The sequence below is a fragment of the Salvia splendens genome, chromosome 5 (assembly GCF_004379255.2).
Source record: "Salvia splendens isolate huo1 chromosome 5, SspV2, whole genome shotgun sequence".
In the NCBI taxonomy this organism is placed as follows: Eukaryota; Viridiplantae; Streptophyta; class Magnoliopsida; order Lamiales; family Lamiaceae; genus Salvia; species Salvia splendens.
In genome coordinates, this window is record NC_056036.1 from 19,478,443 (window position 1) to 19,550,531 (window position 72,089).

General features: G+C 40.7%; 3 protein-coding genes and 2 long non-coding RNA genes across 5 annotated transcripts; 1 reads left to right on the forward strand and 4 right to left on the reverse strand.

Moving 5' to 3' along the window:
• Window positions 1–8,841: 8,841 nt before the first annotated feature.
• On the reverse strand, window positions 8,842–12,805 carry LOC121802688 (probable folate-biopterin transporter 3). Its single transcript, XM_042202363.1, has 6 exons — window positions 12,289–12,805; window positions 10,692–10,951; window positions 10,465–10,560; window positions 10,210–10,380; window positions 9,473–10,082; window positions 8,842–9,123 (listed from the first exon to the last, which is right to left on the reverse strand). Coding segments are annotated over exons 1-6 (1,497 nt in total). The 5' UTR covers window positions 12,647–12,805; the 3' UTR covers window positions 8,842–9,121.
• Window positions 12,806–15,085: 2,280 nt separating this feature from the next.
• LOC121802990 lies at window positions 15,086–16,639 on the reverse strand. The gene is made up of 2 exons (XR_006050884.1): window positions 16,410–16,639; window positions 15,086–15,558 (listed from the first exon to the last, which is right to left on the reverse strand). It is a non-coding gene; the product is annotated as an uncharacterized LOC121802990 (long non-coding RNA).
• Window positions 16,640–18,252: 1,613 nt separating this feature from the next.
• Window positions 18,253–22,317, reverse strand: LOC121802646 (ubiquitin receptor RAD23b-like). The gene is made up of 13 exons (XM_042202325.1): window positions 22,122–22,317; window positions 21,289–21,450; window positions 21,089–21,127; window positions 20,893–20,999; window positions 20,754–20,798; window positions 20,484–20,661; window positions 20,280–20,402; window positions 20,157–20,207; window positions 20,032–20,079; window positions 19,846–19,955; window positions 19,014–19,092; window positions 18,795–18,923; window positions 18,253–18,537 (listed from the first exon to the last, which is right to left on the reverse strand). Exons 1-12 carry the CDS (start codon window positions 22,185–22,187, stop codon window positions 18,807–18,809), a joined length of 1,125 nt encoding a protein of 374 aa, XP_042058259.1. The 5' UTR covers window positions 22,188–22,317; the 3' UTR covers window positions 18,253–18,537; window positions 18,795–18,806.
• Window positions 22,318–29,097: 6,780 nt separating this feature from the next.
• On the reverse strand, window positions 29,098–29,708 carry LOC121803415 (serine/threonine-protein phosphatase 7 long form homolog). The gene is made up of 2 exons (XM_042203080.1): window positions 29,326–29,708; window positions 29,098–29,257 (listed from the first exon to the last, which is right to left on the reverse strand). The coding sequence occupies exons 1-2, from the start codon at window positions 29,697–29,699 to the stop codon at window positions 29,149–29,151; spliced, it is 483 nt and encodes a 160-aa protein (XP_042059014.1). The 5' UTR covers window positions 29,700–29,708; the 3' UTR covers window positions 29,098–29,148.
• Window positions 29,709–61,431: 31,723 nt separating this feature from the next.
• LOC121805380 lies at window positions 61,432–65,319 on the forward strand. Its single transcript, XR_006051465.1, has 4 exons — window positions 61,432–63,325; window positions 63,851–64,381; window positions 64,471–64,633; window positions 64,714–65,319. It is a non-coding gene; the product is annotated as an uncharacterized LOC121805380 (long non-coding RNA).
• The last annotated feature ends 6,770 nt before the right edge of the window (window positions 65,320–72,089 follow it).

Consider the following 72,089-nt stretch of genomic DNA (forward strand, 5'->3'; position numbering starts at 1 on the left):
GACTTATTCTTGGCTATGTCTTCTGTCTTCTACTGTTGTCGTTTCTACCTACGAACACAAGTGAGTCGGTCCATTGAAAAATCAAACTGATCAACTCGACTTTATCCAACTTGAGTGAGAAACAGAGAGACTCAAGAGTGTTTCAAAACCTTAACCCACAATACTATTAACTAGTATAGGGAAGTAAGGATCGATCCCACAGAGACGATGCGTTTTACATTTGTTGCGGACACGAATGGGAATGGCTGCGGCCACGCTTTCCAGTGGATTAAGTTAAACTACTTGACTTGAGAGACTAAACTAACTAAACTGATCCACTTACTAAACGGAACTAAATTCTACTTTATCAACTCATCATGCAATTTCCAGAAATAGACAAACAAAATAAAAGTGGACGACTGTCAGTTTACTGCAAAACGTACAATAAAGTAAAACTTTTCTAACAACTTCATCTTCTTCACGAAATCAACATGAAAAACAGAGTAAAATCAGATATGAACAGTTACAAACAATGAACCATCATAACAACTTGTAAATTTAAATCTACTCCTAAAAAACTAAGTTACACCTACGTAAATAAGAAACTAAACCATGATCATGCAGATAACACAAATCAGCTACTAGATCCAGACATCCTAAAACAGCTTATCCATAATTTTCTTCACAACTAGACAAAAACATAAGTCGAAAGCTCAGATCCAACCAAATCAAACTGTAACAAAACATTTGAGCTAAGATATGCATCATAAACCGGAAATCACAAGTAGATCGGAAAATTCATGCATGGTAAACAGAACATTACAACTAGAATCGAGAGCATAACACTACTGAATCAAAACATCAAGAGTTGCAACATCAAGCGTAAACTGAAAATAGACAAAACAAAACAGAAATTGTTTCATCGCACCTTCAAAAGGCGGAATCACATAACCAAACGATTAAAATGATAAAAACCACCAACAAACCACTAACAGACTAAACTAGAATATGAACTAAGTGTGTATGCTACGGGAATCAGAAGTTTGGAGTGTTGAGAGCCCCCTTCTCTATTTCCATTTATAGGAAGGTGTAAGGTATTGATCCCTAGGGCATCTGTTCTCTGAAAAGTCCTCTTTACCCTTTGCCCTTGGGGATTTTTCTTGTGTGACGCTCAATCTTCTAATCGGGTGCTCCTGTTGCATGTCATTTGATCTAACTTGAGCCGTTTGCGCAGCAATTAGACTTCTTCTCTTGATCCGTTCGTTCGCCTAGTTGATCAGTTCATTCTTTGAATATGGCGAACTTTCATACACACCTGGCTCAAAATTAGACGTTAAATTACAGATTTTAGTGTAGTTTTATCCCAGAACACATGCATGAAACGAGCCTCAGGTACCTTGGTTGGTCTTAATAGGCACCCGCACGTTGATGTACATTCCATCTAATGCTCCTACGACACCCTACACACAAAATGATTTCGTATTATTTAAATCAGCATATTCAGTTGGTGGTGAACGTAGCAGTATAAATAACAAGTACACAACTGTGAATTCCTCAACAACACATGAGTCAAACTTAATTGGAGGAAAACACAAACACAAAATCACTTACTCGTAGCAATATAAACTTAAATGCAGATCGAATAAGGTGGGAGATGAACGACTTAGTTACGGCATTAAGGACACTATCCTTAAATCACCTCCAATGATGGTCGGTGCAGTTATCCAGGACAGGTTCAGGCTACACATATAACATCTCATGGAGCAGTAGTACACCACCTAGAACATTATGCATACAACGAGACACCATATGTGAGGATCTTATGAAATCAGACCCAATAACTTTAGTTTTCTTGTAAATGGATAAGATGCATAAGAACATGGCCACTTGTTCCTCAACTTTTATGTACATGGAGTCGGTCAGGCCGTTGTATTGTCGGAGAACTCAGCACAAGCGACCGAATGTATTGGCCCGAAACTCGTGTAAGCCTATCCATGTGCTTGATTTGAGCTGGAATTCTCGCAACAATAGAATATCTCACCTCAAGGGTAGAATGAAGAGGGACACAACCAAACTCAGTAGGAGCATGTTCATCTGATGTCATTGCATGATTTCCACTAAAACGAAAAATAACTCAGTACATGCTATGCGGGCAGCTGCAAACATGATAATCGAAATTCAGTAATCTATAGAATCACAAGTTGGGAGCAAAAGCAGATCAAGTTTTTTTTAACTAATTTACAAAAAATATTCACCTCTTTGTCAACATTGTAGAATGCTCCATGATGAATCCGCGAATTTTTGATGTTTGTAAATGCAGGTAGAGAATAAAGATCACGACACAATGAATTTACGTGGTTCGATTTACTGAGGTAAATCTACGTCCACGGGAAGAAAAGAGGGCAGAGTTGTATTGCTTGATCTGTTTTCTACAGCTTACAATACAGACTTGCTATTTGATATTTTATCTCTAGAGAGCGAGAGAGTCTAACCCTATCTATCTGATCTAGGTTCTATTTATACAAAGGACCAAGATCGTGGCATGCAGCACCATTTACTAGGTAGTGGATGTCGTGGAGATCGTGGCGATCTTGCATGGGTCCACTATCCTGCATGAGTTAATGACTGCTTGACACCACTAAATAGATCGTGGGTGTAGTGGAGGTGGAAATCCTGCATGAGTCCACTATCTCCTAGTTCGGTCGAATACTGAGACCGAACTGCTGAATTATTGCCGAGCAGCTTTTGCCGATCTGAGAGTAGAGCTTGATGCCGACCTGAGAGCAGAGTTTGATTGGTTGGCTTTTACCGAGCTGTAGGCTGGGGCCGAACTCTTTGGTCGTGCCGAACTGAACTCTGATACTCTTTAGTCATGCCGAACTGATACTCTTTCTTGGGCTTTAGGCTGATGGGCTTTACTGCTGTTGGGCTTGTTTAGTACGTACTCCATCACTACCCCCCCCGAAAAGCGAAGTGAATCACTTCGGCATTCTGAATAAAGGTACGGGGTAAGTTGATGTTTGTCCTCGGTCTGATGAAGTGAACTCTTCTTTGACCGGACTTGGTTTGTGTCCTAATTTGGCGAGTTTTATCGCTCGGATCGGACTTTCCGTTGTCCTAATTTGGGGATCGGACTTTCCCTTGTCCTAATTCGGCGAGTTTTATCGCGTGGATCGGACTTTCCCTTGTCCTAATTCAGGCAAGTTTTATCGCGTGAATCGGACTTTTGTTGCAGTTCGTTTCAGACGAAGTGCTTGATTTTTAAGCCGAATTGTGGTCTTGTATCCTCTTTAGAAGCTTGGACTTCACAATCGTTGGCTTATTGCAGTTCGTTTCAGACGAAGTGCTTGTTTAAGCTGAATTGTGGTCTTGTATCCTCTTTAGAAGCTTTGACTCACAATCGTTGGCTTATTGCAGCTCGTTTTAGACGAACTGCTTGTTTAAGCTGAATTGTGGTCTTGTATCCTCTTTAGAAGCTTGGACTTCACAATCGTTGGCTTATTGCAGCTCGTTTCAGACGAACTGCTTATTTAAGCTGAATTGTGGTCTTGTATCCTCTTTAGAAGCTTTGACTCACAATCGTTGGCTTGTATATGTTCTAAGAAGGGGATCAGCCTTCGAAGAACAAGATACCTCAGTAACATTTGTAAGAGACGACACGCACATAGACAGACAAAACACACATAGACAAAACGCACATAGACAAACAAAGACCAAGCAAACCAAAGAAAGCACATTGACCGAACAGGACTCAAGACTGACTGACCGGACTGTCTCTTACAAATGGAACTTCTTGAGGTTGGAAATGTGCCATGTTCGGGGTACCTGTTCTCCTGACATGTGAGCCAATCTGTAAGACCCTTTGTCGAGGACTTCTGACACCCGATACGGACCTTCCCATGTGGGTTCGAGCTTGCCCAGCTTTTCTGCTCGGCTTACTTCGTTGTTTCTCAAGACGAGATCTCCCACTTGAAATTGCAGCTTCTTCACCCTTTGGTTGTAATACCGGGCTACTTGCTCCTTGTACTTGGCTGCTTTTATGCATGCCAATTCTCTTCTTTCTTCGGCAAGATCTAGCTCGGCTCTCAGTCCGTCGTCATTCATTTCTGCTGAGAAATTTAGAGTTCGGGGACTGGGTATGCCGATCTCCACCGGAATCACGGCTTCAGTGCCGTACACAAGACTGTACGGAGTTTCACCGTTGGAGGTTGTGGGTGTAGTTCGGTAGGACCATAGGACTTGAGGGAGATTTTCTACCCATTGTCCTTTGGCTTGTTCTAACCGAGCTTTTAACCCTTTCACCAGGATACGATTTGTTACATCCGTTTGTCCGTTTGCTTGTGGATGAGAGACCGAAGTGAACCGCTGTTGAATATTCAGCTCTTGGCATCAATTCTTGAACGTCTTGTCGGTGAACTGAGTCCCGTTATCCGAAATGAGGATGTGGGGTATGCCAAATCGGCACACTATGTTCTTCCAGACGAAGTCCAATGCCTTTGAGCTCGTTATCGTAGCTAATGGTTCAGCCTCCACCCACTTCGTGAAGTAGTCCACGGCAACGATAAGGAATTTCATTTGCCGAGGAGCTTGAGGAAGTGGTCCCACTATGTCTATGCCCCATTGCATGAAAGGCCAAGGACTTTGCATAGTGTATAGATCGGTCTGCGGCATCCTTGGGACATTTGCATGAATTTGGCACTTCGTACACTTCTTGACGAGCTGCACTGCCTCTTGTACCATGGTTGGCCAATAATATCCCCATCTCAGAACTTTTTTAGCTAAAGCTCTGGCTCCGATGTGGCTACCGCACGATCCTTCATGAACTTCTCTGAGGATGTAGTCCGTCTCTTCTGGTCCTACGCACCGCAATAACGGCTGGAGGTAAGACTTTCTAAAGAGGACTCCTTCATGAAGTTCGTACCGAAGTGCTCGGCACGTGATCTTCCGAGCTTCTCTCTTATCCTCGGGCAATTGTCCTTGATCCAGATACTGCAAGATCGGCGTCATCCAGTTCGGCGAGCTGGATACTGAATGTACCTCGGCTTCATCAATGCTTCGATGCATTAATTCTTCCGCCTTTGAGCTCGGATCTGAGGCCAACTTACTTAAGGTATCTGCTCGGCTATTTTCCGCTCTGGGAATGCGGATTATCCGAAAATAGGAGAAACTTCGGCTGATGCTTTGCGCTTTGTCCAAATACTTCTTCATTCTCTCGTCACGAGCTTCACTTGTACCCAACATGTGATTTACTATGACTTGTGAATCACAATGGACTTTGAGAGATTTGACGAGCAGACTTTGCGCTAACTGGAGTCCGGCCAGGAGGGCTTCGTACTCGGCTTCATTATTAGTAGTGGGGAATAGGAACCGAAGTGAGTAGGTTACCTCGTGTCCGTCGGGAGCGACAAGTAAAATACCAGCTCCACTTCCCATCTTGTTTGAAGCTCCATCTACGAATCCGCTCCAGCAGTCCGGCGGCTCTACTTCGGATTCCAAGGGCTGTGCTAGTTCGGCATTGGCAGAATTCTTATGTTCGGCAATAACAGGAATTGCTTGATCGAACTTTGCTTCTGCAAGAAAATCTGCCAAGGCTTGTCCCTTGATGGCTTTCCGAGGTAGATATTCAATTGTGTGTTCTCCCAGCTCTATGGCCCATTTGGCGATTCTGCCTGACGCTTCTGGCTTGGTCAAAACTTGCCGAAGAGGCAGATCGGTTAAAACGCATACCTTGTGAGCATAGAAGTATGGCCGCAGTCTCCTTGCTGCATTTACTAACGCCAGAGCAATTTTTTCCAGAGGTTGATACCTTGTTTCTGGACCTCTTAATGCTCGGCTTGTAAAGTAGATGGGAAACTACTTTAGGCCTTCTTCTCGTACAAGCACCGCGCTAATGGTTTGATCGGATGCCGCTAAGTATAAGAAAATCACTTCGGCATCTGTTGGAGCAGAGAGAATTGGAAGCTCGGCTAAATAACTTTTGAGCTCGTCAAAAGCCTTTTTCTGCTCTATGACTTCAGAGACGATTTAGTCTTCTCGGCAGGGAGAGCGTCAATAGTTAGGATTACTCCATCATATTGCGGCTCGTTATCGTCTTCGGGATCCCGTTGCCTTTTCGGATCCTGAGGAGCGCAGTTCGCACCTCCCTGCTTTTTGTTCCTTTTCGGCTGCTTGCTTTGGTATTTTTTTAACGTCCCTGCTTTCACAAGGGCATCAATACCTGCAGCCAAATGTCGGCACTCCTCGGTATCGTGACCGTAGTCTTGATGGAAGGAGCAATATTGATCCTGAGGTCGGCGCGCGGCCGATTTCGTCATCCGCCTTGGCTTTTCGAACATATCGGAATGCAGTTCGAAAATTTCCGCTCTTGACTTGTTTAAGGGTACGAACTGAGCGGGCGGCTTCTCAGGATTGAGACGTGGCCCCAATCTGCCTTGTACCGGTGCCCTTTGAATTCTTTCAAAAGGAGTTCGGCGAGGAAGCCTCTGATCGCTATGATCGGGCTTCTTTTCGTCTCCTCTAGATGAGCTGTCTAAAGACCGTTTTCGACGGTCTGCCTCATCGGCACGGGAGAACTGGTCCGCAATGTCCCACATCTCTTGAGCTGTTTGCGGACTGCACTCAACGAGCTTCCTGTAGAGAGCTCCGGGCAGGATTCCATTTTGGAATGCCGAGATGACAAGCAGATCGTTGAGATCGTCTACTTGCAGGCATTCCTTGTGGAATCTTGTCATAAAGTCGCTGATTTTTTCGTCGCGACCTTGACGAATGGAAAGCAGCTGAGCCGAAGTGATTCGGACTTCCGCTTTCTGAAAGAACCTCCTATGGAATGCATCCATTAGATCTCGGTAAGATCTAATGCTGCCTTGGGGGAGGCTATCGAACCATCTTCTTGCGTTCCCGATGAGCAGCTCGGGAAACAGCTTGCACATGTGGACCTCGTTGAGACCCTGGTTCGCCATGTTATATTGATAGCGTCCCAAGAAATCATGAGGATCCACGTGTCCGTCATAGGTTATCGACGGAGTTCGGTAGTTCCGCGGCAAAGGAGTTCGGGTGATATCGTCCGAGAACGGAGTCTTTAATGCTCCGTACATGGCGAACCCGACATCTCTTCGGTACGGAGGAGATGGAGTTCTCCTGTGGTTCCGGTACCGAGGAGGAACAGGAGCATGTCGGGGTTGAGGATTCTTTCTCCTGGAAGACACGTCACTACTGCGGTAGTGACTTTCATGTCTGGATGAGGAGGGAGAATCCGCCGTTGTCTTCTCCGGCTGTTGGCTCTTCTGCAGGAAGGTTAAGAACTCCTCCTGCTTCTCGGCCAAGAACAGCTTGACAGCTTCATTTAAATCGGGCTGCTGGGAAGACTCGGTGCGATCTCTCCTGGAGTGGCTTGTTCCTTTTTCGTGAGAACCGGAGGTAGATGTCTCCCGAGGCCGTTTTTCAGACCTGCGAGCTGGACTAGCTTCCTCACGGTTTTCATGAACGGTATTACGGGTAGTGTGTGATCTGGTATGCATTTTTTTTGGGGTGGAAAAAAGGTCAAAAATTCGCTTTATCACAAATTTGGTTCTCTGTTTCCCACAGACGGCGCCAGTGATGAATCCGCGAATTTTTGATGTTTGTAAATGCAGGTAGAGAATAAAGATCACGACACAATGAATTTACGTGGTTCGATTTACTGAGGTAAATCTACGTCCACGGGAAGAAAAGAGGGCAGAGTTGTATTGCTTGATCTGTTTTCTACAGCTTACAATACAGACTTGCTATTTGATATTTTATCTCTAGAGAGCGAGAGAGTCTAACCCTATCTATCTGATCTAGGTTCTATTTATACAAAGGACCAAGATCGTGGCATGCAGCACCATTTACTAGGTAGTGGATGTCGTGGAGATCGTGGCGATCTTGCATGGGTCCACTATCCTGCATGAGTTAATGACTGCTTGACACCACTAAATAGATCGTGGGTGTAGTGGAGGTGGAAATCCTGCATGAGTCCACTATCTCCTAGTTCGGTCGAATACTGAGACCGAACTGCTGAATTATTGCCGAGCAGCTTTTGCCGATCTGAGAGTAGAGCTTGATGCCGACCTGAGAGCAGAGTTTGATTGGTTGGCTTTTACCGAGCTGTAGGCTGGGGCCGAACTCTTTGGTCGTGCCGAACTGAACTCTGATACTCTTTAGTCATGCCGAACTGATACTCTTTCTTGGGCTTTAGGCTGATGGGCTTTACTGCTGTTGGGCTTGTTTAGTACGTACTCCATCACTCCAATCTCTTAATAATGACACACCTCAACATTTGAAATCATTATGCGGGATTTATGTTATTCTCAATTGTGGATCCTGAATCCATGATACAAATAAGAGTCGCAAGGATTTTACGAGTCTGTGTTCCAATTTCGGCTTGTAAACGAGCACAAATATAAGCATGGATAAGGGGACATATGCACACACGCCCCCCTAGAGGTAAATATAATAACATCCTACTTGCGACTGTGCGACATAATATTGACTTCTAGAATTATTACTTTATTATTTTAAAAAATATACAAATAACTCACGCACTCATTCATCTAGATAACTTACCAACTATATAGTGATTCGTTGTGTTAAGTTAATTTCATTTATTTTTTCATATTGATAATTAAAAATCTAACTTGTTATAAAATATTTTACCAAAATAGAAAAATTACCCGTTAAGAGTGAATATTAAATGTTTAGCTTTTGAATAAATGTATGTCATTTTATTTTAATCGATTTTGAAAAGAATCCCGCTGGTAAATAGTACTCCATCAAAGAAACTAAGGCAAAACATATGCAGTTGGGATATTCTCAGACTTTGATCTTTCATTTAGACCACAGAAATGGACAAAGATAGTTATAAATTAATCATAGAAGTACATTAACATCAGTTACAGACAAACAAAATGACAAGAGCGAATTGTTTCTGCATATTCACCACAAATGATGTTATATTTTTCAAGAGGAATCTCTGAATTTCCTATGCCTGTAAAGCATGTCTCGATGTTAGAGGCGTCTGGCGTTATCCGACGAAATTGACAGACGGTGAAGGTTTAAGGAGGTGAAGCCACCGTTCTCCAGCTGCTGTATCGATCCTCTTCGCTAGCCGTGGTTGTCGTATTTCTTCTGCAATACAAACAGTATGAAGACATACAAGTGATAAACAAGGGAGAATGGAGATCGAAAAGGTCAAATCATCTATGATTGAGTTACGAAAACTTCTGGATATGTATCCTACATCTCTAGCAAATTCTTTCTGGTTAACAATTAGGAGATTCTCTAGAAGAAATATGGGCTTCTGGCGGCAACATGCTTGGTCCCGCTTATGGGGTCAAATCACTACGTTCTAAGAAGAAATATTTGAGTATCAATCTCATCGATATCATCGATCTCATACCAAATCCCATCAATCGAATCACTTTTTCGAGAAATACGAGACATCTAAGTAACACAAAGTCTTAGCTTCAATACTTACATGAGTGTTGTGAGCTATGACCAGTCCTGCTGATGAGAGATTCCATTTCCGTGTTAGCCGGTTCGGATAAGCCCTCACCTCTCTTTGACATCAACATGTCAGCTGGAAGAATAGCCACGTTGGGGTCCGTACTGGGGATCAAGAAAAGAATCCCTATGGGGAGTAGTCGACAAAGGCTCCTTATCAATATGGCCAACCAGAGATTATCAAACGTCGTCCTGGTTACGTTTAGAGTGTGAAGCAAGAGGCCTCCACACCAAGATGCCGTAAATGAGCCTACATGATCGATTGACATGAGCAAGGCAAAGAACGTGCCTTCTATCCCAGAGGGACAGAGCTTCGAACTCAGCACAAGAAGAGGCATCCATTTAAGACGGCCAATCATGTGAGTGACGGCTGCATCAAATACAACGACTACATAATCCGGAACCCCAACTATCAAGTTTATACGCAAAACCAGCATCAAGTCGATCATTCCTGATGCACCATACAGCAACTGTGCCAGCAGAAGCACTCGGCGGAAAGGTTGCATCCTAAAAGCATTTTGATAGAGCAGAACACCTAAAAGAGAGCCAACCGCACCAACAGCTGATATTGATCCAACCGCCTCCTGTATTATAGTCCAATCACATAAACGATAGTGCTTTTGAGTACTTTGGGGATGAGTAGTAAGTGTTCAATTTGAGAATTTTGCAGATCTCGTTACTCCAGATTAAAAGGTTGAAGAAGTAAAGTACCTGTGAGAAAGAAGGACCATTTGGCGCATCGGTATACCAATAAAACATTCCTTCGTGTATGTGGAGGCTGACAGCTAGTGACAGGTACATGTATAAACAAGGCCTCCAAACAACAGGTGATCTGAGAGCTATCCACATGGCTCGACCAGCATCCTGAAACTTTTGACTAACCTATTCAGAAAAAAAAAACGCATTTTCTAGGTCAGCTCCTCGCAAGCAATAAACCTAAATGACCACTGGCTAACATTTTCTTACTCGCTTATAAGAAACATTTCTGATCACCGGCTCCTGTATAATGATTCCCACCACAATCACGAGTGTAGCTGGTATGCTGAGGACTCCTAACGCACCCTGCGAGGCAAGAATCGTTGTAAATATTCAACATATAACCAAGTCAACATAAAGAGTTAGGCAAATGAGCAATAGCTCGGAGCTAGTTTTCAAAATCACAACATGGTTATAGTGCTATTGTAATAAGAAACCTTGGATCCAATTAGATGAACTAAAAAGCCACTACTTATGAATCCAATTAACTGCCCCATTGACGAGCACAACCCGCACAAGCTCTGCATCTCTCCGGCAAGAGAAGGATGGGCAATACTGTTTTCAGTAACACAGGCATCGATAGTAACATCTCCAATTGCAGCACCAGCACTCCCACATATTAGGAGCAGCAAAGCCAATCCAAGGTACATGTCCTTTTTGAGGGATAAAATAATCATGGAAACGACGCTTACTGCACCTGTAATCATGAGAAGCTCAGTTATAACCCTAATTATTGCCATTAGTCCATTACAAAGTGTGCCTACAACACATTAAATCTCACAAATAGAATGCTCTTCCCAGGAAAGCCAGGCAGCTATTCAGAATTTTGAGTTGGGTGCTTCTATATAGTATATACATCTCCAGATATCTCAGTACACTGGAATTGATCTCAAAAATGGGGAAACATGTATTAGGACAAATGGGGTGCATTGAGAAATGTCGGGAAGACTAAATGTATCTTGGGGTTTAGGATCTAAAGTCTCAGGCTCCTCCTTTTGAATATCTCATTTTAGGTGCTCATGAAAAAGGCTTTCACTTATACAATATCTTCAACAAGATTGATGACAGAAAAACCTGTGAACTGTCGGTATCTTGATTGTTAAGGCACAAAAATCCATTTGGATTTTAATAAAGAGTATATCCTCCAATTATTACTCTGCCAGAAGCCCTTAATAGTGATAGACTGGGTCACTTGCACATGGCATAACGTGTTGTCTAGCTCAAAGGTGTTCACTAACCAACTACATGCAGTGAACTAGCATACTTAAGCCTAATCAGCCAAGAGGTTCATCACAAGTTACATGCTCGATGCTTCGACTAAAAACTATGAAACAAACTAGTTGTCCACAACATGATATGTAGGCAGCCACTTGAGAAATATCCCTCTTTGTCCTCGAGCATAACACAGATTCACTACGAAGAGACCTTACTAATATTTCAAGAAAATATCTTATTCAATAGAAAAAACTAGGGGCTATCTCCTTTTTCACACTTCTAATGGTGCTTATTATGCGATTATACTCCCTCCGTCCCTTTGTAGCTGAGTCGTATTCATTTTTCGGTTGTCCCACTGTACCTGAGTCATTTACTTTTTTGGCAAAAGCAACGACATTTCTTCTCTCTTACTTTACTCTTTCTTACAGTATTCTCTCTTCATCCCTCGGCCTTTTCCCTTTCCTACTTTATTATCCATTTACTTCTTAACTCACTTCACACCATTTTTCTTAAATCTCGTACCGAAAAGAAACGCCCCTACTACATAGAGACAAAGGGAGTACAATAGTGCTAGCACAAAATGTACCCCACCCAATCTCCACTACACATGTAACAACTAACTAAAAACTTCTTTTTGCACTACAATGTCCCCTAATAAGCTCAAATTTCCAAGTTCAATAAGAAACCACCAAGCAAGCAACATCATAAAATCAAGAAAACAACTAAGCAAGAGCACCCATTCTTTCATGCCAATGCATCAATTTCACTGAAGAAGATAAATTAAAGACAAATTAAGATAAAAATAACATCTCTCTCTACCAGCAAATACGAAATAAGGGCGGCGCCTTCGCCCCGCAATGGGAACAATATCGGTGAGAAGGCCCCACAGAGGCTTGACAATCCAAGGCATCATAATCATGGCGTGGTAGACCTGAGCTTCAGAGGGCTGCAATTTCTGCTCATCTTTCATGTAATACTGCGTCCCCACTCGGCTCAGCGCTAACCCAATCCCTTGATTGATTCCGTACACGATCACCACCCCCAAAACGAAGCTCCAGTGCAGCTCATCGCTCAGCCTCTTCAGCCAGCTGAAAGGGCTGAGAATTTGGCCAAACATTCCAATTTTGGCGACTTTTTCTTTCTGGGCTTGGAGGGGGAGTCCGTCTTCGTCGTCCATTCTTGAAATCGAGTTCCAGCGCTTGCTTGTGAGTCGCGCAATTTAGCAAGATTGAATTTTTATGGAATCTTGGTTCAAGATTTTGGCTCGTTGAAATGGGGTTTATGCAATTGTCGAGGTAGGTGGGGGAGTGGTCTCTGAGTATAGAGAATTGTTTTTGTTGGGAGACACGACATTGGTAAATAAAAACAACTCACTTAGGCTATTTTTTCATCAAGTAAATCTGTAAATGCCATTAATCAAAGTATATACTCTTTCCAATTTGAATCTGAATGGTTTTTTTCCAGCAATACATTTGATATTTACTATTATCACATAGATTAATAGTATTTTTTATTAAAATTTTATAGTAATTGATATTTTTTTGTTGCGATCAAAAATTTATGTTGCAACTTTAATTTAAGGTAAACGGAATAATTTGTATGGTTAATTCAAAAAATATAGTTCTAAAAAGAAATAGATTAAACAGTAAATATTGAATCTCCAATTTTTAGATAGGATTCTAGCTACTTTAGTACTGTTAGTAAATAATAATGATGAATTTGGCCTACTTCCCCTCCCCTACTTGAATAAACAAATACTACTACAATAAAAATTATAATTTAATTCACTATAAAATCACAATAAATGTTATCATAATTTTATTGGAGTATGTAACAATTATGAAGGAAAATAAAATTATGTATGAAAAAAACAATAAGTCTAAAATATAAACATCCACTTTATGTAACATTAAACATATGTGTGAATTTAAAGATATAGCATAAATATATTAACTAAGTAGACATTGATAATTGACATAATAATAACATCATGTTAACATTGATAATCAATATGTATAATTGATAAGTCAGCAGAATTAGTAATTCCACGTTCCATAATTCCATTAACATTGCTCAAAGTTTTAAATTAGATTAGTGAGGACACGGGGATTCGAAAATTATTAGTATTTGATAGCTCAATTTGAGTTGTATATGTGTTATACTACTAACTTTGACTATTCCATCGGGGATTTGAAAATTATTAATTTGAAAACTCAATTTGAGTTGTACATGTGTTATACTAATCCCACTTTGACAATTCCTTGAATCTCGACATTCCTTTGCGAACTCTTCAACTCAATAAAAATACCCTCTTATACAGATTGGATTTGATTTGATTTCAACTAAGATGCATATTTCTTTTACGTAAAATATCTTAATCAATATCTTACTTTTATTTCTCTCTCTCTATTTTTTACATAAGCGGGATACACCCGAGGAAGAAAGAAAACTAACGAAAATAAGAAACACATATTCTATCATGAAGCAACCAACTACTCAAATCTCTCGGTGAAGCCTCTAGAACATGGACTCCACTTGGAAAACTATAAGCAAAATGCGACAAAAAAGCAGCAGCAGAATTTCCTTCTCTATGCACATATGGAATCACAACAAAATCAAAATCTTTAAGCATTTCGCGCACCTTCCGGACTAAAGACACTTCAACTATTTTACGTTCTCCTACTTTATTGATTTACATATTATATATATCCAACATGGTGATACATGGTGGCATAAAAATACCTACACATCAATCCAGGTTATGCACCTACACAACATTACCAACTTGTCAGCTCCACACTTTCAACAAAGCAACAACACCTCCATATCAATCCAAACTTTAAAAAACATGTGTGTATTTTAAGGTATAATATATATGACGACGGATTCAACACAAACAAGCAAGAATTATCTTAATAGTACTCTTTAGAGGTAGAGCATCCACGATGGGGCGCTCTATAATCCGCCCTATAACCTGCTCTATACTCCGCCACATCAGCATTTTATCCTCCGCCTCATCCATGTGCAATGGGACGCCCTATAGCCCGCCCTATAGTTATAAATACTATTTTGTATTTATTTTTTATGTTTGCAAATATGTCAATTATTAGCAAAATAAATATAAAAACACTACAAATTAAAAGAAAATCCTACATTTACTTAATTAAAAAAAATACAACGATAGGAAGGGTGGGAACTGAGATGAGGAAGAGAGTGGAGTGAAAGGTGTGATGTGAAGTAAAAATGTAGGGATATATAGAAGAAATTTTAAAAACAAAAAAAAAGAAAATGTATTGCATCATCGAGACCTATCCTCTGGACCCCCACAATGGAGCGAAGGATAGGCCGGAGGATGCAAAAAATGGTTCATCATCCACGGAAGATGCATAGAGCGGGCTATCCTTCGCCCCATGGTGGATGCTCTTAGTTACAAGAGAAAAATGACCGAAGCAATAGTTAAGGATCGAACCCAATGTTAATTCAGTTATTTTTTTATTTTGAGAAATTCCAAAATATTTGAGTTATTTCTATTTTTGAATTAAAAAGTTCACTCCAAAAAGGTTCATGAGCTTGCCAAACAGAATGCGTTGTGAATGAATGTTAAGATACAAAGAGATTAAGGAATACAAATTTCACAAGTACGGAGTATAAGTTACATAGAAACTTTTGCAAAGCAGATTGCTTTGTGAATATACAGCAACAATAAGCCTAGGGTGTTTAAAACAATCTACACAGACAGGGCAAAGAATGAACTCATTTTACTAAAGGAATTTTAGTTTTCCCTTGGCTGCAGACAACTGAAGACGACACGACACCTTTTCAGCTCCCGCCAAGCCGGAGCATTCATCTGCTGACCCAAGAGTCACGGCAAAGTAAAGATAAATAGTGCAGAGAGCTACGAGGAGGGAAAGAGCAGTCAGGAGGAATTGATGTCTCTGAACAAGGGTTTGCCAGCTTCCCAATTCTGCGTCTCGCCAGTGTTGCTTCCTAGAACGAGGAGAGAATGCAGACTGTGTCTGCTGCGACCTTCGATGAGGAGAAGTTATTATGCTGTCGAGAGCCATGTTTTAGAATCGCAAGAATCAATTCCTGCACGTATTTTATCCCGTGAAATATAATAATATGAACACTCAAGATCATCTCAAAAACCAAAAAGGGCTTCAAACACTAATCAATAATACGTCATGCGTCCCTTAAAAATAGACCACATTTGTCATTTTGAGATGTTCCTTAAAAATGGACCAATTTTATTTAAGGAAACTTTTTTATCTCTATTGAGTCAGGTCCCATACTGGACGAACAATACTACAGTCACTTTTTCTTTCTATCTCTCTTACTTTACCAATTATACATTAAAGCTTGTAACGTTTTAAATATTGTCTATTTTTTAGGGACGGATGGAGTATGAGCCAAACTTTAACACAAACAAAGAGGCATTGCTATTTGCCAAGCATTCTTCTTTTTTTATACGCAAATGAATAGAAATTTAAAGGCCGCGTCAACGTTGAACATGCTTTGTTGATTCAATATAATTATCTTAAATGTCAAAAGCTACATAGAAAAATTCAATCTTGTCTAATACGATGAAAATGTGTTCATATCTATTTATGGAATAACATTTTAATACTATTATACCAACATATTTTGTCCAACATTTATTAAACAACATAAAACCCTCATTACGATTCCAAATTTGATCATTTAATTGAATAATCTCCTACACAACATTCTTCCCTTTTTTTCCCAATCAAATTTTCAGATCAACCCGATCCGAAGCCCTAATCATCAAATCATATCATAAACAATAAAGCCAAATGAACTCCAAATTAATACGAAATTAATCAATAATACGATTAGCACAATTCTCTGAAACCAAAATCAGAAAAATCGCGCAAACAAAGAGCGAAAAATTGGCAGATCTATATGGATTAAGAACATACCTGCGGACGCGAGGAGAAAAGAGAAGCTTTAACAAAAAGATACTTCAAACCCAAAAATGATTGAAGTATCTAATATCATTTAACGATTTTTTTCTGTGAATTTATAATGCATTTCTCCCTCGCTTGTTTATCGGCATGATTTAAGGATAATGTTAGGAGCAAACGTGACAGAAAGAACAACAAGAATTGATGGTGAAACGAAAACGAGTTACAAACTCATAGTACTACTATTTCTCTTTTTCCTGTTTAATGCTTTTTTTTTAATAATGAATCTCATCCATAATTTGATAGGGAAATTAATAGAGATGTCCAAGGTTTATAGTTTGGGCGGTTAATTGGGAAATTGTAACCGGCGGTTACGGTTTCGAATCGGAACCATGAGATATAAATGGAACCAAAACTACATTTAGAACCGTGGGTTAGTTCAGGTTCCAAAATTTCAGAATTGAAACTGCACCGAAACCACAAAAAACTGTAGGAAAACCGTAAAATCGAACCGGAACCGCAAAAAACCTGTAAACCAGCGGTTTAAAACCAAACCGAACGCGAAACTTGAAAAAGTGCCGGTTCGGAACCTAAACCATATCTGGCGGTTTTTGAACCGTAACCATGAAATACGCTCAATGTTCGGTTCTGGAACCTTGGGCATGTCTCCAAAAATAGGTCGTCCACAACTCATCACAAAACACAGTAAAATTCATTTATTTACCACTCTTTCGTCATACCACACTTTCTTTTTAGATTTGTCTTAGAGCATCCGCATATCATAGTAGTATCCTATAAATTCACACATCCTCATTTTGCTTGCCACATCAACATATTACCATCCAGCCCAAGCATGTGCAATAGGGCCATAAATTCTTCCCTTAAAATTCGTTTATCCCCATTTTCACAACTATTTTTATTTTTATGTAAAAAAATAAATTAAAATAACAAAATAACATAAATTAAAGGTAATACCAAAACTTATATACTTATTTTAAAAAAGGTTACAAAGCAAAAAAAAAGAGAAATTAAAAAACTAGTAGAATAAAGGAATAAACCAGATCAATTGAATCTCAATTGATCTGGTTAGGTTGTTGATGATTTGATGGAAGACTTTTCTCTCTTCATCCCCTTGGATCACCAAGAGTGACCCGGCGATGTCCAACAACGTCCCCTGCAACGATGCCTAGACCAAGCCATCGAGGGTCGGGTCTTTGGGCAGCAGCACTAAGGATTGTGGATCGGTCGCTTTTGCCTTCTCTTGCTTCTCATTTAGGTGTAGCCACACTACATCTACTCATTTCATTAGACGTAGCTCATATTTTGTCTTTTCATAAAGCAAGATAACAATGTTGGCTTTTTAGGTATGAAGATTATATGATCAGATGCAATAGTCAGTTTAAATCATATGAAACATATGATTCTTTTTTTTAGGAAAAGTTTCACCATCACTCAATGAACCTGTCCGGCATTGTTATGCTTCCTTCTTTAGGAAAATATCAAATATGCCACAGAAAGAGAAGTCGAAGCCTGTCTCGTACTCGTATTCATTTTCCCACTTGGTCAACATCTGCTGGAGAGAGCGGGAAGTTGGTTGATGTAGGCTGGCCATCTGTCTGTGATCGTATTTTAATGGGTTGGGTTACTGCTGCCTTGTTCATATGGTCTCTCGTCGCACCAGTCCTCTTCCCTGTCAGAGAATTCTGATGAACCAAAGCAATCCAGGGTCGGATGTAAGGCTGTAAGTAGGGAGCTGATTAGCTCAAATTGCACGACCGAGTGTGTGTGCACTCGATATACAATTCAGTTTGGGTGTGTTGCTTCAGATTTTTATTTTGTTGTAAATAAGTAACAAGTATTTAACAAAATCCAAAATGAATGCAAGTATTAGAAAGTCTGGTAGGTTTCTCTGGCGCCAAATTCAAATAAAACAGCATTCCTATGATCAGCAATCCTAATTTCATAAAATAATGATTACTACTAATTTACTACACATTGATGTCTTCAGCCCTTCATTGTTACAAACATATTCGACTCTCAAAATGCATAAACTAATTAGACAATAATAAAATTTGTGTAGAATTTGTTGATCACAATAAAAGAGTGCATCGCCAATGATCTTTATACGGCTACCATCGGAGCACTGCATGTTTTGAACAACACGCGATGTCATTTCTTTTGGTTTTCCGTTCTCAAACATAGTAACATACTCAGCCAACTAAGGCAGAAACAATCAATCAAGCTTTAGTTGAACATCATTAACAAATCATCAATCCACACCCTCAACCAACAACAAACATACTATATATATGGAGTATTATCTTTCAAAATGTTGCAGGTATTGCAAGGAAAATTTTGTTCAACCTTGTATTTAACTTTAAAAAAGTGGTCAATCTAAACCTGTAAGCGTCTTCAATCTTCAAAATCTCCAGCGTTTTCCAGCAAGTAGTTCAGTGCTAGTTCTTCATTGCGATCGCAAGCTAAAAATGCCTCGATCACAAGAGCTCTATCAAATCCCATTGCTTCCATCTAGAAAATAACGATGTTAGTTTATTGACATGATTGGCAAATACAAGTATATGCAAGAACCAAGGTATTTGATATGTTTCATTTTCATACTCTTTCAATTGCCTCCTGTTCTGCAGGTGTGACACTGACAGCGTGGGGCATGTCCTGCTCAGCCTGATCAAAGATATCCCTAATAACATTTGAAAGCTACTCAGGTCCACATGAATATATATCAGGAAAATTAGTCCAAACAAGTAGAAGACATGAACACTCAGACGCAAAGTAATCTTGCTACAAAATTGAACTCAACGCATGGTTTTGGAACAATTAAAAAACTCCTTTCACAATGCCAGAGGAAAAAGTGAAGCTGATCAATGCAACTACCTCACAGCATTACCAGATTTTACAGAAAGCATAGGTCAAGGAAAATTTAGGAGGAAATGTTTAAGACTAAGAAAACACACTCACGTAAAGTGGAAGCAGTAAATGCAATTCCTCACAGTAGTACCAGATTTCACAGGTCAAGCAGAGGTTTTAATAATACTCCCTCTGTTCCACTTTGGCAGTCCCAATTGAGTTGTGCACGGCTTTTAAAAAATGTAAAGGAAAGTCGGTGGAAAAAGATAGTGGAATGTGGGCCCCATTTTTATGTATTAGTTTTATAATAAAATGTGAGTGGAATGAAGTTAGTGGAATGTGAGACCTATTACCATTTATGGAAGATTCTATCTGGGACTCCTAATGCAGGACAGACTAAAATGGAAAACCAGGACTCCTAATGCAAGACAGACTAAAATGGAAAACCAGGACTGCTAAAGTGGGACGGAGGGAGTAATAAAGAAGGGGTGTGATAGTAATAAGAATTCATAGTAATATAATTTACATGAATCTTACATGAACAAAATGCCGTGTGCTGATATATAAGCAATATCTTAATACTCACCCTTCAGAACCATCAACAGGTTCGTTAATTAATTGGAGGAACTCCTGATGGTTTTCTTGTATAAGTCTCAGGAGTGAAGGATTTTGCTTTCCAAGCTCCTGAAGCATGGGCTGTAAAAGGAATAAATTTAGCTCCAGGAAAAAGAAACCATTATCGCAGATGAATATTCAGCCACACGAAGGCAACCTGCAGAATTTGCGGATTAGCTTGAACCAGCGAACGCAGGGCTTGAAACTGGAACCAATCAGAGAAAATTTAGTTATATAGCTCGTATAAGAGGAATAGAAAATGATGGGAAAAATTTCATTCACCTGTTGGTTGTTCCTGAGGAAACCGAGGGATCCAGCACCAGAAATAGTCTCCTGTATTCCAAAGAAAAGTGAGAAACGCAAGAAAAACAAGACATATGAAGCAACGCCAGGATGATGAAGAACCTGAGGAAACAAATTCAAAGGGGATGAGTTCGGTCCTCCTAAAGCTGGTGAACCAGTTCCAACCATGGAATCAACGAGAGGTTGAGCCAATGGTACATCCACTTCTGCGGTCTCAGGGATTCCCTGATAAAGGAAAATAGAAATTAGGTATCCATTATAACCACCACGGATAAAAGTAAGGCATGAAGATAAATGAAACCATACTGAATACAAGTAGTCAACGGCTCGTTCTGCATTATTGTATGCAGCTCGAAGAGCACGTCTCACTGTCTCTTTGTCCCAACTACCACCACCCATATCAATCAGTTGCTGAATAGTCTGGTCAAGATTATCGGAAGCAACTAAACTGGAAGCAGCTTCGTCATATGATCCAGATTGGTCGCTGTAGCAATAATATAAACATTACTGTCAAATCTCACGAGAACTTACACAAGCATGTGCAATTAGTTAATTACAAAGGAAAAGGTTCCATACTTCGCTAATGGAGCAACAGAAGCTGGTCCGGTACTCTTAGGAGCCCTATATGATGATAGTAACATCGTAAATAGGAATATATATATCTATATATAACCATCAGCAATGTAGCATATTCTGATGTTTTACTAAAACTCACGGTACAGATGCTCGAGCTTCAGCCGCAGGAGCAGGAATACTAGCCGGTGGAGCTGGATTACTAGTCGCTGCAGCTATTTTACTAGCTGGTGCAGCAGTAGAAGCAGGCTACAGAAATAATTAAGCGTTAATTGTCTCAAAATATAATGAACACGAAAATAAAGCGAGAAGAAAGAGGCGCATTCCAAGGTTCGCACCTGAGAAGATGTTGATGCACTTGAGCTCAAGCTTTTGCTCTATATATGGCAGAAAAAAAGAAAGAAAAAGAAACGAGGTGTTTAACAAGGCTCTTTCATCATTTTTTTCAAGAATCACATGTCGGCTGCACAACCAGCACGACACTAGTGCAGTACATTACAATCCGTAAATAGCATAAAACCTAGGGCAAAGTGGTTACCTTGCTTAGCATGACAACAAGAAAGCCATCTTCGGAGACCTTGTTATCAGCTAAGGTACTTTCATCTTTCAAAACTTTCCCATTATAAATCAATAACTGCTGACCACATGGATAATTATCTTTGCCTTGCACATCTTCAATGCATTTCTTAACAGCCATTATCTAGACGAGAAAAGTATCCAGATCTAGATCAGTCGACAATAACAGCGCAGATGCTAACAGAACACCCTTCCTAACATTGAACTATTCTTAGAAATGTTTTAGCACGGTATTACGGTAATCAAATAGAAATAACAGATCCATCAAAGCAAAGTAAGCAAAAAACATTAGACATCCACAACAATTCTCACTGACAACCTCGTTATTCCAAATCCCGGAAACATATTCCCCAAAAAGTTGACAACTTTACAGAATTTTGGCTTGCACACACTTCCCCAAAATGTACCAAGATGATAACTTTTCTTTCTACAGACAAGGGACAACCCAAAAATATTCACTATACAAAATCCCTTAGAAAATACCCAAAATTCCAATTCCTTGAACAAAATTTCAACTTTTATGATATGTTATCATATCAATTGACATCATCTATGACCACTAATTAATTTTCCTTGAATTGCTTTAGTCATTAACAAAAAAAGGGGCATCAACTACCCCACATTGCCCAATATAATTTCAAAAATTAGAAGGAAAAAAAAAGCTTAGCAACAGAACAATCATCAATGGGCTAGTGTTCAACCTAAAAAAACAAGTTCGAATTCAACGCTAAAATGCAATTGGTTTTCACGTTAGTTAAAATAGAGAGAAGAAAGAGAGAAGGAGACGATACTGACGGTATCGGTGGCATGGACGCTAATTTGGAAGTGGCTGCCTTTGAGAGTTTTGACGGTGAGTTTCATATCGCCGAAAACCAACAATTTTAATCAGAAAAATGCGAAATTAATGAGAAATATCCAAACCCTAGAAGCACACAACGGATCGAATTGAGAGAACGAAAAAGGGTGTGGCAACAAAATCTTGAAAACTTGTCAATTCAATTTTGACACTGACTTTGGCACGACCGCAGCACGTGACATACAAGTTTTCAGTTAAATGCGATTTTTCCTAAATAAATAGCGACTTTGTTGATTCTATTAGAGCACTCAGAGTTTCCACTAGGACGCGGCTGTGGGCGGGCGGTGGGCGGGCGGCTATAGTGGGGAAGGTGGGCGGACAACTTTTGGGGGCTATTGGGGCGGCGGACGCAGGATAGCCGCGTTCGGGGCGAGGACGCGGCTATGAAAATGTTGAATTTTGTATTTGGAATTTTGGGGCTATTGGAGGTGTCCACTATAGTGGCGGAAATAGAATTTTGGGGCTATGGACAATAAAATTGGGGCTATGGACAAAAACTGGGGCGGGGCTATTGGGCGTGTCCGCCTTATAGTGGACACCCTCACAGTGGCAGTCGTCCCACTGGCCGTGCCACCGCCGTGCGGGTCGGCGGTCAGGACGGTGCCACTGCACGCGCCGTCGAAAAAAATGTGTGGGAAAGGTGTCGTGACTTCGGCAGGGGAAGGGGGAGGAAGACGGGCGGCCGGAAGTGGAAGGAAGTTGCCAGCCAATCGTCGTAGACCGACGCTCCTGTGGAGGAGGGGGAGGAGGAAGAGGATAAGAGGTCGGTGTACAGTTTGGCGGAGTGTGCTGCTATTCTGAAGGCTTGGAGCTCGATCGTTGATGATCCCCTTGAGGGGAATAAGCAGACACATAAGGGGTTATGGGCTCGTATTCAGGACAACTACAATCGTTGCAAGCCCAAAGGCTCGAAGGAACACAGTCCCGACGAACTCCGAAAGGCATGGGATTGGATAAGGAAGGTCGTATCCAGATTCGCCGGCATATACGAGAACAATGTCCGCTCGATGACCAACGGCCAGGCAATGGACGACATCAAGGAGTTGTCGTAGAGCCAGTACCGCGAGGCCGGGCGCTTTCCGCAGTTTAAGTATTGGGATTCATTTTTGGTCCTGAAGGATTCCCCCAAATTCCAGTAGGGGAGGGCTGAGGGCTTCCCGAAGCGGATGCGGCTCCGTATCTCTGGCAACTACAGCAGCGGCGGTTTTGTCGACCTCTCCGAAGATGTCGACGATGTGCCTCCCCAAGCGTCCGATTAGCCAGAAAACGACGATGGGGATGTTGAGAGGATCGACGAGTGGGTCCGCTGAAGTCCAATATTCCGCCACCGAGACTCTGTCTCTAAACATCAGGATGCAGCATGAAAAGCACCTGTTAGACGCCGTCATGTAGTAGTACGCGACAACCGATCCCAGAGTCAAGAAAGGGTTTAGAGTCAAGATACAGTTATTCATCGTCATTTAGTCGATGAAGCGCACTATGGGGTTGCCACTGGACGACGATGAGGACGATGGTGGGGCTAACGCTGGGGATGCTTCTGGGGAGGACGCCGACAAGTGAACCGCGCGGGACGGTGTGTTTAAGCTTTTGGGAAAAAAAATTTAGGACTTGTTCACTTAGTCATTTAGGAAAACTCATATTTATAACTAGGACAGAATTGAATATGGATGGCCCACCAATTAATGGATCAAATATGTTCATTCGGTATATGAGATTTGGGTGAGTTATCATGTGGGCCCCACCAATTCTGGTTAACTTTCAAGCATAGAATTGAAAATCACGTACTTTGGAAGTTTTAAAACTGGAGAATGTTTAGATGAATAGTGCGGGCCGTGTTTTATATATTGGGCTTCACAGTTTCATAACTTAAAAGTTGAACACCCATATTTCACCAGTTTTGAGCCCAAAACTGGTCAAAACCGACAAAGTGAACGAGTCCTTAGTGTAATTTTTTATAATTTTAATGTAGTAGGTTTGCGTTTCCTTCTTTTTATGTCCAATTAATTTCGTAATCGTTGTTTTAAATATTTGACGAAACATCAACAAATTAAAATGAATTAGAATGGGAGGGCTGTTGGGAGGGCACAAGGTATTTTTGGGAGGGCTTAATGATGTGGCATGAGGTATTTTTGGGAAGATTGTTGGGAGGGCCTTCCCATGGTGAATGTCTTAGAGCAGGTTTAGATTTTTAGTATTGTAACCTGTGTAGTTGTGTTCAAAGGTAACAACAGATTAAATTTGTTTTTCAAATTAAAAAATCAATCTTAATTGTATTTTTATTCTAAAATTAGCTAAAAGGTAGTAGTAACCTACAAAATACCACTAGTTTCAAACTAATGAAAATAATGTATGAGCATCAATTAAATCAAAGCGTATGCTACATTGTATCTCAATATAAAAACCATTATTAAAAAATAGTCCCACTCATGGGCGGATCCAGGAATTAAAAATGGTGGGGTCGGACGAGAAAATTAATATAATAATATTTAAATATATAAAATAGTAGTAAAAATACATTACAAATGAAATATCCCTATTTTATATTAAGCACGATAATTGACTTCTGTGAGTATTCATATTTTGATGCTAACTTAAAGTTATTTCATTGGAAATAGTTATGAATGTGTATCTTTTAGTCGTGTTCAACATTAGTACTAGAAAAACAGACGAAAGCGCAAAATCTTTATAAAAGAAATGTATCCATTAATCTTAATGAAAAGTAATTAAAATCAATGATTAAAAGCAATTATTATATTTATTAAAATTAGATAAAAAATTTATTAGTTACTACTAGTTTAAAATAAAAGTAAAAACTAATACATGATTAAAAGATAATCAATAAACTACTGGTTTATAATAATTCGAATTTTGATTTCAATATTAAAATTTAATACTCATTTTCAGTGGAATAACCATTTTCCACTGAAATGCCGCACCTTGATACAATATTCAAATTTATAATAATTCGAATTTTGATTTCATAGTTAACTCTTTAAAAAACGGGGTACTACTTTAAAAATGTGCATACATGTACATTTTTTTAATCACGTTTATCAAAGTATTTAAAAGTCAATTTTTGAAAGGGACAATGCTAATAATTAATTTTCCCTATTTAAAGTGGTTGTACTTAAATATAACTCTAAATTTTGTACTGAGGTATCACTTGCTTAGATGATAATAACCAATAACCAATAATAATATTAATAATAATAAACACATTTGAACTAATATATATTAGTTCAAAGACCTCACTTTACTAAAAGAAAACTGTATGATCTTACAAATTAGAATGCAATTACGTGGAATTAAATCATATACTCCTCATATAGAAGAAAAAGAACTCCATTGGAGCAATAAATGTATGTTGTCCTCTCAAAGTGGCGCATATTTTCGCATCATAAATCAAAGCACGCAAGTATACCATTTCTTCCCATTAAAATAAAAACACAAAATTAAACCAAATTACCATAACCTAAACAACAACCATATCAATTAATATTCTAAAAAAGACTAAACTAGCCTTCTTCTTCATCATCATCAGCACATCTTCATCAGAAATCCTTGAGCAACTTCCTCACCTGCTCAAGCGTCACAAACAGTACCACCGTAAACGGCCCCTGCCTCGATATCGTCGGAATAAACCCCTTGTAAAGGGCGAACTGCCCCTCGGCCTGATCGTCTTCATCGGAAAAGCTGAGCTGCTTGAGGTCTGAGGATGAATCATGGGGCGGAGTTCCGGATGCCGTGGGGTCGGGGGCTGTTGGGAGGAGTCTTCCGGCGGTTCTCAGGGGACGGCGGTGGGGTCGGCCGACCCCGCGCGACCCCACCTGCATCCGCCGATGGTCCCACTTTGGTCATGTTTGATCCTTTCTGTTTAAATACATATGTTCTTCACTATTAATATTTTTTATATCTTAATTTAAATCACAAATAAAATATTTTCGAATCATCGCGTTGCTTTCAATAATTTTTAACAAATCAATTTACATTTATTGTTTTATTTTAAATTAAAATATATTTTATCGCTGGTATACGCATGTGTTAAAAAGGACCAAAATTTTTACTCGAACTATGAAATAAACAAAAATAAAACTATATATACCATATTTGTAGACTGTAGTTAAGATATATAGAGACAAAAATGATCATATGATCAAAATATACAAGAAAAACAGGTAATATTATAGTTTACGTTAGTGTTTTTTAGGCTTTTTTTCTATTTTTGTTCTAAAATAGAACTTAGATTCCTCGTTTGTTCTAGCGTTTTTTTTTGTTCCGGATTTGGGAGAGACGCATGACCCTCATGCGTCTCTTTTTAATGAGACGCATGACGATTATGCGTCTTTTATAGAGACGCATGAGGGTCATGCGTCTCTATTTTTTTTTCATTTTTTTTAACGACGCATGAGGGTCATGCGTCTTCGGTATAGACGCATCTCCCTCATGCGTCTATTGTTTTTTTAAAATATAATAGACGACGCATGAGCATCACGCGTCTTAGGGAGAGACGCATGAGGCTCATGCGTCTCTAACTTGCTTAAATCAGTACCCACGGCAGAATAGGCAGAATACGCGAGAGAAAGAGAGGAAGACAAAGCGTGCGATTTCCTTGGCGATTTCTTGGCGATTCCCTTCATATTTCGGTAAGTTTCCTTCAATCTTTCAACATTGCTCCCGTATTTGTTGTTTATTTGCATATTATTAGGGTTTTTGATAAATCTATTGTATATTTACTATATTAGGGTTTAATGAAAAAAATTGTCTTTAATTGTTGTTGGTTTGTATATATATTTTTGCAGAAATCATGCAAGTATACGTGAGTTTATATTGGGGTGGTAGAATATATCAACTTCCTCAAGTGGGTATTTGTTATGATCCTCCTCGTGCGAGAGCTTCCATCGTATTGGATTCATGTGTCTCATTATCTGAATTAGTTGCAATGATATGTGTTAAGATAAGAATAGATTCAACCAACAATTCATTGAAATATCTTGGAGGCATTGTTTCTTGGGTACCGGTACGAGTTATGTATGTACTGCAGTTGACAGTGATCAAAGTGTGTTTTATATGTTCAATGCGGCTCTAAATTCTACTCGGCATATTGAATTATTTGTTGAGTATTCGTATGTTGGAAATGCCTTCATCCCACCAATTGTTGATCATGGTGTTGGATCATCTACGAGGTTTGAACTATTGAGCATGGATTGCGGTATGAATGAGCAAACAGATGTTGCAGATGCTGCTGATGTTGGATTGAATACTCAAGAGACTGTAGAAGAGCATGATGATGTTCATGTTGTACGAAGAGACCTTGATGATCCAGAATTGTCGTCATCATCAGGCAGTCAGAATACAGAGAGTTCGCCCGCTCGGGCGATTCCATCTTCTAATTTCGCCCGATCGGGCGTTTTCGGAGTATTTTCATATTTACATACTTTAATTATATTTATAACACATAATTAATACACTATTTAGTTATTCATTAATAGTAATCTATTAATATTCAATTAAGACTTGTCAATAGAATAGAAACATGATTAATTCACCAACATAGAAAAATTAACATGAATTTGAGCACCAAACACTAACATAGATATCCAAATATCATATCATATGCAACAATGTTGCAATCAGTTCAATCAATTCGAGCAATTCTACCCTCATTCTTCATGCTACTTATACGACGACGGAGTGCACTTAGCCGGTTCAATCCCCTTGTTCTTCCTCGAAGATAGTCTCTTGTACACTTTGCTCACGAGCTTCCCAACCCCGCTGCGTGATGAACCCTCCGCAGCTGGACGAGGTTGGCCATGGATGCTATGAACAACGTCTTCTTCCTCATGTGCCTCGACAATGTTGTCATCTTCTTCTTCATCATCGTCCTCTTCTTCAGCTTGTACAGGAGGCATGACCTGATAATTCTGGAAGAATGAATCGACCGACGCTCGGGCCCCACTCCATTGCGGCATGTCTTGGCTTTGTGAATATGGGCGACGATTCCAATCGGGCTCAGGCTGGCTTGGAGAATGCAGTGGACGGTCCCACTGAGACTCATGCGTCGGGTGTGAATACCACTGGGGTGGGTCATGCTCTTGATACTGCGCCTCTGGTGCTACAAAATCGGGAGGCACCTGAGACATCCTAAACTGCTTTGTGTAGCCGTGTCCCCCAGTCCGAACACCACGCGCTCCACGACGCCGTGGAACTACTTCTTCTTGGTACGGCATGACCACATCCTGATTTTGAGAAGCGGGGTACTCCATGACATCACCGTTGTTCGTATCTTCGAGGGTAGTCCTAACAATTTCTCGAATCTGGCGCACTCGGGGGTCCATTTCGTCTTCCGTAGTTAAATGGAAAACCCGCTGAAAAGCCTCAACCTAGACAAAAAATGATACCAATATCAATAAGAAACAATCTATATCACATGAAAGCATATAGTTTAATATAACAAACTTACAAATAGTCGCATCGAAGCAGCCGACTCATTCATCCCAGCAGTGGCCCGTGCCCCAGGCCGAGTCATGTACGTCACGGTAATTCTGTTATACCACGCCATATAACCCGGGCTCATGGGAATATCCAAAGACATCGGTGCGGCGTATTCGGCAGCTTGGAACCTTTCGTACCTCATGTCCCACTCCCCAATGTAGAACTGATGCGTGTTTGCCCAGTTGTTGCCCTTCTTACCACGCCGATCATTTTTGCCTAAATGATCGGCGTTCCTTAGCATCCTGTCTACATTCTGCGGTATATCCTGATACCGATTGAACTGTCGTCGCACTCGTCCAGGCTCATGGGCCTCGACATAGGCCCAACATACCAAGTAGGTCTCGCACAGAGAGCATCCAGTCACATCATTGCAGTAGTCAGGCAGTACGCAATGTGCGTATGGCGTCCAGATAAACTACAAAACAGCAATGCAAATGCCACTGAATAATTCCGTAATAAGTTCTTAAATGAAGTCTAAACCGAAATAATACTCACCTGGCCAGGTCTAATCAGAGATAGTTGGTCACGATAATGCTCAACCGAGTGTCTAGGAGCATTTCCTATCTGCGTTGTTCCTTTCCACCTGTACATATATTTGTATGTAAGCAAATAATCCAATATAAATTAATAAATAAATATTTAGATATATACCTGGCGCCACATGGTGTATATGGCTCGTGCACAACTGGTCCAATGAACGCAGGCCTCAATGTGGGCATTCTTTCCCACGCCCATAGCTGCAGAAGCATCATAGGCCCGCCCAACTCTTTTCTCTTATCCATGGAAGCCTCGCACAGATAATGATAAAGGTAGGCCAATGCCGCACTTCCCCAACTAATATTCTTCACCTCTTCTGGATCCCCAAGCCCATTCAACCACATAAATGGCACCTTACACCCCGTGGTGTCCGGTAGAATGAGACCTCCTAATAAAATTAGGGCATGGATACGTGCCCTTTGGATGTATACGTACATAGGTAGGTCATCACCCAGAGGCATCCTTGTCTGGTTGATCAGTGCGGTCATCAGCAAACCGCCTTGCTTTGTCTATGTGGAAGTATCTGGTATCCATCCCAACAGATCGCGGCACTTGCTGGTCCAGTCTGGAAAGTTGTCATGATAGTCACGCCCTGTGAAAACGCGACCATCCGCCCTCAAGCCCCAAATGGCTTGCACATCTTCCAAGGTGATCGTCGCATCACCGATCGGTAGATGGAAAGTGTGTGTCTCCGGTCTCCAACGCTCAATCAACGCCGTGATCAGCTCGTTGTCCACCTTCATGGGCTTCCCACAATCGATCACGCCTTTGAAACCAAAGACGTCAAGCCAATATCTAACATTCTCGTGAATTTCGACGTCCCAAGTCTTGCTTTCTGTCCTTCGGACTTTAAATACTTGGGTTGTGCCCTCTTTCATGAGTTTATGTGAAATGTGATGTTTCTGCAAATTTAGCAAGGACGGGTCTTCGGGTCCATATAATAATTGCCCACTAGAACTTGAAGTCTCCATCTAATCTAAGTACATATTCACGAAACAACAATTACAAACTAACATTTACAACACAAATTACATATCCATTTAAATTCATCTTCAAAATAACAACACATCATAAAACAAATGATTGATTCACTCCAATTCAACACCATTCATGCTTTATAAGGCCTAATTTACATATAGCTACTAAATTAGAAGGTTAAATTAAAATATGCAATTCAACCTATACTTTATTCTTCAATAACAACCAAAATCACAACACCAAGCATCTCTAATATATGAATAACTATACAATAGAATGAATTTAGCCACTAAAATCCATTACAATTAACTAAACACCAAAAAATCGGACAAAATTGACCAATTTGTTATAAACCCTAATTTACAAAAATTAGGGGAAATCTAAACAAACTATGCAAATTAACAACAAATAAGGAAGGAATGTTGAAGGATTGAATGAAACTTACCGGAAAACGAGAGGAAATCGTCGGATTCGCCAAGAAATCGCCAAGGAATCGCCGGAAGTCGCCTATCAGAATTCTCTCTCGCGTGTATTCTGCCTTCTGCCTCTCGCGGAACTGATTTAATTCGAAATAGAGACGCATGAGCCTCATGCGTCTCTCCCTAAGACGCATGATGCTCATGCGTCGTCTATTATATTTTTAAAAAACAATAGACGCATGAGGGAGATGCGTCTATACATAAGACGCATGACCCTCATGCGTCGTTAAAAAAAAAAGAAAAAAAAATAGAGACGCATGACCCTCATGCGTCTCTATGAAAGACGCATAATTGTCATGCGTCTCATTAAAAAGAGACGCATGAGGGTCATGCGTCTCTCCCAAATCCGGAACAAAAAAAAAACGCTAGAACAAACGAGGAAGCTAAGTTCTATTTTAGAATAAAAATAGAAAAAACCCGTGTTTTTTAACAATATTTGTAGTAACGGTAACTCAGACAAAAAAAAATGATCAAAGTTGAGGTTAATTAGGACTTGTTCACTTAGTCATTTAGGAAAACTCATATTTATAACTAGGACAGAATTGAATATGCATGGCCCACCAATTAATGGATCAAATATGTTCATTCGGTATATGAGATTTGGGTGAGTTATCATGTCATAGATTTTGTCGCTGTCTAGTAGTATTAAATTAGCTTTAAATAGTTGAATGGATCGAAAGATAGGAAGTGAGATTATTACAACATGCATAGTTTGGCACCGAGATGGATCCAGGATTTGATCATGATTAGAAAACATGAACTTTAACAGTAGATAAAAGCCCACAAAAGTTATTTTCACCTTTGGAAGAAACGAGCAGATTTGCTTCTGGTGGGTGGGTGGGTGGGGGCGGATGTGCCGCCGCCTTGGGGTCGGCGGGCGACGGAAGAAGGTACTCCATCGGCAGGGGACATTAGCGGAGTCGGCTACCCCACCCGACTTCACCTAGATACGTCCCTAGTTTAGTAGAAAAGACAAATAAATAAAATATGATAAGAACACTTTTTTGGTCATATAACTTCAAAATAAATGAGGTACCCGACTCGTGGGACTTCAATTTATTTTTTTCTTGTTCTTGATTTGGATCCTAGTCACTTTTGGGCTTGAACCATGTTTTGGAACGATATATTTTGATTCTATTCACGGGTGGAAAGTCTGCCTAAACCCCGCCCATACTGGGTGTTTTTAATTTAGAAAAAATAAAAATAAATAAATGAGGTACAAGTACTCCCTTCGTTCCAACTAAGATGACACACTTTTCTTTTAAGTTTATCCCAACTAAGATGACACATTTCTATTTTTGATAACTTTCTCTTTTCAATTAAATTTTAAACTCACTTTCTCTCTCCATTTAATGCTTACACCTATCAATTCTCTTTTTAATTAACCATTTCAACTAATAACTCCTAAAATCTCGTGCCGACTAAGAAATATGTCATCTTAGCCGGAACGATGAGAGTATATGTTAACGAGAATGGATAAAGCTAATGGACGTTACAAATTTATGTAATGTCATATATACATAGATATCCATGGGCGGATCTAGTAGGGGAGGACAAGGGCATTTGCCTATTCTCAATATATTTCATGTAGACTAATGTAATGCTATTTTGCTATAGAATTTTTAAATTATTTGATTTCCTTTATAAATGCTCCACCTCAAACTTTTAAAATTTCTTCCTATATATATTTTTGCCACTATTGAATTAAAACGCTGACTTCGCCCTGTACAGCTATGTGCCACATAGATATTTTTTGAGCCTATTGCATTTACCTTTCCATTGAAAGTCTTTTTCACCGTGGAAGAGAGATAACACAGGCTTGTTCTTTGTTTTGTCTGTATGTTGATTTGAGATCCTATCTATACTACAATTTTTTCTCCCGAAGATCTAAAATAAAACCTCCTCACCTCCAGCAGTCCTAATGATATGAGATTCCTACCTCAGAAATACATCTCGCACTATTTAGGAATTTTACTGATTCATCATTCATTTTCAACTGTAATGCACATATCCCTTTCATACAGTAAATTGGATTGTTTCATAGAAGAACAAAATCTAGAGCTTAAATGAGTTTCTCTAACCAACATATTTTAAGACACATATTGAAAGCTACAATAAAAATCCATAATACAAGATCCCTCATGATATGGCTTGTCTCGTGCATTGATTACTGGTCAGTTGATGGGCGTTCAAAGATAATATGCACAAAATGTTGCTTAAATGTGCACGAAAGAGGTAGAAATGCATGAAATACGTGCCGAAACAAGCTGAAGTAAAGAAAAATGGGGAAAACAGGCTAGAATGAGACATGAAGGAGCAAAAACTCAAAAAGTGGAGCAGGCTTCTAGAAGGTATCCCTTTTGAAGGGCACAAATGTCAACATATGAAGGACCAACCCTAGGGATTGAAGCCAAGCCTCCCAATAAATAGACCAAAGGTACATGGAGAACGGAGCTCTAAGAGCATCCGCAACGGTGGCGACGGTCGCCACCGCCGTCCGCGCCGCTGGCAAGGCGAAGCACCGCCGCCGCTGCGCTCGCGCCGCGCCAGCGAGCAGCTGACGTGGCGGCACGGGATTGGGCAACGGCATAGCCGTTGCCTTCAAAAAAAATTTTATTTAAAATCGGTTTTTAATTAAAAAACAGATAAAAAATAAAAAAAAATTTCACTTCCCAAAAAAATTATAACCGTTTATTACCGTTTTTTACATTCCCCCCCCAAAAATACACACTTTCATCTATAAATACCCCCACTTTCGCACCCAAAAATTCACATCAAACTACACAATTCCCATCTTCATTCTCCGATATCCATTCTCATTTTCATTCTCCCATATCAATTTTCATCTTCATTCTCTCATACCCTAACAATGTCCGGCCAAGGCGATGACAACCCGCCCTCTCATGGTTGGAACCCCGAATGGTTTGGTGCACAACCGTTTCCTAGTCCGGAAATGGAATATTCGGCCCCTCCTCTCACCCAAGATTCGGCCGTTCCGGGTGGCTACCGGCCATACCCAATAGACGACCAAGGTGCCTCCGAAGGGCGATACGGGTGGACACCGGAGCCCAGGCCGACCGCCCCCTCCCAAACTCCGCCGGCTCCTACTCGTAGCTGTGTCCGAACACCGTACACTCCGGCGGAGATGGATAAATTGTTCAAGGCGTATTTCGAAATCTCCGAAGATGCGGCGGTTGGCACGAACCAATCCGGCGATCACTTTTGGTGGCGCGTCTCTCGCCGGTACAATGCAAACCGGCCTCCGGGAACGATCGAGCGCAACGAGAGTATGGTGCGCAACTGCTTCGGCCAAGCCAACGAAGAAATTGGCAAGTTCAATGGCTATTTCCTCCAGGAGTCGAGGAATGCCGGGAGCGGCCGGAGCGAGGTCGACATCATCACTGCCGCGCTGAGCACCTACCAATCCTTGAACGGTAAGTCGTTCAAGTACCTCAACGTTTGGCAGGAAACGCGGTTCCACCCGAGGTATATGGGAGGCGTAACATCCTCCTCGGGCGGCTCCTCCAAACGGTCAAGGTCGGTATCCCTATCCGACTCCAGCTCCGAAGAAGTGGCTAGCCAACTCGTCGGAGCTAACTTGGGTAGCCCCGACGCCGGACCAAGCGGTTCCCAACGCCGACCGCAAGGAAGGAAGAAGGCGGCGGCCGACCGCCGGCGCTCCGCGACTCCATCGGCCCCCGCCCCCGAACCCGCACCCTATGTTCCACCTCCACCCCCGAACAACTCGTTGTGGGCCCTTTTGGCCCAACTCAATATGGCCGATAGGTCAACTATGACCCCCACGCAACTTCAAACGCACGAGGACATGATATTGGGTCTCAAAAAACAATTGGGGTTGGTGCCGCCGGATGCGTAGTCTTCCTCGGGTAATATTAGCCAATAATCATGTAATTTTTAATTTTTAGGAGTTTAATTATGTAATTTTTAATTTTGAGTATTTTAATTATGTAATTTTTAATTTTTAGGATTTTAATTATGTAATTTTTAATTTTTAGGATTTTAATTATGTCTTTTTTTATTTTATTTGTAATTTGTAATATTTATTGTGGGTTTTTAATGAATTTTAGTATTATGGAAATATTTTTGTGTAATTGAATTTTAAATTAATTGTGCTCGTCCTTGCGGAAGAGCACAGCTGTGGGTGTTGTGCTCTTGCCAGAGAGCAGGCAGAAAAAGTGGGGTCGGGCCCACAACCGTGCCGCTGGCAAGAACACGGTTGTGGATGCTCTAAATCTCTTGATGGTTGTCGATCAATCTCTCCATTCCCCGAGTTCAGTCCCAACCCTTCGACCGCCATCACTTGAAGAGGAATACCATGCCCGTTGCCATCAAGTCCTAGCTAGTTGAGCATTCCTACCACTCTTCGGAGCGAGAAACAATTTGTATTTCGTGTTGATTGACACTAATTTTGAATTTCCAATTGTGAATCTTTAGATACTTACCATTTACATCTATTTTAGCATCGAATTTCCGTTCAATATTACTTTCAACTTTGAATCTTGCAAGTGTTGATACTTTTTCATGTTTTTCAAAGTTTCAGTTGGTCACTATGCTTACTCTCTGTTTTTACGTGTGTTGGGTGCTTACGACATTGATACACTCGGATTTTGCATTATTTTGAGTCCATTATTTGGTCCATTTGAGTGTCAAAGTTGCATTTCATGTCTATTATTTATACATTTTATCTATTTTGGTATTTTGACGTGTTTTATAAGAAATATGCAAAATAGAGCCTAAAAGATAACTAAAAGTTGAAGTTTGAACTCTAGAGCATTCGAGCTAGCCAGCAGTCCACTGGAACTTACTCAGCGGCCGCTGGCCACCATCGCCCGCTGATCCTACAGTGGCCCTTCTCAGAAAATTGTGCTTGAAAGAAGAACACGCCCAGGGACCGCTAGGGTGTGTACAACGACCACTCACTAGAGCCCAGAGAGTTCCAAATGGCTCTGTAGCGATCGCTGGCCCGCTTGGCAATTCCGCTGCGCAGCAGTTTACCTAATTTCTCTCCAAGACTTTCCTAATTGGGATAGAAGATTTACCATATCATCATGCACGACTTGGAGGCTACAAATACCCCTTAAAGCTTCATCAAATGAACCTTTTGCTGCATAATACACTAGAGAATAATATTTGAGAGTTTCTTGCACCATTCGTCATCATTTTCATCGTTCAAGGGGTTTGAAGCTTGGGTTCAAGAGAAGTTCAAGACTACGAGATTCAACCTTTGGGGTTCTATTATCTTAGTTTTTATGTTTTCTATGTTTTCCCTACAAACTATGGGTTTAGATTATTTGTCTATGAGTAGCTGAATGTGTAGATTTCTAGGGATATGTTTGTAACAACTTTGGTTTATACAGTTCTTATTTATTTCCTTTTTGTTTTGTTCATTGCTTGCTTTATTTCTATGTAGAGGATTTTTTTCGTTTGTGTGACACATTCTTGTGATGATTTATTGGCTTGCAAAGTAATCGAGAGAGGATTTATATGCTAGAAGAACTTAGTTAACACTACAACTAATTTTCCTTAAAACGGTACTTCTAATTGCTAATGAGAACAATATGAGTCTTATGTGCTTTTGGGAGTTGCTAATCTAGGATTGAAGACCCTAGTGTGTGATCTATTTTGTGTCGCATGGGCAATATCTATGTGACTCGTTCTAGCAAAACTTTGAACTGTGCTAGGGTGTTGTAGTTGGAACTTGTATAAAGCATAAATGTGAAAGCACATCCCTGCAATTCCCTTGTCTCATATATTTTATGTCACGACCGCACTTCCTAAGGATAGAAAGCTCGGTGGGTCGCGACAAATGGGGGAATTAAGAAGCGGGGAAGAAAGAGAAAAAACCATCAAGGGGTACGATATGTAGATCAAAAGATGAAACTTTATTACCAAATTATAGTATGAAATCACGAAGCAACAAAGTTCGTAGGAAAATAGTCCAACAGATTAAAGAAACATAAGAGTTTTAAAACTTGGCGTAGCGGAAGCATTTGAGAGGTTGTGTGGTGTGGTGATGAGTAAAAATTTTAGACAAAGGCCGTATTCAATAAATGTTGGACAAAGACCGTATTTTAATTGGAGATATAAGGTGGGGAAATAAGTCTTGGGCCTTCTAATTAAATTCTCGGGCCGATAATTTAATTGTGGGGAATTATTTAATTAATTTCTGAATAATTAGAAGGATGAATAATTTAACCTAAGTCCGAGATAAATATAATTTTTGAGGGAAATAATTGCGATAATTAACTTACGTGCCGAATAATCGAAAATGCACGAAAACCTAGAAACAAGATAAAAGACTTTAATTAGAGTGCATGCATTCTAAATGTTTTCCTTCTTGAGATTGATGTGTACTTTAATTTTCTCAAAAAGGTTGTTCACACACTCGTTAAAGTCGGATCGAGAAGCTTGTTAAGGAAATTTCTAAGCTTTTGAGGTGGGCTCTATTACTTAAACTCATTTATTTGCAATGATATGTATATGGTGAGATAAGGGTGGTTTAAATGTTATGTCATGCCGTATTTTGTTTTGAATTGCCTATCTGATCGTGTACTAGGATAATGTCCTACTAGACTTTGATGGTTAACGAATTTGGGTCCTACTAGGGTCTAAGCCCTACTTAGGCTAGTGCACTGATGGGGATCGTGAGCCGTCCTTTGGGTCGGCCGGTCCAGTGATCGAGTTTGTGGCCACATTCTCGTTTCACATGATGGTTCAGATATGGTACATGATGGAGGATGATGCTGATATTTGTCTGCGCAGACACCTTTTGATGGAAGTAATTTTAGTGTTTCTAGGCATTTTAAAGAAAAACCCGAGTTTCACTCAACGATGGCTTGACATAACCTTATTAAAAAAATGTATTTTGGCATGAGTTCACTGAGTGCATCAAGTACTCAGCCCTCCATGTGTTTTCCCTATGTGCAGGTTGAGCGTTGACGAGGACAGAGGATGTTGAGCATTTGGACAAAGACCGTATTCAATAAATGTTCCGGTTGCTAATGTGTCTTCATACATAGTAGTAGCCAACTCTCAAATGCTTCCGCTATGCCAAGTTTTAAAACTCTTATGTTTCTTTAATCTGTTGGACTATTTTCCTATGAACTTTGTTGTTCGTGATTTCAGACTATAATTTGGTAATAAAGTTTCATCTTTTGATCTACATGTCGTACCCCTTGATGGTTTTTCCCCTTTCTTCCCCGCTTCTTAATTCCCCCATTTGTCGCGACCCACCGTGCTTTCTATCCTTAGGAAGTGCAGTCGTGACATTTTATCTTTGTGTTTTATCTGCAATCGCTTATTGCTTTCTATTTATTTACTGTTTTTCCAACCCACAATCGTGTCTCCAAATAGTGAAAGAAGCTTAGTAAGAGAGTCAATCTGTGATAGCATTCCCTGTGTTCGATATCCCCATTCTTACCCTTAGCTATACTATATCTATCATGTATACTTGAGAGTAGTTATAGTGCTAAAAAATAGTTCATCAATAGTTGTTCATATCTCCTAGCATAACATAGATCTGAGTTAATCGTAGTAGTTACTAGACTTTGATGGTTAACGAATTCAGGTCTAACTAGGGGCTAAGCCCTACTTAGGCTAGTGCACTGATGGGGATCGTGAGCCGTCCTCTAGGTCGGCCGGTCCAGTAATCGAGTTTGTGGCCACATTCTTGTTTCACATGATGGTTCAGATATGGTATATGATGGAGGATGATGTTTGTCTGCGCGAACACTATTTTAAGGAATGATTTTAGTGTTTCTCGGCCTTTTAAAGTAAAACCCGAGTTTCACTCGATGATGGCTTGACATAACTTAAACGATAAATATATTTCGTGCATGAGTTCACTGGGTGCATCAAGTACTCAGCCCCTGTATATGTTTTCCCTATGTGCAGGTTGAGCGAGGACGGGAGGCGGAGGATGTTGAGCAATGAGCCAAGATTTTTATTCAATAAATGTTCCGGTTACTACTGTGTCCTCATACATAGTAGTAGTCAAACTCTCAATTGTTTCCGCTACTCTAAGTCTTAAGAATTTTTACTTTTTCTTTAAGTTGTTGAACTATGTCATTCAGACTATGTTACTTCGTGATTTGAAACTTTGATTTGATAATGAAATTTCGTCTTTTGATCTATATGTCGTACTTCCTTGATTGCTACCCCTTCTTAATTCCCCCACTAGTCGCGATCCACCGTGCTTTCTATCCGTAGGAAGTGCGGTCATGACAGAATGGTATCAGAGCAATTTTTCCTTCCGCTCTGGACCGAGAGTCTTTTATTCAATCTAGTCTAGACTCGTTTCGCTAGACTAAAAGAGTATTCATTGAAGGCTCATCATTCCATCTCGCCGCGCTCAACAAGAAAGAAGGTGAAATGTTTTGAAACGAGGCATGATAGACGTGATAACGAATGGGATATGATTGAGATGTAGACTTCAAAAGCCTTAGATATAGGCTAGTCGTTTATGCGAATTTCTTCGTTTGAAGACGATACATGTAATTATGGAACGAACAGGGCATGGAAAGGTGCGAATTCTAAGGGATGATGAGAGGACGAGACAAGGATAACCTTGTGAAGCGCGACTAACGCTAGATCGAAAGATTGACGAGACTGCAAATTACTACGTTCCTAAAATGCGAAACATCTATCCTTAGATGATAACTTAAAAAGAAAGAATTGTTATGACCTTTTCCTTATGGAAATCGACAGGTATACACACAGTAGCACGTATGACGTTCTTTACGCGTTTTTATCCTTTTCTACCTTGCTTTATGTCTTTTCTTCGACTCGTTACTAAGGAAACTCACTTTCATGTAGACGGCGATTATGACCACGCGTCGCTAAGGGAAATGTACGTCAAGAATGGACTACGGGGGGTGGAACTGTACCGGGGTTTCGAGAGAGACGAGAGGGCCCCTTTGATGTCATATGTTTCCCACTACTTGGCACTATGGCGGGATGCTCATGGATGTGGAGTGAAGCACTACCAGGGCATTAAGAGGTTGATTGATGGGTTACCGACGCCTTGGAATAGGTGGGCCGATGAGGCTTCGCGGCCATACATTTGGCATAAGCTCCCTGACTATAGTGTGCAAGGAGACATGCATGGTTTTGTGAAGGTTCTCTTGGAAGCTCTGGTCGATGCTCGTGACGGACCGCCACCCTAAGCCCCACCTAGGAAGGAGGCATCCTCATCGAGTCTCAGCCTCTACAGCGGGGGTCGGTACGAGAGTGAGACGCCGCAACCAAACTTCCCCAAGAGGAGGAGGCTTGGGATGCGCACCTCCGCACCTCCCGCGACAGAAGTCCTTGTTGTCGATAAGCCTATCGACGTAGCTACCTATGTGAGGGAGGACGATGAGGAAGAGGAGAAAGATCCTCTCTAAGATGAGGAAGAACCTCTTGAAGATGAGGAGGATCCCATGGAGGAAGAGGATGACCCCGACGAGGATGAAGAACCCCTTGAAAGGGAGATTGAAGTTGAAAGCGAGGGAGGGGCGAATGTCGAGAGAGCACCCGAGGAGTAGCGTTTTTTTTTCTTTTTCTGTTTTTTGTTGGTTTTTGAATGTTATGTTTTGACGAACTATGTAATGTTTTCTTTTGAGTTTTAGTTGCACTTGTTGCATAGACCTTGTGGAAACACGTACTTATTTTTAAGTTAATAAAATTCCCGTTGTTTTATCATTGTGCTCGTTTTTACCTTGTTATGTATGGAAAACTTGTGAAATCTCTTTTGGAAAGGTTGTGTGGTGTGGTGTGGTGATGGTAAATTCGGACTTTTGTACTAATGCGTGTGTTGAACAGAATGGCTCCCCGACGTGCAGCAGTTCATCACGAAAACGAGGCAAGCAATGAGACCCAAAGTAGTGTGGGGCCTGAAGGACAACCACCACCACCGCCGCCACCACCACCACCTCCACCACCACCACAGCCAGAACGAAACATCGAGAAAGAGTTTCGAAAGGAATGCCCTCCCGTGTTTGATGGAATGGGAGATCCGGCCAAGGCTGAAACCTAGATTCTGGCCATAGAGCGCATCTTCAAGTTCCTAAGGTGCACCGACCAGGAGCGCCTATCGTGCGTAACCTACCAGCTCACTGGTTCCGCGGAGTTTTTGTGGGAGACCAAGGAGCGGACGATGACGCGGGAACAACTAGACGCCCTGACGTGGGAAGACTTCAAGGATGAACTATATGATAAGTATATCCCGAGGAGTTACCGCAAGGCTAAGGAGGCCGAGTTCTACCATCTGAAGCAGGGGCGGATGACAGTGACTGAATATGACCATGCCCTATGCGACATGTCGCGATATGCACCGGAGCAGGTAAATACCGATGAGAAAATGGCGGAGAAGTTTTGTGCCGGTCTGAGGCACGAAATCAGGATGGCTTTAGCATGCCGTGGAAGGCTCTCGTATGCCGAGTCGAAATGGCCATACCGCATACCGTACCGTACCGTGCTGTATGACCAAAAACCATACCTTTACCGTACCGCTTTTGTCGGTATACCGCAATTGTGGTATACCGAAAAGTCGGTTTACCAAAATTTAGATATCGTTACCGGTCCGCTTTTGTCGGTATACCGTACCGTGATTTTGGTTTACCGCAATATGCGGTATACCGCGGTATACCGTGATTTCCGATATATACCGCAATTGCGGTATATACCGTATTTGCGGTATACCATGTTATTTGCGCTATATACCGCAATTGCGGTATGATGCGGTATAACGCGGTATACCGCGGTATATACAAAATGCATACCTTTACCGTACCTAAAACTGTCGGTACGGTATGATGCTATACCGAAAAGTACGGTATACCGAAATTTTGGTATTTTCGGTATTTTTTCAGTACGGTAAGTGCGGTATTTCGGTATTTCAGTATATTTTCCCAGCCCTAGTTATAACACAAATAACTAGGAATGGTGGGCCTAGCCTAAAAAACTAGACCCCAAAAGGATTTGGTGAAGAGTTTAGAAAGGGGAAAGAAGTGTAGAGTGAGGACCCTTTTTGGGACCTAAGAACTCCCTCAAGACAATGAGGGCAACCCTAGGCGACATTCACCAAGACAAGCAGTCCATTGGCTCCACAATTTATGGATACATACCTATAAATGCATATCTTTACTTGACTTAATCTAATTGAGGAAATCAAACAACCTACAAATAAGAATTTGGATAAAAAAACTCACTAGAGACACTCTCAAAGGAGTCTTCAAAATAATATTCAACAAAGTCTAAAATGACAAAACCTAAGTCTATTTATACTAGCCCCAAAACAAGGAAGGAAATACATGTTTTTAAAAGAAAACCCTAGATTTCGGACACCCTACTCGGTCCGGGTGGAACCTATGCAAGGGCTACCCGATCTGGCTGGACCCTGCCTCAAAACCTGGTTACGGTGGAATTAGCACTTGAGCTACCCGGTCTAGGTTGAGTCATGTCTTCCATCCAGCCGCAACAGTATTTGTACTCAGGCCGAGTGAGAATGCCATTGAGCCACCGGGTCTGGGTGAACCTCCTGTATTCCCTCCTCGAGACTCGTTCGTGCCTCTTTCTCGTCTAGTAGCTTCCGAACTAGCACGGTTAACTCTTCGAGCTTCTTACAGGTCATTGAGCGCATTGTCGGCTTTCCAAGTGCCTTCAAATGGTTTGGGTTCACTTGCTTCACGGTTTCGGCTCCTATGATCATATCAACTGTACTGTTCTACGAGACATAATCTCAATGATCTCGATCTCCATCTCGATATTGATAAATAACACTAGATGTGCCTTCTGCAAGTCATGTAAACCAAATACACACAAATTATTAAATCTTGAACTAGAAGTGTATAGTGTTGAATCAACAAAAGTGGTTCATGTTAAGATGAAAACCTACATTTCGAAGAGGGACAAAACAATGAATATAGAGCAAAATATTGTACCATCTCGAAGTTGAGCCCATTGTTCCATCAAAATATGTTCTATTAGCATATTATAAAGTTTGATCTAATGGTGCCTATACAAAACAAGAAACAGATAAAGAAAAATCACGACTAATTGCACCAAAAACTTTGTACTACAAATAGTTATACCAATAACAATTCAATGAAACTCAAATGATTTGTATCCTCTCGAGGCATGCATGAGGTGGTGGAACTACGAACAAGAAACATGCAATGTACCTCGTGCTCCATCATCCTACAATATATTAAAATGTATATTTAATTAAGTTATTTTCCAAATATATAAAAGTTTAATTTTTGCACATACCAGTCCTTTATGGTTTGTTTTTCTTTATTTTGACAGAAGTTCTACCCAACTCTTCAATCGTTTTGAATCTTTAGGCACAATTTTTTTCTTGAATCCTTTGAATGCTATCATAAAAGAGATCATTGAAGAAATATTCACATTGTTAATATTTACTTGTAACACCCGTACTTTTAAGTACGAAACTAAAGTATGTCATGAGATAATTAATAAAATTTTATTAATTATGCTATGTCTCGCGTTAACGTGCTTTGGAATGTAGTATGGTATTTATGTGACGACGTGACTTTGGGACGTTTTTTATGTAACTATGGAACTTTAGGAGACGTGTGAATGTCTCGTTAAAGTAATGGTGACGATATTGCTATTTTTTAGCATAATGAATGAGATATGGGAGATGAATATTTTTATGGAAGATGACGTGCGAAAATCGAGGAACAGTCGAAGAAATTATATTTGAAACAACACCAAATATGAATTGTGACGTGGGGTGATTTTTTTTGCATTAATCTTTGTGAAGAACAAGATAACGAAATTTAATAAAGCTTCCGTGAATTTTAATTATCGAAAGAAATGCGGGAATATAAAGTATGTATATATTTATTTTCGGGCTTCTCAAATTAAATTAGAGTCCAATGAGTATATAAAAAATGGCTTGGGCCCTAACTATTTAAGAATCTAACTAATTAATAATATTATCAACTTGGGCTTACAACCAATTGAGCCCAAAACCATTTAATTAATTAGACGCCCAATTCTTTCCAAACAAATGGGAGCAAGCCCACGAAGCTTTTCTTTTTCTTCTTCTTCTTCTTCTTCCTCTCCCTCATGGCCGACCCCCTCTTCAAGTGGAGACCCTTCAATCTCCAACTTCTTCACCTTCCACCTCCCACAATTAATTCTACAAAATCAAGAGTCAACCATGTTATAAATTATGTTCATTCATCTTTCCACTACTCTTCTACTCCAACATTTCAAGAAAGAAAAAAATTTGAGAGAGATGGCCGAGAGATAGAGTGAGAGCCGAAAGAGAAGGAAGTAGGAACTTCTACCATTCTTGCTCCTCCACCACAAAGTTCAATCCTTCTTGAGGTATAATCTCTTTTCAATCACCAAAGCATGAATTTTTAGTACATATATATTTCCTACATCATTTCACAATTCACCTTCCACAAGTAATTCAAACAATTTAACAATCAACATAATCGAACACTCGCTGTATGTAATCGAAAGACCGAAAGAACATAACTTGGTAATAAAAACATACCTTGCGGGACGTTCGGGTTAAGTACGGGGCTGTCCGGAGGGAATCGAGGCATTTTCGGGCTTGTGCGGGGCTGTTCGGGTCGGCGGCTGGGATGCCCCTGGGCTGTCCGACCACCAACGGCTCGCTGTGGACGTCGGCGGTGGCTGATGAAGCCGACTGGAGCAGAGGAGCTCGATGGCGACAGCAGCGTCGCGTCTTCCCGGTGAAACGGCAGTAGCGTCGCGGCTTCCCGGTGAGACAACGGTGGCGTCGCGTCTTCCCGGTGAGACAGCGGTGGCGTCGCGTCTTCCCTGCAGCAGCGGCCTTGTGTTGCCGACGGCGAGCGGCCGGCTGAAGTGGAGCTTGTCAGAGTTGAGTTGAAAGGCGACGGGATTCGTTGGAGAAGCCGGCACCAGCAGCAACAGACGGCGACAGTAGTGACGGAGGAACGGCGGCGTGGAAGGAATTGAAGAGACACCGGCGGATTTGGATGAAATCCGCTGGTTTACGTCGGCGAGAGAGAGAGAAGGAAGAGAAATATAGGGAGAGAGAGAGAGGTGTGGAGAGGGTAGAGTGATAGTTAGGCCTCTTTTGTTCTTTTTTTTTGTGGGCCTTGTTTTTATTGGGAGGCTATTTTAGTTGGGCCTCTTTAATTTTATTTGGGGCTTCCTAAATTTAATTGGAGGAATAAGGTGGGCTAAGTAAATAAAACTTTGGGCCGTCAATTAAATTAAACTGCGGGAAATTATTTAATTAAATCCCGGAATATTTCGAAAGGCGGATAATACTACCCCAAGAGAAATAATTGCGATAAATTAAATATGTGCATGATTAAATTTTAGAATTTTTTTTTCGACGTTATGGAAAATACGAGGAGCCAACGGAGGAAAGAACGAGCGTAAGCGGCCGACCGGCGTCGCACGCGACGCCTTTGGCGGCCGCCGAATAATCGAAAACGCACGAAAAACCGAGAAAACGAATTAAAAGATTTTACTTAGAGTGCATGCATTCTAAACATCTTCGTTACCGAGATTTGATGGGTACTTTATGTATTTTCCAAAAAGGTGGTTCGCACAGCCGCTAAGGTCGGAACGAGAAGCTACTAAGGAAAACTCTAAGCTTTTGAGGTGGGCTTTATTACTTAATCTCTTTTGTTTGAAATGATATGTTTATGGTGAAATAAGGGTGGTTTTAAATATTATGTCATGCCGTATTTTATGTTTTTGAATTGCCTACTAGAACAAAGTTCTACTAGACTTTGATGGTTAACGAATTCAGGTCTAACTAGGGGCTAAGCCCTTCTTAGGCTAGTGCACTGATGGGGATCGTGAGCCGTCCTCTAGGTCGGCCGGTCCAGTAATCGAGTTTGTGGCCACATTCTCGTTTCACATGATTGTTCAGATATGGTATATGATGGAGGATGATGTTTGTCTGCGCGGACACTATTTTAAGGAATGATTTTAGTGTTTCTCGGCCTTTTAAAGTAAAACCCGAGTTTCACTCGATGATGGCTTGACATAACTTAAACGATAAATATATTTCGGGCATGAGTTCACTGGGTGCATCAAGTACTCAGCCCCTGCATATGTTTTCCCTATGTGCAGGTTGAGCGAGGACGGGAGGCGGAGGATGTTGAGCAATGAGCCAAGATTTTTATTCAATAAATGTTCTGGTTACTACTGTGTCCTCATACATAGTAGTAGTCAAACTCTCAATTGCTTCCGCTACTCTAAGTCTTAAGAATTTTTACTTTTTCTTTAAGTTGTTGAACTATGTCATTCACACTATGTTACTTCGTGATTTGAAACTTTGATTTGATAATGGAATTTCGTCTTTTGATCTATATGTCGTATTTCCTTGATTGCTACCCCTTCTTCCCCGCTTCTTAATTCACCCACTAGTCGCGATCCACCGTGCTTTCTATCCTTAGGAAGTGCGGTCGTGACAGAATGGTATCAGAGCAATTTTTCCTTCCGCTCTGGACCGAGAGTCTTTTATTCAATCTAGTCTAGACTCGTTTTGCTAGACTAAAAGAGTATTCATTGAAGGCTCAACATTCCATCTCGCCGCGCTTAACAAGAAAGAAGGTAAAATGTTTTGAAACGAGGCATGATAGACGAGATAACGAATGGGATATGATTGAGATGTAGACTTCAAAAGCCTTAGATATAGGCTAGTCGTTTATGCGAATTTCTTCGTTTGAAGATGATACATGTATTGATGGAACGAACGGGGCGTGGAAAGGTGCGAATTCCAAGGGATGATGAGAGGACGGGACAAGGATAACCTTGTGAAGCGCGACTAACGCTAGATCGAAAGATTGACGAGACTGTAAATTACTACGTTCCTAAAATGGAAAACTTCTATCCTTAGATGATAACTTAAAAAGAAAGAATTGTTATGACCTTTTTCTTATGGAAATCGACAGGTATACACACGGTAGCACGTATGACGTTCTCTATGCGTTTTTATCCTTCTCTACCTTGCTTTATGTCTTTTCTTCGACTCGTTACTAAGGAAACTCACTTCATGTAGATGGCGATTATGATCCACGCGCCGCTAAGGGAAACGTACGTCAAGAATGGACTACGGGGGGTGGAACTGTATCGGGGTTTCGAGAGAGACGAGAGGGCCCCTTTGATGTCATATGTTTCTGACTACTTGGCACTATGGCGGGATGCCGGCGCCTTGGAATAGGTGGGCTGATGAGGCTTCGCGGCCGTACATTTGGCATAAGCTCCCTGAATATAGTGTGTAAGGAGACATGCATGGTTTTGTGAAGGTTCTCTTGGAAGCTCTGGTCGATGCTCGTGACGGACCACCACCCTATGCCCCACCTAGGAAGGAGGCATCCTCATCGAGTCTCAGCCCCTACAGCGGGGGTCGGTACGAGAGTGAGACGCCGCAACCAAACTTCCCCAAGAGGAGGAGGCTTGGGATGCGCACCTCCGCACCTCCCGCGACGGAAGTCCTTGTTGTCGATAAGCATATCAACGTAGCTACCTATGTGAGGGAGAACGATGAGGAAGAGGAGGAAGATCCTCTCTAAGATGAGGAAGAACCTCTTGAAGATGAGGAGGATCCCATGGAGGAAGAGGATGACCCCGACGAGGATGAAGAACCCCTTGAAAGGGAGATTGAAGTTGAAAGCGATGGAGGGGCTAATGTCGAGAGAGCACCCGAGGAGTAGCGTTTTTTTTCTTTTTCTGTTTTTTGTTGGTTTTTGAATGTTATGTTTTGACGAACTATGTAATGTTTTCTTTTGAGTTTTGGTTGCACTTGTTTCAAAGACCTTGTGGAAACACGTACTTATTTTTAAGTTAATAAAATTCCTGTTGTTTTATCGTTGTGCTCGTTTTTACCTTGTTATGTATGGAAAACTTGTGAAATCTCTTTTGGAAAGGTTGTGTGGTGTGGTGATGGTAAATTCGGACTTTTGTACTAATGCGTGTGTTGAACAGAATGTCTCCCCGACGTGCAGCAGTTCATCACGAAAACGAGGCAAGCAATGAGACCCAAAGTAGTGTGGGGCCTGAAGGACAACCACAACCACCGCCACCACCACCACCACCTCCACCACCACCACAGCCGGAACGAAACATCGAGAAGGAGTTTCGAAAGGAACGCCCTCCCGTGTTTGATGGAATGGGAGATCTGGCCAAGGCTGAAACCTGGATTCGGGCCATAGAGCGCATCTTCAAGTTCCTAAGGTGCACCGACCAGGAGCGCCTATCGTGCGTAACCTACCAGCTCACTGGGTCCGCGGAGTTTTTGTGGGAGACTAAGGAGCGGACGATTACGCGGGAACAACTAGACGCCCTGGCGTGGGAAGACTTCAAGGAGGAACTATATGATAAGTATATCCCGAGGAGTTACCGCAAGGCTAAGGAGGCCGAGTTCTACAATCTGAAGCAAGGGCGGATGACAGTGACTGAATATGACCGTGCCCTATGTGACATGTCGCGATATGCACCGGAGCAGGTAAATACCGATGAGAAAATGGCGGAGAAGTTTTGTGCCGGTGTGAGGCACAAAATCAGGATGGCTTTGGCATGCCGTGGAAGGCTCTCGTATGCCGAGTCGCTGTCTCGTGCATTGGACGTGGAGGAAGCAATGCCACGAGAAAAGACAGCTACGCCTACTACTCCAACACCACCTACACCACAACAGAATTTCAGGGATAAGAGAAAATAGGACGGGAGTCGAGAACCCTTTGACAACAAGATATTCCAAGGTACCCTAAACTCTGCACGGGGCAAGGGAAAGCAAACTACTCCATACCAAGGTGGAGAGTACCGTCAGAGAGCACCTCCCTGCGCCAAGTGCCAGAAGAATCATATGGGGGAGTGCAGAATCGGGACAAATGTGTGCTACAAGTGTGGTGGAGTTGGACACTTCGCCAAAGAGTGCCCGAGCAATAATAATGCTGGCGTTGGGGGAACACCAAATGGGCCTCGAGGGAATCCTACACCACCTCAGCAGCCGCAGCAGAGTCGCCAAACATATCCCACTCAAGCTAGGGCCTATGCTTTGGGACGCAAACAAGCTAAAGCCGCATAAGGAGATCCGAAACAGGATAATCTGGCAGGTATGGGAACACTACTTGACATGCCTGTTGCTATTCTGTTTGATACGGGTGCATCGCACTCCTTTATATCACACTCCTGCGTAGATGCTTTAAGACTTCCTGTTGATGAACTTGAACATAAGATGAGTGTGAACTCACCGGTAGGAGGCCTTATAGATATTTCACAATCTTGCTCGAACATAGAATTTATGGTGGGAGAACTTAGCTTAGTGGCTCACAACCTACATGTTATGCCAATGGATAACGTTGACATTATTCTGGGGATGGACTGGCTAGCTGAAAACTATGCCATTATTCGATGCCAAGAGAGACAAATATCGTTACAAATCCCGGGGAAGGAGCCCTCTACCTTCCACGGGATTTCGATGAATCAGCGGACTTGTGTGATATCGGCACTTCAAGCAACTACGATGATTAGAAAGGGGCATCCTGCCTATCTCGTTTACCTGCAAGGATGTGACAAGAAAGAAAGAAAAGTTGAAGATGTGACGGTAGTACGCGAGTTCCCCGACGTGTTTCCTGACGCGTTGCCAGGCCCTCCGCCTGATTGACAATTGGAGTTTACTATCGATCTGGAACCAGGAGCCGTACCAGTATCGAAGGCACCTTATAGGATGGCACCAAAAGAGTTGGAAGAACTCAAAATCCAGCTACAAGAACTTTTGGACTTGGGTTTTTTCAGACCTAGAGTATCGCCGTGGGGAGCACCTGTGCTGTTTGTGAAGAAGAAAGACGGAACACTGAGAATGTGCATAGATTACCGAGAATTGAACAAATTAACTCTCAAGAACAAGTATCCTCTGCCGAGAATAGATGACCTGTTTGACCAACTTAGGGAAGCAGGAGTATTTTCGAAAATGGATTTAAGGTCAGGATATCACCAGTTGAGGGTACGAAGAGAAGATATACCCAAGACGGCGTTTCGAACAAGGTATGGGCATTATGAGTTTGTAGTAATGCCGTTTGGACTGACAAATGCACCCGCAGTATTCATGGACTTGATGAATCGAGTATTCCATCCATACTTGGACAAGTTCATCCTGGTGTTCATAGATGATGTGCTAGTTTACTCAAAGAATGAAAAAGAACATGAGGAACATCTAAGGATCACTCTAGAGACGCTGAGATAGGAGAAGTTGTACGCCAAGTTTAGTAAGTGTGATTTCTGGCTAAAGGAAGTAAACTTTCTGGGGCATATTGTGACGGCCGAAGGGATTCGAGTTGACCCTACAAAGGTGGAGGCCATACAACAGTGGAAGGCGCCAAAGACCCCAAATGAGATTCGGAGTTTCCTGGGATTGGCAGGATACTACCGTAGATTTATTGAGGGATTTTCCAAAATTGCAAGGCCGATGACCCAACAACTGAAGAAAGGGACCAAGGTCAATTGGACACCGGAGTGTGAGGCTAGTTTCCAGTTGTTGAAAGAGAAGTTGACCACCGCACCTATTCTCGCCGTGCTAGAACCGGGAATAGACTATGTGGTTTACACTAACGCGTCTAAGGTTGGACTTGGATGTGTTTTGATGCAGAACGGTAAGGTGATTTCCTATGCTTCGCGTCAATTGAGGCCACACGAACTAAACTACCCCACCCATGACTTGGAATTAGCAGCCGTTGTGCATGCATTGAAGATCTGGAGGCACCATCTCTACGGAGTCCGGTGTGAGATTTTTACTGACCACAAGAGTCTAAAATATTTCTTTGAGCAGAAAGACTTGAACATGAGGCAACGTAGATGGCTCGAGCTAGTCAAGGATTATGACTGTGGCATACTGTGGCATTAACTATCATCCGGGCAAAGCAAATGTAGTGGCAGATGCACTGAGCCGGAAGGCCCAACCACAATTGGCTACCTTTCTCACTCAAGAAGCGGAGTTGATTCGCGAATTCAGCAAGATACGAATGGAAGTAGTGAGAGCCCCGCAGACCGTGAAAGGAAAGATCACCACCTTGGTAATTGCACCCGATCTGCGAATAAAGATAAGAGAAGGTCAACGAAATGATGAAGATTTGGAGAAGGTTCGACTGAAGGTGAGGAAAGGCGAGCAAGAGAAATTCCGAGAGGAGGCTGACAATGCCCTCACCTACGAGGGGAGACTCTGTGTGCCGAAAGACGAAGGACTTCGAAATGAAATTTTGACCGAGGCACACGAGACTCTATATACCGCTCATCCTGGAAGTACAAAGATGTACCAGTATTTGAAAGGATCATTCTGGTGGGATGGAATGAAGAGGGATATAACTTCGTTTGTGGAGAAATGCTTGGCGTGCCAACAAGTAAAAGCTCTGCATCAACGACCATATGGGAAGCTGCAACCGTTAGAAATTCCGGAGTGGAAATGGGAACATATTGCCATGGATTTTGTGACGGGTTTACCAAAAACTCGGCAAGTGAATACGGCCATCTGGGTAATCATAGACCGCCTCACTAAGAGTGCGCATTTTATACCTATCCCTATAACTCATGGATCCGACAAGCTAGCCGGATTTATGTGAAAGAAATCATTCGACTATATGGAGTGCCAGTAACAATCACGTCAGACCGAGACACAAGGTTCACTTCAAGATTTTGGATAAGTCTGCAACGAAAGCTTGGTACACGACTGAATTTTAGTACTGCTTTCCATCCACAAACCGATGGACAGTCCGAGAGAACGATTCAAACTCTCGAGGATATGTTGAGAGCCGTGGTTCTTGACAGAGGAGAAAATTGGGAAGTTGTACTACCCTTGATCGAGTTTGCCTACAACAACAGTTTCCAGGCGACGATAAATATGGCCCCATATGAAGTATTGTATGGGAGGAAGTGTAGATCACCACTCTACTGGGATGAGGTTGGTGAAAGAAGAATACTCGGGCCAGATTTAGTAGAAGAAATGATTGAAATTGTTCGACAAATTCGACAAAGGATAAAAGAAGCTGAAGACAGACAGAAGTCGTATGCTGATGTCCGGCGTACCGACTTACAGTTCAACACTGGAGATAAGGTGTTCTTGAAAGTATCTCCATCGAAGGGGATAACGAGGTTTGACGTAAAGGGAAAATTGAAGCCGCGTTACGTAGGGCCTTATGAAATTCTTGAGAAGGTGGGACCCGTAGCGTATAGGTTGGCACTACCACCGAGTTTTGGGACCGTGCATAATGTTTTCCATGTGTCACAATTATGAAAGTACGTGTTCGATCCCAAACACGTGGTTCATCAAGAGGAAATGATTTTGAATCCCGACTTGAGTTATGAGGAGAAGCCCAAAGCTATTCTGGACAGGAAAGTGCAAGAATTGAGAAATAAATCAATCGCGTCCGTGAAAGTGCTTTGGAAACATCATGGTGACGAGGAGGCTACTTTGGAACTCGAGGATAAAATGAAAGAGAAATACCCAGAGTTGTTCGTTAGAAATGAGAAAATTTCGGGATGAAATTTCTGTTAAGGTGGGTAGAATATAACACCCGTACTTTTAAGTACGAAACTAAAGTATGTCATGAGATAATTAATAAAATTTTATTAATTATGCTATGCCTCGCGTTAACGTGCTTTGGAATGTAGTATGGTATTTATGTGACTACGTGACTTTGGGACGTTTTTTATGTAATTATGGAACTTTAGGAGACGTGTGAATGTCTCGTTAAAGTAATGGTGACGATATTGCTATTTTTTTAGCATAATGAATGAGATGTGGGAGATGAATATTTTTATGGAAGATGACGCACGAAAATTGAGGAACGGTCGAAGAAATTATATTTGGAACACCATCAAATATGAATTGTGACGAGGGGTGATTTTTTTTTGCATTAATCTTTGTGAAGAACAAGATAACGAAATTTAATAAAGCTTCCGTAAATTTTAATTATCGAAAGAAATGCGGGAATATAAAGTATGTATATATTTATTTTTGGGCTTCTCAAATTAAATTAGAGTCCAATGAGTATATAAAAAATGACTTGGACCCTAACTATTTAAGAATCTAACTAGTTAATAATATTATCAACTTGGAGCCCAATTATTTCCAAACAAATGGGAGCAAGCCCAAGAAGCTTTTCTTCTTCTTCCTCTCCCTCATGGCCGACGCCCTCTTCAAGTGGAGACCCTCCAATCTCCAAATTCTTCACCTTCCACCTCCCACAATTAATTCTACAAAATCAAGAGTCACCCATGTTATAACTTATGTTCATTCATCTTTCCACTACTCTTCTACTCCAACATTTAAAGAAAGAAAAAAATTTGAGAGGGAGGGCCGAGAGATAGAGTGAGAGCCGAAAGAGAAGGAAGTAGGAACTTCTACCATTCTTGCTCCTCCACCACCAAGTTCAATCCTTCTTGAGGTATAATCTCTTTTCAATCCCCAAAGCATGAAGTTTTAGTACATATATATTTCCAACATCATTTTACAATTCACCTTCCACAAGTAATTCAAACAATTTAACAATCAACATAATCGAACACTCGCTGTATGTAATCGAAAGTCCGAAAGAATATAACTTGGTAATAAAAACATACCTTGCGGGACGTTCGGGTTAAGTACGGGGCTGGCCGAAGGGAATCGGGGCTTTTTCGGGCTTGTGCGGGGCTGTTCGGGCTTGTGGCGGGGACGCCCCTGGGCTGTCCGACCACCGACGACTCGCTGTGAACATCGGCGGTGGCTGGTGAAGCCGGCTGGAGCAGAGGAGCTCGATGGCGACAGCAGCGTCGTGTCTTCCCGGCGAAACGGCAATAGCGTCGCGGCTTTCCGGTGAGACAGCGGTGGCGTCGCGTCTTCCCGGCGAGAGAGCGGTGGCGTCGCGTCTTCCCTGCAGCAGCGGCCTCGTGTTGCCGACGGCGAGCGGCCGACTGAAGTGGAGCTTGTCGGAGTTGAGTTGAAAGGCAACGGGATTCGTTGGAGAAGCCGGCACCAGCAGCAACGGACGGCGACAGTAATGACGGAGGAACGGCGGCGTGGAAGGAATTGAAGAGACACCGGCGGATTTGGATGAAATCCGCTGGTTTACGTCGGCGAGAGAGAGAGAGAAGGAAGAGAAAGATAGGGAGATAAAGAGGTGTGGAGAGGGTAGAGTGATAGTTGGGCCTCTTTTTTCTTTTTTTTGTGGGCCTTGTTTTTATTGGGAGGCTATTTTAGTTGGGCCTCTTTAATTTTATTTGGGGCATCCAAAATTTAATTGGAGGAATAAGGTGGGCTAAGTAAATAAAACTTTGGGCCGTCAATTAAATTAAACCGCGAGAAATTATTTAATTAAATCCCGGAATATTTCGAAAGCCGGATAATACTACCCCAAGTGCGAAGTAAAAAAAAATATTTACGAAGAGAAATAATTGCGATAAATTAAATATGTGCTTGATTAAATTTTAGAATTTTTTTTTCGACGTCATGGAAAATACGAGGAGCCAACGGAGGAAAGAACGAGCGTAAGCGGCCTACCGGCGTCGCACGCGACGCCTTGGGCAGCCGCCGAATAATCGAAAACGCACGAAAAACTGAGAAAACGAATTAAAAGATTTTACTTAGAGTGCATGCATTCTAAATATCTTCGTTACCGAGATTTGATGGGTACTTTATGTATTTTCCGAAAAGATGGTTCGCACAGCCGCTAAGGTCGGAACGAGAAGCTACTAAGGAAAACTCTAAGCTTTTGAGGTGGGTTTTATTACTTAATCTCTTTTATTTGAAATGATATGTTTATGGTGAAATAAGGGTGGTTTTAAATATTATGTCATGTCGTATTTTATGTTTTTGAATTGTCTATCTGATTTGTCTACTAGAATAAAGTTCAACTAGACTTTGATGGTTAACGAATTCGGATCTAACTAGGGGCTAAGCCCTACTTAGGCTAGTGCACTGATGGGGATCGTGAGCCGTCCTCTAGGTCGGCCGGTCCAGTGATCGAGTTTGTGGCCAACATCTCGTTTCACATGATGGTTCAGATATGGTATATGATGGAGGATGATGTTTGTCTGCGCGGACACTATTTTAAGGAATGATTTTAGTGTTTCTCGGCCTTTTAAAGTATAACCCGAGTTTCACTCGATGATGGCTTGACATAACTTAAACGATAAATGTATTTCGGGTATGAGTTCACTGGGTCCATCAAGTACTCAGCCCCTACATATGTTTTCCCTATGTGCAGATTGAGCGAGGACGGGAGGCGGAGGATGTTGAGCAATGAGCCAAGATTTTTATTCAATAAATGTTCCGGTTACTACTGTGTCCTCATACATAGTAGTAGTCAAACTCTCAATTGCTTCCGCTACTCTAAGTCTTAAGAATTTTTACTTTTTCTTTAAGTTGTTGAGCTATGTCATTCAAACTATGTTGAAACTTTGATTTGATAATGGAATTTCATCTTTTGATCTATATGTCGTACTTCCTTGATTGCTACCCCTTATTTCCCGCTTCTTAATTCCCCCACTATTCGCGATCCACCGTGCTTTCTATCCTTAGGAAGTGCGGTTGTGACATTACTTGATCTTCTTATGTTGAACGCATTTCCATTACCTTTTTGTATAGATCATACATTGTTTCTTTCACCAAGGAGAAAGTGGATTAATGGACATAAGCTTCATTAGCCAAGCTTATTAGCATTTGACATAGTCTCTGATACCGCTTACTACTTTGTAATTTGGAATCTTCTTCAACTGTATTGCCTATGTAGTCATGTACAACACCAGTTCTAGATTCTCTTGTCCACCTCTTAAGAATATAATTCTTTGAAAGAAATTTCACATCTAACACATCAAACACTTTCACATAAAAATGGCAACATATTAATCATCATCTCAAACCTTCGACAACTATATGAATTATCTTTGTGTTGAGATCATAGGTCACCCTCCATCCCCTATCATGATCAATTACTCATAGAACATATTCAAATAATGATCTTGTTTCATCTTTGTTCTTTATGTATGCAGCTCCAAGCAAGACAAACTCATTCTGAAATAGATAAAAAACCGATGAAGTATAGATCTTATAAAGTTGTTTTAACATAGAAGAGCTCTCTAACCTCAATCTGGGTAACTTTTGGCATGCCCCAAAAGCACACTTTAGAGCATCTCCTACCATTTACACTAAACTCAAACTCATTTTAGTGTAAATATCACATCAAATATAAATTCACTCCAAAAATTTACACTAAACTCAAATTTAAAAGAATATTCTCTATATTATATCTTTTTAACTCATAAAATTTTAAAAAAAATTTTGATTTTGGTTTAGTTTAAACCTAAAGATAGGTATTTTTTACTCAAAAACCAAAAATGAGATTGGTTTTAGAGTACTATTCGAGGTAAATACCTATCATATTTTAGGTTTTAGTGTATCATTGGAGATGATCTTGGTTCACAATACCGTTTTTCCTCCACAGCCCACTTAAAATTCTTGAATATTGAGAAATATATAAGTTGGGGTATCATGTAATTCTTGATACTAGAATTAACACTCACACTAAGTTGTATGCTTCTCATACCAAGTGTGGAGGCTTTTATATAGCATTGTGTCCATTTTTCCTTCACGTTATATATGTGCTTCAACCATGTGTTGTCTTGTGATGCACTTTTTATTAGCACTAAATAAATCTGCAAGTATACAGAGTATATATAGTATAGCTAAAGGTTAGTACCAGATATCGAACACAGGGAAAACAATCACAGATTGACTGCTTCCTACTAAGCTTCTTTCACTATTTGGAAAATCGAGAAAAAATGGATTTTTAAAACTAAAAATAACTTGAAAGCAGATAAACAACTAATTGCTAATAATTAAAGAGGTAAAATATGAGAGATAAGAGAATTCCAAGGATGTGCGTTCACAGTTATGGTTATACAAATTCCAACTACAATACCCTAGCACAGTTTATACTTCGATAGAACGAGTCACATAAGGTTTGCCCATGCGGCACAAGCGTATATTACTAACACTAGGGTTTTCAATCCTAGATTCGTAACTCCTAAAAGCTCCTAAGACCCTTGAAAAGTCCTCACTCTCAATTAACAGTGTCGTTTTAAGGGAAGCTAATTGTAGTGTCTACTAAGTGGATCTAACTCGCCAACCTCCTCTGACAATTATGTAGCAAGTTATATTAAATCATCACCGAATGTGCCACTCAAACATGAAGTATTATAGAACAACTTAGGAAAGAAACGAAGTAAAAACAAAACGGATATTAAATAGAAAACAAAATTGTATAACCAAAGTTGTTACTAACACATCCCTAGAATCCTATGAATTTAGTTACACATAATTGAATAAGCTAAAACATAGAATGAAGGGAAAACAAAGTGAACATAAGAAATAAAGCAATAAAACCCAAAGGTTGAATCCTTGTAGCCTTGATCTTCTCTTGATTCCTTGTTCAACCTCTTGCACAATGAAGAACTCTCTCAAATATATGCTCTAGAATTATAAGGCAAAAAAAGATACTAATGAAGAGGTTTGAGGGGTTATATATAAAGGAAAATTCGAGCTCAATCAAATAAGGCAAAAAGTGGCTAAGTTTGGTAAATCTTGGGGAGAAAGTAGGTCAATTTCGTGCGCCGCGTTTTCCCAGCGGGCCGCTGCACCTTGGCCAGCGGTCGCTGCATGTTGATCCGTAGCCTCTGCCTCTCGAACAGCGGTCGCTACACTTCATCCCAGCTGTAGCACCCTAAAAATTTTGACTTTTGTTTTCTTTAATGTGGTTGTCAATTTGGAATTTCATTCATGGAATTTAATTTCTATGTGTTTGAGTTAACGATGTGAGTTTTAATTGTTGTGAATTATGTGGAATAATGTACTATATTTTTCCAATGTGGGAAATTCATTAAATGGGATGATGCATTTTGTTCTAGCCATTTTATTTGGAATTTTCGACCCCTACAAATTATTGGAATTAATATTTTCTATTTTTGAATTTAATTAATTGTTTTGGGATATTTATCCAAATTAAATCTAAACCAAATTATCCCTAATTTATTCTACATGATTTTCGACCCTTAGCCTATTCCTTGGAGATTTTCGAAAATCCCCTATTAATAAGGCGAATGAATTATTTTTGTAGATTTAATTGGTACCTTATTTAATTTCCATCTTGAATTTAAAATCCAATTAAATCTAACCATATTTTGTCAAATCCCTTCATATCCTAACTTAATTAGGATTTGACTCCTCCTTCTTTAAGGCCTATAATTTTCGCCTCATATACCTATAAATTTCCTTGGGGAATTAATTTATTTGTTACCTATTTTGTGGGAGTCTTTTTCTACAAACAAATTACCAAATTTAAATCCTATTCCTATTTTATTGGAGGATTTAAATAATTTCCATGCTACTCCCTAAAGTACACGCCCCCTTTTCTAATTATAATTATTTTTTAAGTGTGGGATTAATCCTAGAATATAAAAAGGGATGAACCCTAACCTTAGCCCCCATTCACACATTTTTCCTCCCTCTCACTCTCTCCCACACGCCTCCCTCCCTCACTTCACCCCCTCCACAATTCCTTCACCAATTCCTTGTTCTTGCATCATTTTGGAGTTGGAAACTCAAGATTCATCGAAGAATCGCCTCATTCGTAATTCCTACCGATTGTTTTTGCAAGCGAAAGGTATACTTGAATCATCTTTATCTTTCTTACCATTGAATCCATGTGTCTTGATCCCCTCATGCATATAGTGAGTGTAGAAATTGTAGACCTAAAAATTAATCGGTTGGGAAGGATGTTTGCATGAGAAAGTATGTGTATGTGCGTGTATGTATGTGTGTGTGAGTTTGTGGATGATTCATTGGTGAATGCTATGTGTAAATACGAGGTCATGGTTGTGAGGTCATTTTTGAAGCATGAATATGTGTTGAAAGTATGAATAGGTATGTGTGGATGAAGGATAGACAAACCCTAGTTTGTAAATGCTGAGCATGAAAACTGTGGTGTTCGGACAGTAGGTTCCGACGAGTGTTTGACCGATGAAACGATCTTATTTTGACACAAATCCTTAACTGAGTGAAGTTTTAGGCATCTTCTGTGTAGTGTTAAAATTTCAGCCCAATTGATGAAAGATGAATGTTTAACGAATTTTTGAATTGAACTGCGCAGTCCTGCCAGAATTTATGTTCTCGTCCAGTGAGTTTCATTTTTGCTTTGACGGACCTAAAGATGTGATTTTGGTGTGAAATTTTAACTGAATAAACCTTGATGTGTCTACTGTGTGGTGACCAAAGTTTAGGGTCATATGTGGTCGGATGGAGTTTTAATGAATTTTACAAAAAGACTGCGTTGTTCTGCTAGATTCTGATTTTGTTGAAATGATCTTTGCTGACAAGTTTGAGTGAATTACATGATACATATGTGAATAAGGAACGTATCCTATGATGTGGTTATGTGTTGCACGTTGAGGTATGCATGAGTGTTCATTTCGTTTAAATTGATGAACGTTGGGATGGGCAATATAAGAAAACAATGGAAGGAACGATATGACATGCATGACAAATGTATTGATGGAAAGACTGATTGTGTTATGGTGTTGACAAGGATTGTGGTGCTTACGTGGGTACAAAGAGCAAGGGTTGAAATAAAGTTGTGAATTGTGTATAAGCAAGCGAGCTGTGCTTTCTTTTACTGAACTCCTTTTACGTTTCAAAATTGTTATATTGGAGTTATAAGGGTGGTTTAAAGTGTTTGTCATGCCATGGTTGTTTTGATGTTGAGATTGTTGCCTGATGGCTAGTTCATTTGAGCTTGCTCTGTTAGGCTATAGGGCTATGTGTGAAATGAATTCGGGTCTGAGTAGGGCCTCAAACCCTATCAGGCTGTGTACACTGGTGGGATCGGGAGCCGTCCTTGCTAGTCGGCCGGTCTCGTGGGCGAATAGTGTGGCCACGCTTTCGTCGTACTGTGGAAAGATGATGTGATTGTTTGATTGTTGAGAAAGTAGGGAGATTTTTTGTCTGGCCAGACTATGAAACTGGTTTTGTGACACTCGATGATATTTCTTATTTAAATGTAAAACTCGAGTTCACTGTGGTATGGATGACATAGTTGTTATAAAATGTTTTCGGCATGAGCCCACTGAGTATACCAAGTACTCAGCTCTGCATATGTTTTCCCTATGTGCAGGTTGAGCGGGATGTTGCGGCGGATGTTGAGTCGAGCTTTAGGAATTCCCGGATGCGTCGTGTCTTCATACATGGTTGTCATCCTATGACTCTCCTTTGATACTTGTTTTCCGCTGCCTTATTTAAAACTATTTTTTTTCAGCCTTCCGCATTACGCTATACAGTTTTATGCCACTAAGTACTTTGAGACTTTTATCCACTACTTAACCATTTTGTAGACTAAAACACTTTCTCTTGAAGTTAATTGAGTTTTCATATTAAATGTTGTTCTTTATCGTTTCCCCATAGTCACGAGTTCCCCGTCTTTACTATCCTTAGTAAGGGCGGTCGTGACACCAGCGGTCGCTGGACGTGTTCTTCGTTCATGCACAACTTTCCCGGAGTGGACGGCTACTAGCTGTGTTGCAGCGGACCACTGGGCGGCTCGAAAGCTCTAGATTTCGAACTTCGACTTTTTGCTGTCTTTTTAGGCTCAAATATGCACATTTCTCACAAAACACGTCAAAATACCAAAATAGAGAAAATATGCAAAATATGGACATGAATTGTGATTTTGACATTAAAAACATACCAAATAAAGGCCTTAAAATAGTGCAAAATCTGAGCGTATCATCTTGATGATTAAATTGTGTCAATAAGTTGCTCCAAGCCTCCTCTAACTTGGTTTCTTCCTCAAATCGATATGTACACCTCTTAAAATCTGTCATGAACGCTATCCTATCTTCATAAGGTTCCCCAAAAGATTGATCCCATTTTGCATTAAATGTCAAGTGCATAGTCCGTGAAATGTCTCCGACATTACCCCGTGCAAAGCTTTCGCCATAGCTTGATCTTGGTCAGTGAAGACAGTGAGAGGCCCTGTATGTTTGTGTGCCTCCAAAAAAGTTTCAAACAACCACTTATATGGTGTTGTTTCATCATATAAAAGCGATGCACCAAAAATCACAGTTCTTCTATGACGATTGAAACCTGAGAATACGACAAGTGGTATCCAATGAAACAATATCACCAAAATACTCATAATCAATCAGAATTCTAGCATCTTCCCAAAAAACATTAGTTATCTTCTCTTCCATATCCATTTTGTTCGCATGATAAAATGAAAGGTTTTTAGATAACTAATCTTGAAAGTATCTTGTTAGACAACCAACTTTGCCATATACCATGCTTCTTTGTCTCTTAGCTCAAAGATAATTCTTAGCGTCTAATCCCATCTCTTCCCTGGCTTGTCTAGTCATCAATTTAGAAGATAATTTATGATTGGTCCTATATCATCTGCTAAATTGATAAGGCATGTTTTGTGCATTGGTTACTGGTCAGTTTGATGGGCTTAAACATAATATGCGCAAACAAGTTGCTTAGTGTGCAGGAAAATGGGTAGAAATGCGTCCAAGGAGTGCCGAAGGAGAATCAAGTGGAAGTGAAGCATGATTATGTAAACTGGTCAGAATGTCGCGACATTGAGTGAAGCGTAAGAAGTGCAAGGCAAACTTTTAGGAGTTGATTATTCTGAAGGGCAAAAGTGTCAACACACAAAGAAAATATCCCTGAGGATTAAAGCTAAGCCTCCTGATAAATAGAAGGAGAAAACATGAAGATATCATCGATGATCATCACCGCCCACTCCCAAAGTCAGGCACTACATACTTGAAGTCTTCCTCATCCATTACCAGAGGAAGGGTGAGATCACCATGCCGGTTTCCATCCACATCTTAGTTATATTCAGCAATGTTATAGCTCTGAGGAGCAAGAAACAATTTATATTACAGTCTTTGCTTTTGCTTTTGGTTTTGGATATCGTTTGATGTTTAGTGTTCAAAACTCTTCTGGTTAATCTCGTTGTTTTAGATCGTTTGTTTTGGATATGTTGAATCTTGATTCACGTACTCAATCTATTTGAAGTTTTTTGTTGGATTTAAGTTGATCTCGTTTTTGGTTAATGTTTGGATGCTTTTAGTAGTTGGTTTATACTTGTTTAAGTCAGATCTATAGTTGTCGAAGTGATTTGCATGTGTTGATGAGTTTAATCTCCAAGAAATGTTTAGTTTGTTGTTCAATTCTATCGTTCATTCATGTTGGTAATTTCAATTAGGTTTTAAGGTTTACTTGCTTTAACTCTCATGTTCTCGTCTAAGATCTGCAGTTTAGTTTTTCGATTTTAAGTTGTCAATGGAGGTTTAGATTTTCTGTTAGTAGTATTGTGGAGGAGGAGATGTCAGAAAATCATGTTGAAATCAAAATCTGGGTTTCTCTATGATTTTGTACCTACATGTAGTCTCAGCTTTTCAACACCATGTCGGTTAGTTAGGGTTGTGGTCCCGTGTCACCTTTTCATTGTCTAGTCTAATTTAGGAAAGTTATGTTCATTACCTGAAACTTAGGTGCACGCAAGTAAACTTGTCAAGTGGGTCAGGCGGACCCAGCCCAGGCCCGCTACAGCTCGACCCAAGCCCAACCCACTAGTGAAATAGAGCTGGCTTGGCCTGGGCTTGGGAGTTAAGGATGGCTCCAATTGGGCCTTTTTTATAAACCCAGGCCCATTTGAAGCCCGACCCAGGCTCGGAACTAGCCCAGGCCCAGCCCAGTAGAGACCTACTTTATTTTTGATGATTTTATATATGAATTGCCTTTGTGTATTTGTGTTGTAATGAATTCTATGTCACAAAATGGGTATACTTGATGAATAAAAATTAAAATAATAGTATTCCTTTATACCATAGACTTGTTGTGGGAACTCGATTTTAGTGTATACACATATGTAAATCGTTTCTGTGTAATATTTTATGCTAAGACTTTTGCTTTCAGTTATCTTTGTAAAATATTTTAAGATTCAAACCCATTCAGCTTAATGTAAATATAAAGTTAAGAAATGGGAATAACAATTCTTTTAATAAATAGAAAAAAATCTTCTAATAATTTGCAGAATATACAATTTAAAATTGTTAGTAGATTTCAATTCCTGATTTAGTGGAATATATATACTTAAATTACCATTCTGATCAATTCTATGCTTAAATTATCATAAAACTAATAAAAATTATACTAATAAATATTCTAACTATAAAAAATTATTTCAATTTAAGAATGGCTACGAGATTCATTGTATTGTTAAAACAAGTTAGGGCTTGATTGATTGCATAGAAAATCCAGATTCAATTCTTGAGCCTTTCTAGACCAAATTGCCCCCAATTCTAATTCTTGTGTTCTAATTCTAATTCTAATTTTAATTCTAATTATAATTATAATTCTCATTCTAATCCTAATCCTCTCACCCGAAATTCAATTGGGAGCTGCATAACTTGTGTTTGTTATGTTTCGGTCAAAAGACGAGTCGATGTAGAAGGCTGCACACACATCACTCTCTTTTGTCGTCGCTGTAATTTTTTTCCTCATTTGCAATGCAACCCATCGGATCTAGTCTTGGTTGAAGGAGGGAGACATTGCGATTGCCATGGAAGATCAAATCACCCAAAATAAGGTGTTGCCTCTTTCCCCTCAATTGGATTCAAGTTGTTGCCATTTTTTTTCTCGAATTCACATCTCGATTTCGAATTGATTGCTGAAAATAACAATTTACTTGCATCTAGTTCTAGTGATTTATATTATCGAATTTTTCTACGCATTACGGGCTCGATTCAGTAAATTATTCACTCATTTCCTTTGCATTGAAGTATAGTTTTTAGGAGACTCACTTATGGAATTTGGTTAAGTTGAAATTTCAATATTCCTGCGTATTTGGATTGAGGAATGTAGAGAGTAGATAATCTGAAATGTGTATATTTGACAAGTCAGTGCAAAATCCCTTTTTTCAACCCTCTAGATGATATGATTCATATTTGCTCTATTTTAAGTTAGTTGATTTGATCAAATGACAATATTTCTTGAGAATCAGTTTTTCTGATCCAAGCACTCTTTCTGATTTCTTTTGATTTGATTGTTGTTTTTTTGTTGTATCATTTTTAGCTATTGAACTCAATAATTATCTCTTTTGCACCATTCTCAGGTTGCACGCAGGCGTAAAGAACTATCGAACTTCATGCTAGTGCTTGACAAGATAATTAGGATCCATCAATTCAACATGTTAGTTGTTCGGATGTTACTCTTCATTTTGATATCCAAGAAGAGCAAACAAACCAAAAGGTTTTGGAGGAATAGGTTTTCATTGCTTGAGTGCATTCCTGCCAATGTTTGCCACATCAACTGATTAGTTGATCTAACTGATCGGTCGTGCTTAGATAATCTACGCATGGATAGGAACACATTCGGTCGACTATTCCATTTATTGAAGGACCGCAACGATCTTGTGGATAAAAAGTTTGTCACCATTGAGGAGCAAGTAGCGATGTTCTTAGCTGTATTGTCTCACCATCAGAAAACTCGGGTGGCTGGTTTCAACTTCACTCGGTCACCGCAGACCGTTTCTCGCTACATGCACATTGTTTTATATGTTGTACTAAAGCTCCATGACGTTTTGTTGGTGAAACCTGAACCCATTGATGAAAATTGCACCGACGTAAGGTGGAAGCGGTTTAAGGTTTGCTCCAAATTAGTTGCTTTAATCTAATATGCTTATCCCCATCTGTACTAATTTGCATAAATTGTTTTTTTGTTGTAATTCAAAAGGGCGGTCTTGGAGCATAGGACAGAACATACATCAACACACTAGCTGTATGCGACCACCGTCTAAGATTTGTCTATGTCTTTCGTGGTTGGGAGGGATCTGCAGGGGACTCGAGAATATTAAGAGACTCACTTAGTAGACCACATGGTCTCAAAGTACCAAAAGGTTTGTAATTTTCTTGGATTATATGTAACTTCATTCCACTCTACTTTTCTACCTCGAGATTGAATGTTGATCTTCTGCAGGTCAATACTATTTATGCGACAATGGGTACGCGAATAGTGACGGCTTTATCACGCCATACAAAGAAGTGAGATACCATTTGAAAGAATGGGGTCCCATTTGTGAAGCCCCTCAGACACCCGCAGAATTGTTCAACATGCGCCATACAAAAGCGAGGAACATCATTGAGCGAGCCTTTGCTATGATGAAATTGTGTTGGGGAATTCTACGCAGTGCAAGCTTTTATCCGATAGATGTGCAAACAAGCCTTATCATTGCTTGCTTTTTTGCTCCACAATTTCATACATGGGCAAATGGAGGTGGATCCTCTTGAGGTGCAGATTGATAGTCAAGCAGATGATGGGAGTCAATCTGATGCTGATGATGATGGAGTGGCTTTCATACAGAGCATCGAACCTACCACCGCATGGTCTAAGAAGAGAGACGACTTAGCAGCTGAAAAGGCAGCTGAAATGTACCTTGATTTCAATATGTAGTTTGTTGATAACATTGTACTTGTTTGGAGCTTGTATTTTTTTCCTTCAAATTTCTCGCACACTTATGATGCTAATTTAAACTTGGTATGCATTATTGAGTTATTGTTTATATGGCAGATTATGCTTCATTAATTATTTAATGGGATCAGTTTTTTTTTTATCTACATGTGAGACTTAATCCCATTTTCTCACTATATATACACCATGAATTTAAATTGGTTATTTAATTAGTTAGTTGCTGAAAGAAATAGTTATATTATTAAATGGTTATAATTAATTTAATATATGTTACAGTGTTAATAATAGAAGTCCATGCGGTGTTTTTACTACACTGCTACAAAGGATCCATTCCCAAATATAATTAATCAAAAAAACTTAAATGATATTGAGGGTCAAATATGCTATGGAAAATAATCAAGCATTGGTCACTGATATTAAATTAAACTAAGCATCTTCACAAAAACTACAAAGTCATTTAGTTCGATTCATACAAAATAATCTAGCATAAAGTTGGATACTTGGGACGATACAGAGCCGTAATACCTAAAGAAGCTACTAAACAATCTAACAATTGCAAAAAGATGCCACCAAAACGGATGCAAAACTGGCAACCAAACATCTCCATCAAATAAAGCCATCACTTTCTAGCATGAACACCACAAAGTTCGGGCAGTCCTCTTCCGACATACTTCGGAAGAGATCCAACAGCTCCAGCTCTTTCACAAGTTTGGCAGATATGTAGAACTTCTGCCTCAATGTTAGCTCGGAGATGAGCCTTAGTAGCTTGTACACCTCATCCCTCTTAGCACTTTGTTCAAACTCGTACCCAATCCATTTGGATAAGGTCTGAAGCCGTTCACTTGTATTGTCATTCATCCTATTCATGATATCAAGGACACACTTAAGTTGGTCCACATATTTGCGTTTTTTACCTCCATTTTAAACTTGTTTTTGTGCAGGCTTCTCCCCATGAGTATGGCTTTCCTTTCCTTGCACTAGGATGACATGTTCAGCTACTACTTCATCAGGATATAGCTCGTCCAAGCTCACATGGTAAATGCCCTCCACATAACCATTGGTGTGCTCCTGTGAAGCCTTCATCTTAGCGATAACATCTTTTGCAAGCACACCAACATCACGATCTTTCCTGAAGATCTCTTTCCATGAATCCCAATGAGGCCAAGATTTGTTGCGCATGTATCTTGCGTTGCTGTCCTTCTAATTAAAACGAGTCCACATAAATAAGACAAATACATAGTGAGTACACATAAGAAAGTATAATAGGGCTAAGAAGGCTACTCCAAGTTCTGCATTGAACTATGCTACTGTTATAAAATAAAGCATGAATCAATGTCGTTAGTGATACGACCCCACGTGACGGACCCATGACAAGGTCCATGACGAGGCTGTTAGGAAAGGGGCTTTCTACTTTCATTCAAAAGGCTAAGTAGGAGGAGTCCATGAAGAACGAGGAGCCAACGACATGGATCGTGCTGAAAAATGAGGGATGAGCGCTTCCACCCGGCCGTGTGAGTTTTGAGGCGCCACACCATCCGGCCGGGTACGAATGCTGCCACCCGCCCGGGTGCCCCGTCCAAGGCGTGAGGGAGTCATGTTTCACCCGGTCGGGTAGAGTGACGCAGACCAGATTTTGTGGGCCTTTTCATTGGGAATTGGACCCTAGTATAAATACCTTTTGATGTCATTTCTTTCCTTAGATTTTGCTGAAATTAAGTGCTTAAGAGATTTGTTTCCTCTTGAAGAGGGTTTTATCCGATTCCTAATTTTAGGTTGCTTGATCATCAATTGATCCAATCAAGTATGATCAAATAAAGGTATGCATCAAAGGTCTTGTGAATTCCTTTGAGTAGTGGAGCAAATAGTTGAATCTAGCATGTTGAAGATTGCTTAGAGTGTTTTCTACATCAATTTCCTTTTGGGTCTAGTTTTTGAAGGCTAGATCCACCCTATCCTTTATTGTTTTTGTGTTTTTGTGTTGCAATTGAAGATCAAACATCATCAAAGGGTATAAATCTTGGGTTAATGGATCACAATCAATATGTATCTATATCATTTGGTATCTAGAGCCTAGTACCCACTAGGTGTTTGAGATCAATTGTGTCTTTGATTTTTTGTTCTTTTCTTTAGCCTTTGTGTGTTTCCTTTGTTTTTGGCCTATATGTGAATGATGAGTAGAGGGATCTATGGTTGTTGGATTGGGCTGAATTTTGGCATGAGGAACCTTTGATATGTTAGCTAATTACCCACAAATATTTATCCAAACAAACCCACGTTTGCCTATAGTTATGATCAATTAAATACATATACCCTGTTTTTGCATAGCTGGGGGAAAAGGACAAAATCATACACTATTACAAAATCTGAATGTTGGGGCTTACTTTAACCTTAAAAAAACTTGATATTGAGTCTCTCCACAAAATTTTATTCACTTTGGAGTTGGGTAGCTATATATAAAAAATTTCCCAAAATCAGTCCATGCTTATTACATTTTCAGCTCTCATATATGGCTTGTGTGTGTTGCTCTAAGTCTTGAACCTTATCTTCAACTTGCTAAGTATGTTTGTTTTTGAATAACTACACTACTTGCTTCACAAGGTTGAGAGGTATACCTTGATTGATCATACAGACGCATCTATAGTTAGGAGTTGGAGCTTGCGAGTGTGAGTGAACCCACCTCTCACGATATTCTAAGCCTTTGTCGAGAGATATTGGGGAGTGTTTTGTGTGTGTGGGGAGGGTTGGGACATTGTGGTTGAGTTAATCTTCTTAAATTCTCTTTTCCTTTATTAAAAACCTATAGGACTAGTTCCTAGTGTGTGTTTTATTTGTAGGTACTGATAAGTCGTATTCTATGCCTTGGTTACTGGTCAGTATGATGTGCATATTTGAACTTTATCTGCAAAACAAGTTGCTTAAGCGTGCAGGTTGAGTGTTCTAACCAGTAGGGAAGCTTCGGAATAACTCAAGTGAAAAGGGTGTCAGGATGTTGCTATCCTGATCAGTATACATGCTAAAACGGTTCGAGATGGAGAAGACGGATAGCTAAGGCTGATTACCCACAATTAAGGGCAAAGGAGTCATCTTGCAATAAGGATTTACCCTAAAATCAAGGGTAAGCCTCCCTATAAAAGGAACCCACTTGGAAAGAAAAAGGGATATCTATTTTCACCATCATCACTTTTAGGTAGATTTCTCACGGTAGTTCAGTTCTTCAGCCCAGTCCAGTTTCTCATTCCTCAACACAACCATGATTACCTGAGTTCCAGAAGCTCCCGGAGTTCCAGTCATCCTCGTTCCAGCCAGCAAGATCATAGTTTAGGAGTTCCATCGCCCGGAGTGGCAAACACTTTTATTTCGCTTTCGTAGTTTAAATTTCTTGTTTTTCTTCACGATGGATCTGTGTTGCTTTTGATTTTCACGGCTTAGAACTACTTTGTTTGCAGATCCGAACTTGTTTTATGCTATGAAATTGTTTTCTGTTCAGTTTACCTCGCTGATCTCTTTTCCTTCTGCCTAGTTAGCTTAGACCTAGAGTTTCTGGTTGTTTTAAGTGTTAAATCGGTTGTTGCTGTTTTCGTCGTAATTTTCTCTGAGTTAGTACAATCGGGAACTGTTTGATTGTGAAGTAAATCGTTGCATGCAAAGTCTAGTTTGAGTTTCGATTTGTTTTCATGTTGACCGGTATGCGGAGTTACAATGTTGGTGTTTGATTTCAGATTTGGAATTTTTATTTGTAGATCTGTGTTCTTGAGTTGTTATTTTGTGTTTTACGTGGCGAATCTGGAGTTGTCATTTAATTTTGATCAAGTGTGTTGAAGAAGATGATGTCCATGTCAATAGTTGGGGACCACTTTTACTTTTTAGATGTTTTTTGCCTTTTGTCCTTCACTTTTAGTTTGTACTCTGCAGATCTGTCAGCCTAGTCACACAATTCCCACTACCTTTGGATATTCCGTTTGGCCCAAAATAGAAACCCAGTACTTCTCGAATATTTTCTGTTACACCATGATTACCCATTTCCACGTACACAGCTGCACCTCTACACTTCTCCCCCATTCTAGTCAGTAGGATACTACTTTTAAATTCTTGCCTAGGTAGAGACTCAACCCGAGCGTGGTAGCTAACCAAACCCTCCAGAATATCACCGCAATAGTTTTAGCGCACCATCTCTGTGGGATTCGACCCCTACCTTCACTATACTACCCAGTAGAAGAGGGTTGAGGATTCTTTGAAAGCAGGTTCTAGGCTAGCGGGGATTCTTATACTGATCAGTAGGATAGATCCTTGCTTGAGCGACACCTACGCAAACCTGAGATCTTTCAGGTACTTATTCTATGCCTCCTCGTACCCGGTCCAACAAGATGGGGCACATCCATGAGGATGGAGGTGATAAGGGGGGAGCTCGAGTGATGTCATGCCCAGGAGTGACTACATGGACACAATAGTGAAGATGATGGCGAAACTCAAGGGCGAGTTCACGGGACTCAAGGGCGAGCTCAAGGAGGTCCAAGCCCGGGTGGATGCAAGTTTCAATGCACACTATGGGGATTTAAATATTTTAGGGGAGGGAATCACCATAGGAGAACAATGGGGGGAACGATTGGCGTAGGAGGGGTGAACAATTTGGGAGAGATCCGAGACCGAGGTTTAATGACCCTTCTAAGGCCATCAAGTACACTTTCCCCGAGTTTCATGGCAAGTTTGACCCGGACTCCTACTTGGAGTGGGAATCTCAAGTGAGCAAGATCTTTGCACTCCACAATTTTTTTAAGTTTGACAAGGTGAAGTTAGCTATTGCCGAGTTCCGCGGGAATGCCAACATGTGGTGGAGTGATATGTTGCAAAGGAGAAGAATGAGAGGAGCGGGGGAAGTGAACTCTTGGGAGGAGTTGTGTGAACTTTTGAGGGCTACCTTTGTCCCGAAATCCTACTACCTTAAGCTCCGGGGAGAACTCCAATATTTGAGGCAAGGAACGAAGAGTGTAATGGATTATTATTATGATTTGCTATCCTTGATGAGCAAGGTGGGGATAGAAGAGTCGGAGGCAGCCACTCAAGACCGGTTTATACATGGTTTCAACATTCATTTGAAGCATAAGGTATAAGTAGAAGCCTTAGGGGGGATCAACTTGAGTGAAGTATTGGGGTTCGCCGAGACCTTTGAAAGACAAGGAAAGGAGTTGGCCCTTAGCAAAGCCAAATTGACCTCTAACCAACCCGGGCGAGGCACGGGGACGAGCAAGTGGAGTACTCCGCCCAAGAAACTAGAGGGCTCTTCTCCTATTCAAGGGAAGACTCCTTACAAGGCCTTACCGGGGCCCCAAGATAACAAAGCCATTCAACCCGTGGAGGACAAAAAGTAACAACGCTTCAAATGTAAGGGGTATAGACACTATGCGCGTGAGTGCCCTAACCAAAGGGTAATGGTGATTGGGCAAGATGGGGGAGTATATAGTGAGGATGGGGGAGATTGTGAAGTAGAGGGAAATGAGGAGTGTGTGGATCCGCGCATGGCTTATTCTAGTGGAGAGGAGGAGAATGAGGAGGTGAAAACATTAGTAGTACTTAGGATGCTTCATGCCCAACAAGAGCTTGAGGAGCATAAGGAACAAAGGTGCAATATCTTTCACATGAATTGTAAGGTGAATGACAAAACTTGTTTGGTAATCATTGATGGTGGGAGTTGTGCTAATGTTGTGGGTTAGCAAGTGGTGGCCAAGTTGGGGTTGGAGACCATCAAACATCCTAGGCCTTATAAACTTCAATGGTTGGGGGAAGCCGGGGAGTTGAAAGTGACTACTCAAAGCCCAGTACCCTTGAAAAATGGGGTGTTAGAAGATAAAGTGTTGTGTGATGTGATACCCATGACGGCTTGCCACGTCTTGTTGGGTATGGCATGGGAATTTGATAGGAAGGTCTACAAAAATGGGTTCACTAATGAGTATTTTTACATGCTCAATGGCTTAAAAATTAGGTTGAAGCCTCTTTTGCCCAAGGATGTGTTTAAAGATCACCAACACCTACAAAGGGAAAGGGATAGAGAGAAAAGGCTAGTGAGTGAGGGTGAGATGAAAAAGCCATGTGAGAGTGAGGGTGGTGAGAATAAAACTAAGGCACCCAAACGTGAAAAATCACAAGCAAGGGAGGGAAAAGGTTGCTTGTTAGCTAGGTCCTCCGACCTTGGGTGGGCTCTAAATTGCCGTGCAACCATATTTCTTATGGTCCGGGATGACTTATGTGTGCATGCTAACTCTAATCCTTGTCCTATGGAGATTGAGAATGTTTTGCAGGATTTCTAAGATGTCTTCCCGGACGAGCTACCCAATGAGCTCCCACCCATGAGGGGAATTGAGCACCAAATTAACTTTGTATCGGGTTCATCTCTTCCCAACCGGGTGGCTTACAAGGCAAACCCAATGGAGACCCAAGAGCTACAAAGGAAAGTCGTGGGACTCCTTGCCAAAGGTTTGATTCGAGAATCTCTCTCCCCTTGTACCGTTCCCGTTATTTTGGTGCCAAAGAAGGATGGTAGTTGGAGAATGTGTGTAGATTGTAGAGCTATCAATAAGATCACTATTAAGTATAAGCACCTCATACCTAAGTTGGATGACATGCTAGAAGATCTATGTGGCTCTACTTGTTTTTCTAAGATTGACTTGGTAGTGGATACTACCAAATTAGGATGAAAGAAGGGGATGTGTGGAAAACCGCTTTTAAAACCAAATTTGGCTTGTATGAATGGCTTGTGATGCCTTTTGGATTAACCAATGCCCCTTCTACTTTCATGCGTTTGATAAATCATGTTCTACGGCCTTTTATTGGAAAATTTGATGTGGTGTACTTTGATGCTATCTTAATCTATAGTAAAAGTGTTGAAGAAC

What these genes read in the sequence shown, in the direction of transcription:
- LOC121802688 (XM_042202363.1), bottom strand. Translation starts at nt 12,646, where the DNA reads ATGGACGACGAAGACGGACTCCCCCTCCAAGCCCAGAAAGAAAAAGTC. An exon ending in TTCATCTAATTGGATCCAAG is followed by an intron (nt 10,561 to 10,691) that starts GTTTCTTATTAC and finishes CTTGCCTCGCAG; the next exon opens with GGTGCGTTAGGAGTCCTCAG. An exon ending in ATGGTCCTTCTTTCTCACAG is followed by an intron (nt 10,083 to 10,209) that starts GTACTTTACTTC and finishes ACTATAATACAG; the next exon opens with GAGGCGGTTGGATCAATATC.
- LOC121802646 (XM_042202325.1), bottom strand. Translation starts at nt 22,187, where the DNA reads ATGAAACTCACCGTCAAAACTCTCAAAGGCAGCCACTTCCAAATTAGC. An exon ending in GTGCATCAACATCTTCTCAG is followed by an intron (nt 21,000 to 21,088) that starts GTGCGAACCTTG and finishes TTATTTCTGTAG; the next exon opens with CCTGCTTCTACTGCTGCACC. An exon ending in TCCTCAGGAACAACCAACAG is followed by an intron (nt 20,080 to 20,156) that starts GTGAATGAAATT and finishes GATTGGTTCCAG; the next exon opens with TTTCAAGCCCTGCGTTCGCT.
- LOC121803415 (XM_042203080.1), bottom strand. Translation starts at nt 29,699, where the DNA reads ATGACCGCACTGATCAACCAGACAAGGATGCCTCTGGGTGATGACCTA. An exon ending in TATACACCATGTGGCGCCAG is followed by an intron (nt 29,258 to 29,325) that starts GTATATATCTAA and finishes ATATATGTACAG; the next exon opens with GTGGAAAGGAACAACGCAGA.